Source organism: Drosophila navojoa, chromosome X (assembly GCF_054131105.1).
Source record: "Drosophila navojoa isolate 15081-1374.11 chromosome X, UAZ_NAV_1.0, whole genome shotgun sequence".
Lineage (NCBI taxonomy): Eukaryota > Metazoa > Arthropoda > Insecta > Diptera > Drosophilidae > Drosophila > Drosophila navojoa.
In genome coordinates this window covers 50,842-122,930 of record NC_142895.1, presented here as the reverse complement: position 1 = coordinate 122,930, position 72,089 = coordinate 50,842, and the positions used below count along the sequence as shown (strand labels likewise).

General features: G+C 38.6%; 4 protein-coding genes across 7 annotated transcripts in view; 2 read left to right on the top strand and 2 right to left on the bottom strand.

Annotated features, from left to right (window-relative positions):
• Scgdelta (sarcoglycan delta) overlaps positions 1-8,975 on the bottom strand; it is an 11,462-nt gene extending 2,487 nt beyond the window's left edge. Inside the window, exons 1-4 of one of the 2 annotated variants that reach the window (XM_089263870.1) lie at positions 8,842-8,975; positions 2,525-3,126; positions 2,339-2,459; positions 1,148-1,409 (exon numbers count right to left, since the gene is read on the bottom strand). In XM_089263870.1, the coding sequence (XP_089119996.1) occupies positions 1,148-1,409; positions 2,339-2,459; positions 2,525-2,995 (854 nt within the window). In that variant the 5' untranslated portion in view covers positions 2,996-3,126; positions 8,842-8,975. Of the gene's footprint in view, positions 1-1,147; positions 1,410-2,338; positions 2,460-2,524; positions 3,174-8,837 lie in introns of both variants that reach the window. The other variant, XM_089263869.1, reaches the window with a different exon arrangement.
• Positions 8,976-35,851: 26,876 nt separating this feature from the next.
• On the top strand, positions 35,852-37,449 carry LOC115564618 (uncharacterized). Its single transcript, XM_030389158.2, has 4 exons — positions 35,852-36,357; positions 36,420-36,689; positions 36,746-36,931; positions 37,001-37,449. Exons 1-4 carry the CDS (start codon positions 35,917-35,919, stop codon positions 37,355-37,357), a joined length of 1,254 nt encoding a protein of 417 aa, XP_030245018.1. The 5' UTR covers positions 35,852-35,916; the 3' UTR covers positions 37,358-37,449.
• Positions 37,450-56,516: 19,067 nt separating this feature from the next.
• On the bottom strand, positions 56,517-57,884 carry LOC115565470 (uncharacterized). Its single transcript, XM_030390660.2, has 2 exons — positions 57,760-57,884; positions 56,517-57,700 (listed from the first exon to the last, which is right to left on the bottom strand). Exons 1-2 carry the CDS (start codon positions 57,879-57,881, stop codon positions 56,896-56,898), a joined length of 927 nt encoding a protein of 308 aa, XP_030246520.2. The 5' UTR covers positions 57,882-57,884; the 3' UTR covers positions 56,517-56,895.
• Positions 57,885-64,746: 6,862 nt separating this feature from the next.
• OtopLb (Otopetrin-like b) lies at positions 64,747-71,819 on the top strand. 3 transcript variants are annotated; one of them, XM_089265147.1, is made up of 6 exons: positions 65,658-65,891; positions 69,118-69,564; positions 69,673-69,825; positions 69,885-70,102; positions 70,239-71,204; positions 71,261-71,819. In XM_089265147.1, exons 1-6 carry the CDS (start codon positions 65,782-65,784, stop codon positions 71,776-71,778), a joined length of 2,412 nt encoding a protein of 803 aa, XP_089121273.1. In that variant the 5' UTR covers positions 65,658-65,781; the 3' UTR covers positions 71,779-71,819. The 3 variants fall into 3 exon arrangements, with proteins under 3 accessions (XP_089121275.1, XP_089121273.1, XP_089121274.1); XM_089265149.1 differs by lacking the exons at positions 65,658-65,891; positions 69,118-69,564 and adding an exon at positions 64,747-64,908; XM_089265148.1 differs by lacking the exon at positions 69,118-69,564 and having other exon boundaries at positions 65,659-65,891.
• The last annotated feature ends 270 nt before the right edge of the window (positions 71,820-72,089 follow it).

The window sequence follows — 72,089 nt, the reverse complement described above, 5'->3', positions numbered from 1 at the left end:
TCTCTGGCAATAAAAAAAAATGAAATAATCAATGCCCTCGAGCGCTTTTCAATTCAGTCGTCGTCGTCGCCAACGATGCCCATTTCAATGATGATGGCCTACCCAACCCTCACAATCACCGCTCATCACATTTCTGCATGTGTGTATAAGTGTATGTGTGTGTGTACATGTGGATGTGTGCATGCTGAATGCATGCATGTGTGTACGGCCGTGTGTAAATATTTTCGCTCTTCAACAGGCTACATGCCAACACCTCACGAGTGTCAGCGTTTTGTGTTTTGTCTGTTGTTGTTGTTGTTGCTGGTGACGTTGTTGCCGCCGCAAAGGTGATGGCGACGTTGACATACACAGTTGAGCATTGAGAGCATGGCGGGTGTTTGTTTGTTTTTAATTTTTTATTTCTGAGATTTTGCCATGCCCGATTAATGTGTTTGGCTTACACACATATTCACCCACACTCACACGCACATATATATATATATATATATATATATATATATATATATATATATATATATATATATATATATATATACATATATATATATATGCATGGGTATGTATGCGAGATGTGTGTTATGGACTTTACGAAATTTATTACTGTTGTTGAATTTCAACACTGTATGGAATTTCGCTGCGGCATTCCAATGGCTCTCTGTGCTGGGCATTGTTTTCCATCGTGCTACCATAATGACTTCGTCACGTAATGGGTAACGCACTCCGAGGGCTTCCTTTCATTCAAGCATGTGCATCAGATTTGGCTTGATCACGTACACATGCAAACTTATCCTCTTAGACTACTAAACTAACAAGCATGGCCAAGGGTATCTAGTCGTCCGTACTGCGAAGTCAACGTTTTTACCGGTTTTCATTCAGTTTGATTGGTATGCATAATGGGCTTCCTTCAATTGATATAATTACTCTGACAAATTTTAAGTCAAATGGACATATTTATGTATTTATTACAGACAGGTTATTGCATTTCATTCAATATAATTGTATAAATCAATTATGATCATGCACTGACATGTAAAGAGGCCTTTGTAAAAAGACCCGAATGCATATATATACACATATATTTATATATACAACTATAGACATATATACAACGGCACACTACAGTGGGTCATAGGTATTGAACACTTACCTGAGCTCCCGGCCCGGCTCAGCACGAATGTGCGGTGTTTGTATGGACTCCCGGAAGATGGCGCCACCCTCTCCCTCGATGCGGAGCGAGTGCGCTCCGATAGTGACTCGATTTCGATTTACCGAAAATAAATTTCGTCCGGTGGTATCGTTGATGCGAAATCCCGCTGACAGACATTCAAACTTATCATGCCCCAAGAATAAATGATTCTCAAGCACACCGTTCGGGTCACGTGTATTGATTGAAAAATTACGTGAGGACTCTGTTGATGGCGCCGCCAGAGATGCAGGAAAGAGATATAATTTATACGAACTACTTTAGAAAGACGTTAGAAAATGCTAAATTGTATATATTATTTTCCATTTAAATATGATTTTTACAGTCTCAAAGGTCAATCCTACGTACATGTATACGACGTATATGTCGACATGTCAGTTATGCGAAATAAATAAATGCGAAAATTCGCATTGCCTGCCTTGGCGTAGTGTGAAAAACCTAACCAGATTGCGTAGCGCTTTGCCATGAAGTTGTCCTTTTTGTGCGGCTTTTTCCGTCTATTGCTAGAACGAAATGTTTTTGCAAGGGGGAAACAGGGGGGCACATTTACATGTGGCCGCACCTTTGCCTTCATCCGTCTTCTTTGGCTGAGCCACGGATATCGTATGTGCTGACTATCTGTAATTGTATATCGCTTGATTGCTGTAGACCGCAGCGGTAACAGCTGCGATCTCATTTGATAAGATACCACCTCCGCTTGTCCATTCACGCCTTGCAGGATGTCAGTGGCAACATTCCGACACATATGCATATTAACGTACGTACACACGTACGCGTATGCATGCAAAGGTATGAACTTTTACCGGCTACCTATCTGCGAATCTACTGATTTACGGCCCGAGTGACAACGGCACACATTTGTCGTGGACAGGTCCAGCTCAACTGGAGGCAGTTGCCTCTAGGCTGGCAAGAGGAGAAACAAATTACTAGGCTAAGTAGAACACAAAGCGTTTCCTGCCTGATCTGATGTACTGCAAACTTATTGTCTTCTCCATATTTAATTAGACTTCTCATTAATCCTGATTTCAGCGTACAGCAAATGAACCAAATGGAGTGTATAAAGTAAATATGACCGGGACTATCCCGGCATATTTTAACAAGTATTCATATTAAGCATTTATGGGAAGAACTTACCTATGGATATCGGCTGTCCGTGCCTTGAGCGTATTGTCGATGCCCGCAGCATGTCCATAATGACCGTCTGGCCTGTGAGTTGGATGCCACCTGGAACGATCTTCAGTTGGCCCATGCCATCCTGAAATAACAAGGTGGATTAACCGAGGAGCAAGGGTTAATATACTACTTTACTACTTTACTCACCGTCGAGAACTCCATCACCTTGAGTATCCACAATGTCAGCACCAAGTTTGTGATGATTAGCAGCATTAACAGTAACAGCAATGTGTATAGGCACTTTTTACGCCAGCCAATTAGGCCGAGATACATTTCGATTCCATCAACGAAGCCACCGACATTCTCTTGCTTTTTGGCACCCACGGACGAGCCACCTTTGCCGACGCCCGACACAATAGTGCGATTCCCCCTCTCCCCGCCTGGTCTGGCTGTCATTATGGTGGCCGTCTTAGCGGAGGCAGAGGAGGAGGAGGTGATGGCACTGCGTGGGCCACCTTCACCGGCATTGCTGCGTGCCAAAATGCCTGGCTGGGTCGTTTTACTTTTTCGCATTTGTTTGGGCGTGGCTCTAGCGGTCTGCTGGTGTCCTGTAGCCGCTGGCATTGACATTGCAGTTGCTCTGCAGGCTCCAACTTCTGCGCTGCCACCGGCCAGCATCGCAATCAATTGATTTTCTTGGTCCTGCTCTCTGCTTCCTGTTTTATTCCTTTAGCGATCCGCTTCGTTTGTGTGTGCGCTCTGCGCCGTCCATATTAAAAGCATAGCTGCCTCAACTGCATCAGCCGAAGCTAATAAAATTTTGTTTATAATTCATATATTAAAGCAAGTAAGAAAGCTTTAGTCGAGACTACTCGACTACGAAATCCCCTTAACCCTACGAGGAACTGATATATCAATGATTCTTCGCGTCTGTCTGCTCACATAAGAGACACACACACGGACACACACAGCACGCACGCATAAACACGTATGGGCTGCAGTGTATGTTTAGTACGGGAATTTAATACGTTACTAACTATTTTTGTTGATGGACTAACTTCGTGAAACTTCAGATCGTGACTATAACATTGAAATGCATGCATCTGCCAAAGCACAAGTGTCTAGTATTAGAAATACACCTTTTACAAATTTAACGGTGTGGGGGTGGATTTAGGGGTGGAGGTGAATCATAATAAAAGCTCTATTAAGTACATATAAATACACATTTAAAATTTGGCGAGTCTAGCTCCAAAGATGTAGGAGTGTGCTGTATTCACGGACATTTAAAACAAACAAATTGAATTTACTAGCTCTTTTATCTTATGAGATCGACGCGTTCAAACATACGGCCAGACGGACAGACAGACAAACGGACAGACAGACAAACGGACAGGGATAAATCGACTCAGCTCGTCGCCCTGATCAAGAATATATACACTCCTCCTTCTGTCTGTTACATACATATCAACAAATCCAATATACCCTGATTTCCCATTTTCCATGGGTTCAAGGTATAAAAATATAATTTTGTACCTGTGAAAGAAACCAGTCGTTGCAATTCGATACTATTAGCACCAGACATTATTTTTATACCCTGAACCCATTGAAAATGGGAAATCAGGGTATAATGGTTTTGTTAAAATGTATGTAACAGGCAGAAGGAGGCGTGGCAGACCCCACAAAGTATATATATTCTTGATCAGGGCGACGAGCTGAGTCGATTTAGCCCTGTCCGTCTGTCTGTCCGTCCGTCCGTCCGTCCGTCCGTCCGTCCGTCCGTCCGTCTGTCCGTATGTTTGAACGCGTCGATTTCAGAAGATACAAGAGCTAGAGACTTCAACTTTTTTTTAAAATGTCCGTATATATCACGCGGATATCGAGTTTATCACTAAAAAACGATAACTCATTCCGATACTTTTTTATCGATAAAAAACCTTATCGAATATCACTTAAATAATTATATCTCCTACATCTTTCAAGCTAGAGTCTCCAAATTTAAAATGTATATAAAGATGTATTTTATACAATTTCGGTTTTTGTTAAAATTTACCCCCCACTCCTAAATCCACCCCCTCACCCTCATCTTTGTAAAAATCGTATATCAAATACTAGAGACTTGTGCTTCGATATACACATACATTTAAACAATATGAATACGTTCTGAAAGTTTCATTCCGATCGTACGTCTAGAAATTAAATTATTCAACAAATAAGTTGTCATTATATTGCCAACACTGCAGCGCAACCCAAGCGCAATCGCCTGTATATGTGAGTGTGTGTGTGTGCGTGTATTTGTTTGCATGAGTGCGTGTGTGGGTGCTAATTATTATTGAAATATCAGTTGCTTGTAGGGTTCAGGGGATCTCGTAGTCGAGCAGTCTCGACTAGAGCTTTCTTACTTGTTCATAATAGGTGTGGCATATGCAGAAGATAATCAGCGTTAAATATATAAGGCAGCTAGCATTATTCTCAAATCTGATTTTCCCCTGTACTCAAAGAGTGACTTCTAACCCCATCCAAAGTTTTTACTACTGGAGTGAGGTCAGGAATTATGGTGTTATAAAAATACAGAAAGTGTTCTTATTATATGTGACATGCTGTCGGCAAACTGAACAGCGATTACATTACTGATTTTGATTTAATCTTTGATATTGCCCCGTTTGGCGTGCATCCGCCGATATGGCACTGCTGACATCAGTTGGTGGCTTCACACGCGCAATTGTTAAATAATGCATAACTGCATGTCAAAGTGCGCACTTTTGCATTCAGATATGAACGCATGCAGATGTGTATCAGTGGGTCTCAGATATGAAGATAAACAGCCAGAGCGAGAGATGAAGCTGCCGGCAGATACGGATACAACTACAGCTACAGATAGAAATACAAATACAGACACAGATACAAAAATGCATAATCTGATGCATTCACTTGCATGAGCTGCGCTGTCGCCATCGACGGGCTACGGGGGGTTTGGCAACCTGGCAAGTACAAATTTTGTGCATTCATTAAGTTTTCCCGTCAAAAGAATTCAAAATAATAAAATATATCATGTAAGAAGTGAGTCCAACTGATTGTTTGATACTCTGTTTACTATGTGTTGTCGTCATGTTAATCGGTTCTTCTTAGAGCTCTTCGAAAATAGATCGATCTCTAAAAATGTGGAACTTTCATCTGTAGATATTGTATTTATGAAATGAGAACTAATATACTCGCTGACTCTTTGAAAATAATGTGTTTTAAATAAACCAAAAATATGAGTGCACTTGAAGAGAATCATAAATATGGCCGTTGAATATTTCGACGTAAAATATGTGTACATATATATGCAAACATATGTGAACATATATATACGTGAACTATGGATTTAAGTTAACTTTTCACTTCCACTGGGCTATATACTTTCGAAGAAGAAGAGATAAGTTGAGTCAATTAAAAATAAACCCGAAGTGGATACTATCTAAATATAGAAAATATGTGTATGTATTTCTCTTTTCATGTGGATTTTCATGGCCGCAGCGAGAAAAGCGTTCGGCGTGGGCGTGAGTAATGAAACACATATTTGATGCGCTCAGTAAAAATATAGAATTAAATGTGTACATATTTGCTCATCTATTGAGTCAGATTTTTCCTTATTCCATAAGAATTTTGTGTTTTCCGTGTGTTTTATGGATTTGCTTTGAATACGTGTTACGATTCCGCTGTATACACTCACGCATAGGTGAATGAATCAATGAATATTTCTTGCTCGCTTACATCTGCTCATTTCTACAGGTATTCTATTGGAATTTTATGACTTTTGGAACTATTATACTACATGTTTAGATTAATGACATTATATTCGAGAGACAGCCCTCTTACCTTGGCTTGGAAAATGTTATGGCCAATAAAAATGTTGGCTAAATAAATGTTCGCCCACCTCAATTTTAGCAATATTTTCAGTTCATTCGCGATTTGTTTATTCAACGCTACTTAACAAGTGAGAAATTGTTTATTGAATCCCAAAGAAAATACAAATTTTGTTAGCAAATTGATGGCCAAAACCAAATGGCTTTGAAGATTTTGCAACGAGCTATTTTTAAGCATTTCACAATATTTATTAATTCGACCGTAAGTACTTTAACGAGCTGCTGCAAACGTCTAATTGCAGATTTAATACTTAAAACTGAAGAGTATAAGACCTTGAAAATTTTGCCGAAACAAATCCGATAAAATGAAATCAATGTCAATGTTGATTAAATGCCTAAAATGAAATCTATCAAATTGAAATTTTTGTGGCTTAGGCACAGCCGCTGACTCCGCCTGACCACAGACTAGCGGGAAAAAACGAATTAATTGAATTAAATTTACTTGCTGCCATTGTGCGGATTGAAATGGATAAGTAATGCATTTTGTAATCATAGAAAGCCATGTCCGTCGCTAGATTTTATAGCTTCCAAAAATGCGTGACTTAGCTTAGATATATGCACATACCTTTCAGTGTTCTTTGTAAGTAGCTCGGGCACAATTGGAGTTTCAGCCATATATTGGTATCTAATGGCATATCTCGATCACTGAGATATAACAAAGACTTTATCTCATCTTAAAAATCTATTTAGACATATGAAGATCACATTCACTTTCAGAACATAATGGAACGGAATAAGTTTTTACAAGGATAGACAGTAAATAGGATTGTTTTTTTTTTTTTTTTTTTTTGCAACTCTTGTGAGTTGTGTTGATTTGAATAGGAGAAGGGGAGTTAGCTTAGTCTACAAAGCACTTTTCCAAACTGAAGGGAAGTTTCAGTGGCAGGAAGAACAACTAAAGAGTTAGCAACTAGTTGGAATTGCAGGAAGTGTGCCTATGTGTGTGTGTGTGTGTCGGGGATAATGTGAGGGTTCGCAAGGGGCTTGCACAAAACGTTTTCATTATGCCCGCACATACATATAGCCATAATCTCAAAAAAGAACTCGGACAAGCAGTTAGACTGACTGCCTTAATGGCGGTCGGGGAACGTGCTCTGTGAGCGGTAACTGGAGCCCGAATGCAAATACCCAACGCGTTGATTTAGTATCTGCAGACAGCCGGTTATTACACGCACTCGAATGGCGAGCAAAAGGTTTACTGGGCGGAAATAAGGGACAGGGCAACTATTAGTTGCAGTGGCTCCAAAAACGACGGCTGCTAGCACGTACGTTCAGTTTTAGTTAAGTTACAGATATACACAGACATAAACATATACATATATATGAGTATGTAGTTGCCTCATAGTTAATGTTGCATGTTCCCGTCGTTGTTTTTGCTGTTGTTGTCACACGTTTTTATTGCCCAAATGCAGCATATGCTCCAAATTATTCGGCTGCAATGGGAGGCAGTCGTAGGTGCTCTCTGGCTCAGCATATCACAGTGAACATACAAATTACATGTCTGCACATAATATCGGCTGGGATCAGGCATCTTTTATATATCATGCGTAAAATACACTTAAATGTCCTCAAGCATCTTTAACTAATGTACTGAAAATTAATTCAAACGATATGAACATAGTAACTATCCATACAAATGTTGAATTATGATAAAGCAGCTTGCATTATATTACATAAGTTTTAAAATTTGATGAAATTTCAGTATCTTTTCTCAGCTGCGTTGTGCGGTACGTATAGGTAGGCTTGACTGTAGTAGAGTCGTTGCATGTGTTTGCATATGCGAGCACGCCTCTGACTGTGGACACACACTTTCGGAAACGGAAACGTATATAAAGTTGTTGAAAAGTCCTTGACAATGGGTAATTTAACGTAAAGTAGACTTATTGTAAGCTGAGGAGAGGAAACAGGCCTAGAGGGGCTAAGTTGAAGACGAGGCGCAGACACTTGGACATTCATTCTTAACTACAAATAATAGCTGTGTCCCGACATTAACTTATCAAAAACAACCAATACACATGTCCGCCAAGGTTGATGGGGGTCGCGTACGTATTTGCGTATTTGCGGCGAGCCGCTGTCTATATTGTCCCTGCATAGACTTTCTGTTAGACAGTCAACTACGTCTCATATCCAGCTTCGTATTTTATTTAGTCTGTTGGGTACTCTCTTTAGAGCAAAACGAAGACCAGTCGCTGTCACGAGAAATTCTTATTCATATCACGCGTTAGGGCGATAAGCCCGAACAGAAATTTTACTACAAAAATATTTCTTCTTCGTTTGCAAATTTTATTTATTACTTTTGTGAAACGAAGGAGAGCAATAATTTTGCATTTCCTAGGTACTTTCTACAAGCAGAAAAAGCTTATGAAAATCATTTCTTTTAAGTAGATCGGTTTTGAGCTTATCGATTTGTTTATCGAGACAATCTGAGCGGCATTAACATATATTCTGCGACGCGATGGGTATCATCTATTATGGTCCCCTCTCTATAGCTTGGTCTGATCAATATCTTAGATTTTAGTTATATATAGGTATAACTAGTTTACTTTGATAACTGTTAGCCACCAAAGTGTATAAGAAAGAGATCTCGAAGGATTTATGATAATGGTGCCAAGTACATACCATTCTATTTTAAAAGATGGATTAGAAAACTGTGGTCACTTTCCAACGTATTTATAATTTTAATTTTCTGTCTATGGATTGAATTGATGTATTAGCAAAGTTTTTAAGTCACAATTAATGGAATTGACGGTTTTTCACATAAATATGAAATATATTTTAGTATTTGAAATATTGGACACTTAAATACTTGTTATGTGAACACTGATTTTTTTTTTTTTTTTTTTCAAACAATTACATATAATGAATCAATTGCGTATATATATATATACACATTAAAAAAAATATATATTAAACAACTTCTACAAATATGTCGACAAAATTAACTGATGACGGAGCACTACGAGTCTTTAGAAAGTAATAAGTGCTCGACAACGTGTTTGACCTGGACCGCCGCTACGGTGAACTGAAGTCGTGAACGTTTACAAAACAACTGACGGCACAGTCACTTCTGCTCGAACATCAACACTTCCGTGACCGCTGTGGCGGCAGCCAGTGGAAATTGGCACTGGCTGCCAGTGGCAGTCGGCAATCGGTAGTCGGCTCTCGGCAGTCGGCAGTCGGCAGTCGCAGAGACGCCGGGTGTATAAAAGCTTTTGCCGAATGTTGGCCAAAAGTTTCACTCAAATCATACACGTTCGTCCGTTCTGGTAGGTCGGGTGCGAGCGGTGAGAGTCGGCTCGTCGGTTCCATTCGGCAGACCGCCTTCGCAGATTTGTTTACCTTTTCGAACATTCAACACGTGGTTTTTCCAATACTTTGGACTGCACTTCTGTTTACCTTTGGCCACTGAGTAAGTAGCCAGTCAATGTTGGCTCCATTCCGCTAGTCGCCGTCCAATAATTAACTATTTATCATTACATTGATACACAAACTGAATTGTGTATACGAAAGGTTCCCAAAATGTAAGTTTTTCGAAGACACCCTTCGGGAAACGCCTCTTAAAATGCCATTTCAATATTGTAACGGGCCACAGCGATGAGTATTGTTATGCAATTGCTCGCTAACATATTCCTAAAAAGTGAGACCACACACCAGCATGTTTCTGCAAAGGCATTGAATTAAGTTTTCGTAAAATAGATAAATTATTAATTGTTGTCATCTGCATGCGAGTATTTGGGGATGGTCGAGCATTTCGTTCGGTGGGACAATGAAATAAACAGGGTTCAGTCCTGCGTGCCTCTTTGTTGTTTGGCCTGTGTATCCTTGAGCGTGTTTGCAAATTAAAGCGTTTTCATCCTTGGCCAGAGTTCATAATTTTGCGCCTTTCATTAAGACCTCTATATAGCATGCGTGGTGGCCTGCACACACATTGGTCCTTTTAATTGTTCTTTCCAACAGCTGCTATAGGGCGTTCTCAGCCTCAGATGCCGGGCTGCCTGAGCAAGGGCACGAAGAGAAGGTCGGGAAATGCTTGAGAGGAAGGAGCAACCGGATTTGGGTCACTGCTTATGCAGTGGGGATACTTCCACGTTAGGAATATACACAAAATGCTGTAAGCGCCCGCTCCGGAACTTATCTTTTGCCTATTGTGAGGAGAGTCACCCACTGTTTGGCTAGGCATAGTCGATGTGGATGTGGGCGTGACTTGTCTGCCCAGAGGCTGTGCGGAACCACATATCAACCAAAAACCCTTGTAATTGTACCGTCCTATGCCACTTTACATTTTATTCACAAAGAGCCACGCCAGCCCATCCACACACAGCTGTTAATTGTCCTCTGAAGCCAAGGAGTCAGCTTGCGGGCACAGCTGGCGTCCTCGACATTGTGGATTTTATGCATATATAATTTGTAATTTTAAAACTAAATTTTTCGCTATATTTTGTTCTTGAATGTGACAGGTCACGTTTGCTGGTAAAATAATAAGCTTACACTAGAGTCTATCGCTGTATGGCAGCTGTTTGAGTTGTGTTTCACTCTGCCCCTACACAAACAGAAAAGGCTTTGGAATCCTGTGCTAGTTCATTTCATATGAAGTATAATTCTGACCCTAGTACCATATTTATATTAGGATATATTGTATGTTAATCTACCCATATCTGACTGCGTCACTGACTGCTCATTTCACCGAGTTTGCGAATATTTTCATTTATTAATGTGGGAATTAAAGTAGACTGAAGACTTATCTCTTTGTACGCTCTCTCTATTAAGGGATTTATTAATTCAGTATCAACTCAATGAAAAGTACGTGATGGCAAATTGATTGCAATCAGTGAAACGGACTATTAGAATGGCCATGAAACAGCCAAGGGGATAACCTCTCACCTTTGAAGGCCGTTAAAAGTCTCAGGTTTTCCTTGAAATCGCAGACGAAATTTATATGGACAACTCAATGATTGCTCGCAGTAGCTAAGCTTTGTGTGCTGTCAACACCAAACACCGAACGTCCATATAGAGAAATGCCCGTCATAAAGCAGGTGGAGACATTGCGAGACAGACAGCCATTCCAGTTGCCGATGAGCCAGCCAACCAGTCAAGCAGTCAACCAGTCAGCCAGTCAGTCAGTCCATCAATTGTTTCAACGTGAGTGGGAATAGTTGTCTTCTTTTTTTTGCTGATGGCATCATCAGTCCATCGGCAGGGAACAGAAATAGCATCAACGTGGCCATCATGCACAGCACTGGTCTTTCCTTCCTTTTCCTGTTCCTGGCATTGGCATTGGCACTGGTCTACTGCAAATGCCGAAGTGCACCAAAAACAAACCAACTAACGATCGGCAAAGCGACACGACAGTGTCGGCCCAACAGATGTGTAGAAGTGCCTTCTGTTGGGCTCAAAGCTCCACCGCCACCGCCAGCTCCAACTCAGGCAATGGAAGCGGCAGTGGCAGGGGTAGGGGTAGGGGTAGGGGCAGGGGCCTTGGCAGAGGCCCAAGCACGAGTGCAGAAAAATCCCATGAATAATTCCACTTCAATTTCACTTTGTATATTTCATTTTTGTGTTGCATGCATCATGACGGCAGCGTCAATGACAGACGACAGCAATTGGCTTTGATAACGTTTGCTCTTTTGCGTTTCTATCGCGGCGTGGCGCAGGTCGAAGGGTATTGTCAGACTGCTCATTCATGGCATTCCGCAACTCGGCCAACACCCGTCATGTACTTATTAATCAACAATAATTCTCGCTCTGTTCCCATTTCAGTTCAGTTTTTAAGCCTGGCTCCAGCGCGGTCCCAGTCGGACAGCAGGTTGTATATTTATTTCGTTGCCCTCTGTGCATTAAATAAACTTGTGTGTCAAATTTTGATCAATTATTCAGTTAAAATGCTGGACAAATCTACTCACCACATTTGCCCATTTGCAAATTGAATGATGGATTTATGAGTTTACAACGTTAAGTCGTTTGGTTTTTGATGGAATTAAATAAAAGTATATTAAAAATATTGCCATCATTGGCCAAAAGCACATGCCAGATTCAACATTGAACATTCGGCATCAGACATTCTCTACATACATACATAAATTTGCATTCGTGGACATAGGCAGTTAGTGGAAAGTGCATCGGCGTGGATTATTCAAATAAAAGTATAGCAGGAATCCTTCCGATTCTGACACACACACGCATGCATTCGAATGTATTTGCACACATATATTTAGAAGTGTGTATGGATGTAGTTAAGTCAACCGTAAAGGTGCACGATTGGTGACCTGACAGCTGACAGGAAGCTCTGCAAAAAACTCCAAAGGCTTATGGCAAATTTATCAAATTGGATTGAAGACTCGCGGACATGAGATAAGAGAGTTTCTACAGTTCAACACTTAATAGTTTGGCTATTAGTCATATGAATACCGACGTAGCCTCAGTCTCACAGTGCCGAATTAGAGACCGGAGGAGATATATAATAATTACCATTTACCGCTCCGAATGCAAGATAACAATCACAGCACAACTGGGCTTGAAATTGGACTATCGTTAAATTTGAAATCGGTATGATAATTACGCGTAAATCACACTTGCATTACAATGCTGAAGCTGCTTATTAATGGATAAGTGCGTATATGAGACATTTTATGGCGGAATGTTGCATGCACTCATACTATCACGAGTAAATGCCGGCTAATGAGGAAAGTTAATATAGCATTCTATACATGCCACCATTTACAGCATATGCAGCATGAACAGTGATGTAAATGAGCTGAATTATGTACACATAAATTCCTCATCAGGTTTCACTTTTCTGCTCTGAGCACATGCAGCCAGCGCACACAGGTAAGCACTCTTGCGTTCAGTTGTCTAAGCGATTTTTGATTACACTTCCGTCGGAAATTATCATATATCCTTCAGCTTGAATAATTTTCAAGAAGAATCGCGACATAGGCGGCTCGTAGTGGAACCAACCTACATCACAGAGGCCGATGAGGTCTTTAGCACAAAGAGGGAAACTCAATGGAAGAAAAATTTAAAACTTTAAACTGATTGACGGTGAGCTACTCAAGCTCTATCAATTATTTATTTGTCCACCATAATCGCAAACTTTTTTCATGGAGAGTCTCGAAGAAACGAAGTCTACTTATTGTCATTTCGTTAATCGAACATTAAAACAAGCGAAGTCAGTTCAGTGCTAAGCCAATAATATGTTAAGAGCATTTAATATACTCTCTTTAGCACTTTAGTAGCTGTAAGGACAGCAAACATTTATTCAGGCAGCCAAGGCACATCCCCCCTCCTGTACTCACCGTTCGCCCTGCACTCTCCCCCTGCCTAGACAGTCGTCTGGCCGAGAAGCGCAGAAACCCGACGCTAATTAAAGGCATTTGTTGTAGCATTTTCATTCAATTAATTATTTCGGCTATCAACGCTGTCAATCTTTTTATCAACAACAAATCTGCCAAGCCAGTGCCGCAGCAACCGAGTAATCGTATAGTCAGTAAAAACTTATTTGTTTTGGCAGCTTGAGGCCAGCAGCTGCCGTTGAATAGCGGCCAACATCAGTTAGACCGACCGTTCAACGGGTGGCTAACAATGCCTTATAAACGCTTTGTTTTCGCCTCTCTGTTCTCCCTCTCTCTCTCTCTCTCTGGCACACCCTCACTGACTTCCCCCCTGTTTCCGTATGCTTTTATTTTTACCCAACGTTGTTGCAACAGTCCACAGTCTGATATTTGTAGAATCCAGCTTGTCCTTTTGTTAAACGTCTATCAGCCGTCAGATGTGCACGTCTGAACGGCTATGGCTGATGGGTGTAAAAAATAAGAATGGTTGTAAATAATTTGAAACCATTGAACGTATTGCTCGCTTACGTTTCAGAAATTATTATATACCCCGAGTTACTACCGACAAGCCAGAACTAACAGAACTAAGTCCCCATCGTCTGTCAAGCTACTTAATAAATCCCTCTTGGAAACGCTTTTCTATTGGGCAGAGCACGCTGATGATGTGTAGTGCAGCTTGCGGTTAAGGGAAACAGGATGTTAACCTGGTCAAGGTAAGGTCCCCAACATTGCACATTCAATATCAATAGAAGGACCTCACAGGAAATAGACTCTGCTTCCTTAATGACATACATGTGGAAACAGCTTTTCACAGGCATATTTTCAGTGAGCCCTCTTGCCCGCCAAGCCACTGACCCTTTTATGCAAATATTTTTACAAAAGCGGCTAAGTACATAAATGTTTATCGTGGGCTCTCCGAACCGTCTACTCTGTTCGCCCATGTGCTCTTGCTGCTTATCTATGACGGTGGCTGCTGTGTAACAGAGGCAGTAAGAAGCATTCGAGTTGAGGCCGAAGCGGTATATAGGCTTGCTTTGGTGGTTAACTCTAACTTAGCTTTATGACCGCGTTTAAAGAGATATATTAAAGCGAAATATGTTTTGCATCGGGAGTTGAGCCTGCTGGAGTTGTGGTGTTGACTGCCAGCTCATTGTCGGACCAACGCCAACGCCAACGCCAACGCCAACAGTGATGCCATTGCAATCTAGATTTGAGATCGGAATCGTAAAACCGGAAATAAAACAGGAAAATTAAAAACGTACAAAAGGTGCAAAATAGAGAGGAATGCAGGCAGTTTGCAGTTTGCGCAAACAGATAGGCGGCCGTTAGGCAGACAGACACGCTCTAAGAGAAACATTGAGCGCCTGGCAGGCGAGGAAGCTGGCAAAAATACAAAAGCAAAAAATATACAACTCCGAGGGCAATATGTAAAATGAAAACTGAAAGAGTAGCGGTGGGCTCGAAAGCGTTAAATCGGCCACCTTACCTGTAGCTGTTGCCACCGCCGCCGTTGCCGCAAGGGCATCAACTGTTGGGAACAGGCCTAGGCACAGAGGCACAGCCACAGACCGAGTCTGATTAAAGTTGCCACACGTGCAGCCCCTACACACACATCATGGCATTTTTAAAAATGAACTCTTAAGTGTTGCTCATTCATATTGTCTTATTTATTTTGCTTAACATTCCCTTCAGCTGCAGACGCATAGTACCCATTTTCATTATACCCATATATAAACATATACATATATATATTAAAGTCATTTTCTATGATTAACAGACTTTGCAGCGAACTTACATCAAGGCCTTTTCAGACAAAAAACAAAACACTCAAAACAGAAATAGCCCTGCTAGTTGCAAGGAAAGCATCAGCTACGTCACACGCTGGCAGAAAGGAAAACCAGAAAATGCTCATAGATGAGATAAAAAAACAATTACTTAAAGCAATTCTTCCACGCCATTTGTACGAGTCCCCAAACAAAGGTACTTGCTTCCGTCAAACTGCCTGAAAGAACATTCCATGAAAATACAAATGACTGTTGGACTCTGTGCTTGACTGAATGGCTTTATGAGAAGCAGCTAAAACTTATAGAAACACCTTGCTCGCCCCACAAAGCCAAGTTCGAAAGTTAAATCAATGTCAATGACGTGTAGAGTAACAGGCAGCAGTGCCGACCGTTCGCTCTCTTGTTGTTGGGTCAGACCGCATTATACCCTGTATCAAGTTGCGAATAGTTAACCAAATTTTTGAGTTTTACTTTATAATGATAATCTCTCTTATACATGCATAATATGTGATATAAACATTAAATATCTGACCACTACTTGGGAAGTAGCAGTGTGTAAACTGTTATCTAAACAAAATTCAAGAAAGAATTTGTTCTACACTTACCTATAGGCAATGGGCAAAACACGGCACCTATTGATGATTCTTTGAAAATGAAAACGGAGGCTTCGTAATTTCTCCTAGTCGCATAGTCTCGTTTAAAGCCCTATGGGTTATGTGTGTGCGTGTGGGCATGTATGTTTGTGTATGAAAATTATAAAATCGATTCAAGTTTCCACTCAATTACCCATCGCTATTCAAAATCCAGAAGTAAGGTGTCACCATTGTCTGTCTGAAATTGTTTGTTTGTGCACCCTGAGCTCATTGAATATGGGATATCGGGGTATAATGGGTTTGGTTAAAATATATGCAACAGACAGAAGGAGCATTAGAGTAAGTCCCTGCATAGAACGGTTAGATCTAGTTTGTTTTATCGAAAAAAACACTCTGTTGAATTGAGCTACTTTAGTGTTTTATTTGCTATATGAAGCTCTAATAGTGGCTTCGCATATGATTGCACAAATAAATATATATATGTACATATATAAATACCCACGTCATTAGAAGTTCAGACTATACCCAAGTAGGATATCCGTCCGTCCTAATGAGGACCTAAGCCCATTAAAAATGGGAAATCAGAGTGTAATGGCTTTGTGAAAAGTATGTAACAGGCAGAAGGAATCATCACAGACCCATATAGACTTGTGCCTCCGAAATATACAAATTTGAACATTATGATTAAGTTCTGAAAGTTTCATTAGATTGTCCGTCTACGAAAGAAACGATTATACTAATTAATTCACATAATATTGCCCACACTGTAGCGCAGACCAATCGCAGTCGCGCTTAGTGCTCAGTCGAATATTACTTATCGAGTCTTGTAGCATTAAGCTTGTGTCATGAATCTGCCCTAACTAAAGTTTCAAGTTTTATTTTTTTCACATTTATTAGAAGCACAGTTTTTTAATCATTCATAAGGCTATGTCATTTACTTAGCGAGCATATTACGAACAATTTGTCCTCAAAATTCATGGATGTATCGTCCATTGAGTATCATATTATTCAGCTTTTCTCACACATTTGGTAAAAGCACCAAACTAAGAGCATTACCATACTGATGGAATGATGTGTTGATAGATTCTCAGGTTTAAAAATATAGAATGCTAGCTTTTTTCTTGAACGAGCTGAATATTATTAATTTTCCACAAATTTTATTAAGCAATCAATCGAGTATCGTAGCATTCAGCTTTTGTCATGCTGCTGTCTTATCTCAAGTTTTCAGCAAACATGATCAATCTTTCCACATGTTTCATAGATGTCGAAATTGATAAATCAAATAGTCGAGCACAGCTTCCTAATCATTCATAGGGCTATTATTAAACTAGCATATTATCAAAAATATTGCCACAAGTTTCAAATGTATCACCCATTGAGTGTCACATCATTCAGCTTTTGTCATGCAGTCTCAGAGCACTAAGCTTTTACCACACATTTGGTAGAAGATCCAAACTAAGAGCATTGATAGATTCATAGGCTTATAGATATAGAATGCTAAGCTTTTTTGTTGAACGAACTGAATATTATCAATTTTCAACAAATTTCATTAAGAACATTCAACCGAGTGTCGTAGCATTCAGCTTTTGTCATGCTGCTGCCTTATCTCAAGTTTTCAGCAAACATGATCAATCTTTCCACATGTTTCATAGATGTCGAAATCGATAAATCAAACAGTCGAGCACAGCTTCTTAATCATTCATAGGGCTATGCCTTCTATGTTGCTAGCATATTAAGAAAAATATTTCCACAAGTTTCATAGATGTATCACCCATTGAGTGTCACATCATTCAGCTTTTGTCATGCAGTATCAGAGCACTAAGCTTTTACCACACATTTGAAGAAGCTCCAAACTAAGAGCATTGATAGATTCATAGGCTTATAGATATAGAATGCTATGCTTTTTTCTTGAACGAGCTGAATATTATTAATTTTCCACAAATTTTATTAAGCAATCAATCGAGTGTCGTAGCATTCAGCTTTTGTCATGCTGCTGTCTTATCTCAAGTTTTCAGCAAACATGATCAATCTTTCCACATGTTTCATAGATGTCGAAATTGATAAATCAAATAGTCGAGCACAGCTTCCTAATCATTCATAGGGCTATTATTAAACTAGCATATTATCAAAAATATTGCCACAAGTTTCAAATGTATCACCCATTGAGTGTCACATCATTCAGCTTTTGTCATGCAGTCTCAGAGCACTAAGCTTTTACCACACATTTGGTAGAAGATCCAAACTAAGAGCATTGATAGATTCTTAGGCTTATAGATATAGAATGCTATGCTTTTTTCTTGAACGAGCTGAATATTATTAATTAAAATTAATAAATTTTTCACAAATATTATTAAGCAATCAATCGAATGTCGTAGCGTTCAGCTTTTGTCATGCTGCTGCCTTATCTCAAGTTTTCAGCAAACATGATCAATCTTTCCACATGTTTCATAAATGTCGAAATCGATAAATATAAAAGTCAAGCACAGCTTCTTAATCATAGGGCTATTATGTAGCTAATATATTATGAAAACTATTTCCACAAGTCCCATAGATGTATCATCCATTGAGTGTCACATCATTCAGCTTTTGTCATGCAGTATCAGAGCACTAAGCTTTTACCACACATTTGGTAGAAGATCCAAACTACGAGCATTGATAGATTCATAGGCTTATAGATATAGAATGCTATGCTTTTTTCTTGAATGAGCTGAATATTATTAATTAAAATTAATAAATTTTCCACAAATTTTATTAAGCAATCAATCGAGTGTCGTAGCATTCAGCTTTTGTCATGCTGCTGCCGTATCTCAAGTTTTCAGCAAATATTATCAATATTTCCACATGTTTCATAGATGTCGAAATCGATAAATATAATAGTCAAGCACAGCTTCCTAATCATTCATAGGGCTATTATGTAAATAGCATATTATCAAAAAATTGCCACAAGTTTCAGATGTATCACCCATTGAGTGTCACATCATTCAGCTTTTGTCATGCAGTCTCAGAACATAAGGCTTTTCTCACACATTTGGTAGAAGATCCAAACTTAGACATTGCTATACTGATGGCATGATGGGTTGATAGACTCTCAGGTTTAATAGATACTTTCTTGAAGCTTTTCTCTTGAGCTGAATATTATCAATTTTCCACAAATTTTATTAAGCAATCAATCGAGTGTCGTAGCATTCAGCTTTTGTCATGCTGCTGTCGTATCTCAAGTTTTCAGCAAATATTATCAATATCTCCACATGTTTCATAGATGTCGAAATCGATAAATATAATAGTCAAGCACAGCTTCTTAATCATAGGGCTATAATGTAGCTAATATATTATGCAAACTATTTCCACAAGTCCCATAGATGTATCATCCATTGAGTGTCACATCATTCAGCTTTTGTCATGCAGTATCAGAGCACTAAGCTTTTATCACACATTTGCTAGAAGATCCAAACTACGAGCATTGATAGATTCTTAGGCTTATAGATATAGAATGCTATGCTTTTTTCTTGAACGAGCTGAATATTATTAATTAAAATTAATAAATTTTCCACAAATTTTATTAAGCAATCAATCGAGTGTCGTAGCATTCAGCTTTTGTCATGCTGTTGCCTTATCTCATATTTGCACATGTTTCATAGATGTCGAAATCCATAAATAAAATAGGCGAGCACAGCTTCTTAATAATTCATAGGGTTATTATGTAGCTAGCATATTATGAAAAATATTGCCACAAGTTTCAGATGTATCACCCATTGAGTGTCAAATCATTCAGCTTTTGTCATGCAGTCTCAAAGCATTAAGCTTTTCTCACACATTTGGTAGAAGATCCAAACTAAGAGCATTGATAGATTCATAGGCTTATAGATATAGAATGCTAAGCTTTTTTGTTGAACGAACTGAATATTATCAATTTTCAACAAATTTCATTAAGAACATTCAACCGAGTGTCGTAGCATTCAGCTTTTGTCATGCTGCTGCCTTATCTCAAGTTTTCAGCAAACATGATCAATCTTTCCACATGTTTCATAGATGTCGAAATCGATAAATATAATAGTCAATCACAGCTTCTTAATCATAGGGCTATTATGTAGCTAATATATTATGAAAACTATTTCCACAAGTCCCATAGATGTATCATCCATTGAGTGTCACATCATTCAGCTTTTGTCATGCAGTATCAGAGCACTAAGCTTTTACCACACATTTGGTAGAAGATCCAAACTACGAGCATTGATAGATTCTTAGGCTTATAGATATAGAATGCTATGCTTTTTTCTTGAATGAGCTGAATATTATTAATTAAAATTAATAAATTTTCCACAAATTTTATTAAGCAATCAATCGAGTGTCGTAGCGTTCAGCTTTTGTCATGCTGCTGCCTTATCTCAAGTTTTCAGCAAACATGATCAATCTTTCCACATGTTTCATAAATGTCGAAATCGATAAATATAAAAGTCGAGCACAGCTTCTTAATCATTCTTAGGGCTATGCCGTCTATGTAGCTAGCATATTTTGAACAATATTTCGACAAGTTTCATAGATGTATCACCCATTGAGTGTCACATCAATCAGCTTTTGTCATGCAGTCTCAAAGCATTAAGCTTTTCTCACACATTTGGTAGAAGATCCAAACTAAGAGCATTGATAGATTCATAGGCTTATAGATATAGAATGCTAAGCTTTTTTGTTGAACGAACTGAATATTATCAATTTTCAACAAATTTCATTAAGAACATTCAACCGAGTGTCGTAGCATTCAGCTCTTGGCATGCTGCTGCCTTATCTCAAGTTTTCAGCAAACATGATCAATCTTTCCACATGTTTCATAGATGTCGAAATCGATAAATCAAACAGTCGAGCACAGCTTCTTAATCATTCATAGGGCTATGCCTTCTATGTTGCTAGCATATTAAGAAAAATATTTCCACAAGTTTCATAGATGTATCACCCATTGAGTGTCACATCATTCAGCTTTTGTCATGCAGTATCAGAGCACTAAGCTTTTACCACACATTTGAAGAAGCTCCAAACTAAGAGCATTGATAGATTCATAGGCTTATAGATATAGAATGCTATGCTTTTTTCTTGAACGAGCTGAATATTATTAATTTTCCACAAATTTTATTAAGCAATCAATCGAGTGTCGTAGCATTCAGCTTTTGTCATGCTGCTGTCTTATCTCAAGTTTTCAGCAAACATGATCAATCTTTCCACATGTTTCATAGATGTCGAAATTGATAAATCAAATAGTCGAGCACAGCTTCCTAATCATTCATAGGGCTATTATTAAACTAGCATATTATCAAAAATATTGCCACAAGTTTCAAATGTATCACCCATTGAGTGTCACATCAATCAGCTTTTGTCATGCAGTCTCAGAGCACTAAGCTTTTACCACACATTTGGTAGAAGATCCAAACTAAGAGCATTGATAGATTCTTAGGCTTATAGATATAGAATGCTATGCTTTTTTCTTGAACGAGCTGAATATTATTAATTAAAATTAATAAATTTTTCACAAATATTATTAAGCAATCAATCGAGTGTCGTAGCGTTCAGCTTTTGTCATGCTGCTGCCTTATCTCAAGTTTTCAGCAAACATGATCAATCTTTCCACATGTTTCATAAATGTCGAAATCGATAAATATAAAAGTCAAGCACAGCTTCTTAATCATAGGGCTATTATGTAGCTAATATATTATGAAAACTATTTCCACAAGTCCCATAGATGTATCATCCATTGAGTGTCACATCATTCAGCTTTTGTCATGCAGTATCAGAGCACTAAGCTTTTACCACACATTTGGTAGAAGATCCAAACTACGAGCATTGATAGATTCTTAGGCTTATAGATATAGAATGCTATGCTTTTTTCTTGAATGAGCTGAATATTAATATATTGAATATTAATTAAAATTAATAAATTTTCCACAAATTTTATTAAGCAATCAATCGAGTGTCGTAGCATTCAGCTTTTGTCATGCTGCTGCCGTATCTCAAGTTTTCAGCAAATATTATCAATATTTCCACATGTTTCATAGATGTCGAAATCGATAAATATAATAGTCAAGCACAGCTTCCTAATCATTCATAGGGCTATTATGTAAATAGCATATTATCAAAAAATTGCCACAAGTTTCAGATGTATCACCCATTGAGTGTCACATCATTCAGCTTTTGTCATGCAGTCTCAGAACATAAGGCTTTTCTCACACATTTGGTAGAAGATCCAAACTTAGACATTGCTATACTGATGGCATGATGGGTTGATAGACTCTCAGGTTTAATAGATACTTTCTTGAAGCTTTTCTCTTGAGCTGAATATTATCAATTTTCCACAAATTTTATTAAGCAATCAATCGAGTGTCGTAGCATTCAGCTTTTGTCATGCTGCTGTCGTATCTCAAGTTTTCAGCAAATATTATCAATATCTCCACATGTTTCATAGATGTCGAAATCGATAAATATAATAGTCAAGCACAGCTTCTTAATCATAGGGCTATAATGTAGCTAATATATTATGCAAACTATTTCCACAAGTCCCATAGATGTATCATCCATTGAGTGTCACATCATTCAGCTTTTGTCATGCAGTATCAGAGCACTAAGCTTTTATCACACATTTGCTAGAAGATCCAAACTACGAGCATTGATAGATTCTTAGGCTTATAGATATAGAATGCTATGCTTTTTTCTTGAACGAGCTGAATATTATTAATTAAAATTAATAAATTTTCCACAAATTTTATTAAGCAATCAATCGAGTGTCGTAGCATTCAGCTTTTGTCATGCTGTTGCCTTATCTCATATTTGCACATGTTTCATAGATGTCGAAATCCATAAATAAAATAGGCGAGCACAGCTTCTTAATAATTCATAGGGTTATTATGTAGCTAGCATATTATGAAAAATATTGCCACAAGTTTCAGATGTATCACCCATTGAGTGTCAAATCATTCAGCTTTTGTCATGCAGTCTCAAAGCATTAAGCTTTTCTCACACATTTGGTAGAAGATCCAAACTAATAGTTTTTATATACTGATGACTGGATGTGTTGATAGATTCTCAGGTTTATGGATATAGAATGCTGTGCTCTTTTCTTGAATGAGCTGAATATTATCAATTTTTCCACAAATGTTATTAAGCACCTTCAATCGAGTGTCGTAGCATTCAGCTTTTGTCATGCTACCATAACTCAAGGTTTAAGCATATCTGAACAATTTTTCCACAACTTTCATAGATGTCGAAATCGATAAATGCAATAGTCGAGCACAGTTCCTTAATCATTCATTAGGCTATGCCTTTTATTTAGCTAGCAAATTATGAACAATATTTCCGCAAGTTTCATAATTCGACTAGAGCTTTCTTCCTTACTTGTTTTAAAGGACAGTGTATGTTTGTGCAAAAGACTATCCGTAATTTACATACATATATATTTATAGCGACTAAGTGGCTATGGCATTATTGACTGCATCTAACCAGCATTACCAGCATGTTGATGACGTTGACTTAAATTCTTTTCCATTCCGTTCACCTTGTGGCGGAAAGAGAAATAGATTCGCAGACATGTCTTACATCAGAACGACTATTAAAGGAACAGCCCGCCTGGAGGTTGTGGTAAAAATCTTTTTCATTGATTATTTAACAAGTTCTTAAGTGGTTTCTTAAGTACAGGAAAAACTTGCCGCTAATATGCGATTAAGTCAAAGTAGCCGCAAGAAAGGCCGAGTATATGTATTCGTGCTTGTCACAAATACACATACACATACGCACATATATATAGAGAATGTCTTTATGTGACTGAGTTTTCCTGCGTGCAGTTAACGCAACCAGGCAGAGTAAAAGAGAGCCAAAGTGAATTGATGAAGCGTTTTTCGAAAACTTTTGTGGGTACTTTGGAGTTATACACCCATGAGCCTGTGGGACGGCGCAATTTGCAAGCTAAATCGCACGAAGCAAATAATAAAAAAGTTAAGACTGCTACCGCGACCCATGCAAAGTTACAAAACAGCAACAACAACGAGCAAAAAAGCTGTGAAAAAAAAAAAACTAGGAAGAAGGTCAAAAGAAAAGAACTTAGATGGGATAAACTGGCGTGCTTAAGTTACTCAAATGGTATTCGCTTAAAGTTTGGAGGTTCGCACTGGCTGGAAACGGAAATAGGTTCACGATGAAGTTACAAAAGTCAACAGCGAGCAACACTCGAATCAGACATTTGTTTGTGTCTGCAACGGGTTTTGTCGTTGAGCGATTATGTTTTCAGCAGCTGTTGCCAGCTGACTGGGTGCTTTCGGTCTGGCCTGGCAAAGCTGCAAGTTGGCTTAGTTGAAAATTGGGTACAGTTTCTTACAATGAGATGTGCGTATATTTACCACTCCCTTTGAATAGAAGCCAAGCCACCATCGCTTGTCGTCACTGTTACAAAATATAGTTCGTTTAATATCACAATTGGGGTTTTTCGGCTGTTTTACAGGGTATGCGTATTCTGCAGTAGCAATATATACACAAATATGTATTCGGGAATCGCTACGAACCCGCCATGATGTAGCTGTGAATAGGGAATGCTAATAGCCTGCCTTGGATAGGGAACGGGGACAGCAAGAACATCGTCGCATCGTGTCGACTTGGACAATATGAGCAGCATTGAAATAGAACTTCCGACTGTAGCGCAAAAAAGGCAAAAGAAAATCCCAGCGTAATGCAATTTTCATTTTTCTGGTCACGTACGAAAAGTAAATCAATTAAGTTGTCATAAATTGTACTACTGCTACTGCAGCTGACGACACTTAGCCGCTCTCCCATTCGCACACGCATTCGTCACCATATCGCGCCACTCAACCACCCAGACAACAACAGAAAAAATATCCACCCTCCAATGGAATTTCCGTTCATACCCATCTCAATCTCCACATCCATCTACTTTTCCATCTCGTGGTTTTACATCATCGTAGCAATGTTTTTGTCGCTTTTACTTAATTTTTTCTATTTGCACAGCAAATTGAGCGGTATTTGTTTTTACTTTCGTTTCTATGCATTTGAATACGCGGAGAAAGGCAAGCCGAGCGACAATCTAAATAAAAAAGAGCGCATTTACGTTATAGTACTCTTAGCAACTATATGAAAGAAGCACCTTGTCACTAACAGACTAGTGGCCAATGGATGGATTGATTTTAATAACTCCAAGTATTATTTGTTCTGTAGGCATACATCTGAGTTAACTTAGCCACTGTGATCTGATAAGTATAAGCAGCAATACATCTGCTGACGTACGTCTAAGGAAGAACAGTCTTTATGTATTAATAGGTTATCAAGAGTATCTTCTAGTCGAGTCGATTTAAATGTTAACGGAGTCTGTTGTTTTGAAAACTATTTCAAGTAAAAGCTTGAAGCAAAAATAAATGTTGACCATGCCGAAGGCAAAATTTAAGTGCCACCTAAAGCACCCAGTATTGCGTTCAGAGTGGCCAAGCTAAAGTGTATTATTATATCACATAATATTTAGGTATATGTATAACAACACTAAGATCGAATTCTGAGTCTTTCGACAACTAACATATTCATAAATGAATGAATCCTTAAAGCTAATCATATGTTTAGATACATTAGAACTTCCCCTAATATAGATGTATAGATTGCTATAAATTTGGACAAGGCCAATTGATATTGAAAGAGAACACAGCAGCGAGCTAGAGATATTTGGGCATACATATATTAAATTGGCATAGGTACAAAGTGTTTATAAATTTAAGCATTGTGCACTCCTTGTTGGCATTTAATGTAATCATCATATTGTCGACTGCGAAGCTGTCGCCCAGATGCATGTACCATCGAGTATCTGGCAGACCGCAATTTCGCTAAGCTTGAAATGATTGCGTATAATTTGGACGAATTTAGTGTGGCTGAGTTCCGTTGAGAGCATCTAGTGGGCCAAAGGGCGGTGCCCGCCAAGGGGGCTTATCCTCTTTATTTTTATGCTAGCTGCCACTTTGGAACCGCAACGAGCTTTCGCGCTCATTTCAACCAGGATTATTTACTCCGCGAAAGATTCAATAACAATTTTGAAATGAAAGTCATTTCGTAATGCTTGAGCCGTAAATAAGCTAAAATAATCTCGCATAAGGCGAAAACTTGGGCTCCCCAGAGGTCGCCGCGACGCGTCGACGGCAACAATAGGCCAAAGCAGCTTAAAGACAATGAATTAATGAAGTATTTGTTCCGGTCAGTACTCAGTGAATTGAAGCCGAGTAGTCTATAAGCGTAATAGCTGGACTTCTGTCATATATCATTGATTTCACAGCCGCAAAAAAGTGAGCCACAGATAATAATTAAATTTTAATGTAAGCACATATTGAATTTGAATACAGGTACAATTTTTGCTTTAATAAGTAGAATTTGGACAAGACCAATTGATATTGAAAGGGAACACAGCAGCGAGTTAGAGATATTTGGGTATACATATATTAAATTGGCATATGTACAAAGTGTTTATAAATTAAAGCATTGTGCACTCCTTGTTGGCATTTAATGTAATCAGATAATAATTAAATTTTAATGTAAGCACATATAGAATTTGAATACAGGTACAATTTTTGCTTTAATAAGTAGAACGCTAGCACGAAAATCCACTTCATTAGCCGGACATTTTCCGACTAATGGGGTGGTTACTCAATCAATTACCATTCCCTCCAACATAGCCGGGCCATGCTGCTGATGCTCCTGTTGCTGCTCTGCTGCTGATGTTACCTGTTTTTGTTTTCGCAAACAAGGGAAATGAAATTTCATGATCAATGCACATCTCAATTTACGGTGTCCTGGGCACGGCACGAATATTCGAACTGTATGTACCCGTGCCCCCCTAGGAGTACGCCAATGTTGGCTGTCACTCTCCAGCGGTCATATATCGTGTAATTGTTGTTCATTAGAGGAAATTAGCTGCCGCATTGTTTCGATTCGGTTGCGTTTTCTTTGCGCCTTTTCGGCCAATCACGTCTTGCATGATTCGACACGAGCGCCATCGACGCCGTGCATTTAAAATGCGCCATGCATGAGGAAATCTAATAATTCTTTGCCAACTGTCACTCCATTAGCACCAAATCCGACAGGATGGGTAAGCGCCACGCCTCGCCACGCCATGCCATGGCACTGTTGCGGCAGGGGTGCGTGGCTTCTGTGCAGGACAACGGATAGCCATTTCCTGGCCAAAGTCAGACAAGCTAGCGACAGCTGCTTTAAATTTTAAGCTAGATCTGAGGTCAGAAACATTATGGACTGACACTTATTTTGCTTCGGCTTCTAATGTTTCTGTGTGCGAATTTTTGCTTATCTATGTGCTTCTCAGAGACTCGATATGTGTTTGAGATAGATTGAACTTGTCTGGGGTGACATGGTGCATCGATCCTTCAATATATCTAACCAACCGACCGTCCGTTCGCCCGCCCGAATCGGTAATTCGGTGTCTCTGCATGTGTCTGCGCATCTGCCTATGTATGTGTATGCACAGTTCGAGGATTGGCGATTTATTTTACACAAGTTTTAATTTCCGGCAAATTTCCTAGTACAATTTCCCTTTCGAGAGCTACCGTTGCGCCACATAGCGATGCAGTGGTCGGGTTCGTGCTTACGTCTGCTAACCACCTCTCTCTCACCCCTCCCCGCTGAAGGCGTAAATTTTAGTGTGAATATGTGACCGTTTTGGCTTACAAAAAAATTACCATGCGAATACGAACATGAGGCATAAGCAGGCGTGAATTATTCGTACACGAGTAGCACTGCCTCATGAGTGTACATACACACATATGTATATACGTATGTATGTATATGTATATCGATATATAGTTGATTTTTATAGATCTGTTACCCTTTTCCTTACGTTTAACTTTTGCATTGAACTGAAATTAGAGAAACTTTACGCTAATAAGCAAGATGTCTAGCCTATGCAATAAAGCGCTTGGCAAACCGAAAAAAAAAAAAACAGAAAAGCAACTATAAAGATTGTGAAATTGCTTTCCATTTTGGGTGTTTCAGTAAAATCGCTTTTTGACAATTCAGTCCAGCAGTTGCACAATCACAAACATTTCGTCCGAGAGCGAGAGCTGAATTGGAAATGCTATTGCTAAGCTGGCAGTAGCCAGTGGAAATGAAAAACAGCCTTTGGCGACTTGATCTGGTAAAAAATCATTGGATTCCACTCACACAGAAAGCCAACGAGGGATGGATGAAAAAAACCTAGAGCAACAAATCGAATACAAAAACCAAAACTAGTAAAGGTGCACGACAGATGAATATCCTCTACCACCGGGATTTTTAATGCGACATTTGATATGTCAAATGAAGGCGTTACCTAAGATTGCCTTGATGAATACTAACGCTTTGGTAAGTTCAGCGAATTTTTTAATCATGAAAAAGAAGTAGCGCAGGATTGGTACCCCAATGCTCAATCAATGAGTCGATTGAGGCAACTTGTTTGGAGTTCTCAGTGCAGGGTATAAAAACAATTTGCTTCCAATTGACGGCAATCATCGACTGACTGGCTGTCATTCCAAATCGGCTCGGTGTACTGGAATTGCTGCACCGAGCCCGGTGATTGTGGCCTTTCATTTAATCTGTTATAGAGGCACTTTGTCGCTCCATTTCTCGCGCTATTACAAATGTGAAGAGATTATTAGTAAGCTTTGCTCTTCATATAGGGGAATGTAATTAATACATTAGAGTGTCCATTGACGAGCTGAACTTATGAAAAATTAATTTGATTTCTTTAAGCTGCATATTGATAGAAATATGTGTACATATACTTCTTCTGCTTGAGGGAGAAATTTGGTTTAACCAAATGAAGGATACCTTTAACCAAAGGGCCACATTATATTTCCTTTCTACAAATTCTACAATTTTAACTTATTTTAGTTGAGTTGTATTTATGTATTTTTATACCCTGAACCCATTGAAAATGGGAAATCAGGGTATAATGGTTTTGTTAAAAGTATGTAACAGGCAGAAGGAGGCGTGGCAGACCCCACAAAGTATATATATTCTTGATCAGGGCGACAAGCTGAGTCGATTTGGCCCTGTCCGTCTGTCTGTCCGTCCGTCCGTCCGTCCGTCCGTCCGTCCGTCCGTCCGTCCGTCCGTCCGTCCGTCCGTCCGTCCGTCCGTATGTATGAACGCGTCGATTTCAGAAGATATAAGAGCAAGAGACTTCAACTTTTTTTTAAAATGTCCGTATATATCACGCGGATATCGAGTTTATCACTAAAAAACGATAACTCATTCCGATACTTTTTTATCGATAAAAAACCTTATCGAAGATCACTTAAATAATTATATCTCCTACATCTTTCAAGCTAGAGTCTCCAAATTTAAAATGTATATAAAGATGTATTTTATACAATTTCGGTTTTTGTTAAAATTTACCCCCCACCCCTAAATCCACCCCCTCACCCTCATCTTTGTAAAAGTCGTATATCGAATACTAGAGACTTGTGCTTCGGTATACACATACATTTTACCATTATGATTACGTTCTGAAAGTTTCATAACGATCGTACGTCTAGAAATTAAATTATTCAACAAATAAGTTCTCATAATATTGCCAACACTGCAGCGCAACCCAAGCGCAATCGCCTGTATATGTGAGTGTGTGTGTATGCGTGTGTTTGTTTGTATGTGTATGTGTGTGCATGTGTTTGTTTGTATGCGTGTGTGTGTGCGTGTGTTTGTTTGTATGAGTGTGTGTGCGTGTGTGTTTGCTAATTATTATTGAAATATCAGTTGCTTGGAGGGTTCAGGGGATCTCGTAGTCGAGCAGTCTCGACTAGAGCTTTCTTTCTTGTTTTTTTAGACCTCTTGTGCCTCTACCAATATTGCGTAGAACTTGCTTTGCAAGTTGTTCGCATCCTGCAAAAGAGGGACGGCAGGGCTAGGTTGGACTGGGTTGAGTTGGGCTAGGTTGGCTTTTCGCCATTTAAGTGTATATAATATTATCAGTATCAGTACCCAGCACGCAGTTAGCGTAGCATCAACGGCCAACAGCAACTAAACAGTTGCACAGTACATTGCAACACAGCCGAAAGCCGATAACTTTGGCCATAATTTATCTTGTGTGGGCTCCAAAGACCTTTCAACTGCTACTCAGTTGCCAAATATGTTTTTTGCTGGTTCTTGCAACCGCTTGGGTGGCGAATGCCTGGTTTTCATGCCTGGTCTTTATAAGTTTATATTTCTGTCTTTTTGCGTGTCCAAATATAATACATGGCCCGACTAGACGTTGCCGTTGCCGTTGCCGTTGCCGTTGCCGTTGCCAGCTGCATCTGCAAGGAAGGGCTGCAAGAATAGCTCTCGTTCGTCCATGACTAATACTCTACTGTTCCACTGTTCAAGTTGACTGGCGTTGCTCATTCAACTCAGTTCAGCTCAGCTTGTTTCAATTTTTGTTGTCTGCCATAATAGCGAGAAACAGATTGTTTGCAGCAAACAGGCGAGTAACTGTAACTGTAGCAGCAAAGGAAAAACTGCCGACCCCTGCACATTTTCTTTAGCTGTTTGAACTTCCTACGCCAGAACAGTGTGATCTGGCACCAGCGCCAGCCCAACCAGGCGAAGCGCCAGCACCAGCAGAACAAGCTCTCTTATTCGCTGATGGTGTAAATTTCTTGAAAGTTGAAAACTTGTGCATTGTTGTTGCAGCTAAAGTTAGTGTTGCATTGAAAGTTCAATGTTCCGTTTTACTGTCCCATAGAGGCTTGTGGGGTAGGCAGCTGTCGCTGTTGTTAACCTCCAAGGCTCCTCCGACTCGAAAATCGACTAGTCATAAATCATACAGCAGCTAAATTAGTTAATAAATCACCACTCTATACGTAATCTATTTTATAACAAAAAAAATGATTAACCCACGCCCAATCAGCAATACTATCTACCAACTACACAGTCTAAATGTTAAAGCCCAGTTTTCGTTGACAGACACAACCTTCTATTTTTGATGAGTTGTTTGTCTATTTATAGGTGTTTAGTCATAGACCGAAAAAAAACTGATGGCATCTATTATTCAATTGAGTATATTTAACTGATGCAATTCTCTCCCTCTCAGCTGTGGATACGCGCCGGCTCCAATCGATTTCAATTAAAAATAATTTACAAATAAAAGTTGTGGTGAAAACAGGGTTAAAATCGGCACACGCACAGACTGTAATGGAGTTATTTGATTCGTTTGATATGGCAAAGCCATAACCCATCCTCATTGCCCATCTCTCATCATCGGCGTCTGCAAGTACGGTACAATTTATACTGTTCGTCAGTCCGCCCATCCACCTATCTGTTCGTCCTCCTTCCCGTTTGTTTGGGTATACATTTGCCGATTTACATTGCAAAATTGTTGTTTATATACGCACAGAGATCAGGATCTGTCCCTGTCCATTTATGTGTATATGTATATATATATATATATATATATATATATATATACATTTGCCGATTTACATTTACATATATATATATATATATATATGTATATATATATATATATATATATGCATCATGAATACATATGTACTTTGATGCACAGACAGACACACGATTACATTGAACCGCTTTTGAGCGCATTTTTCAAAATATTTGTGAAATATTTCGCATTCAAACGCACAAAAACAAACATTTACGTACTATCTCTGCACTCGTTTCATTTAATTTTGTTTGCAGGCAAAGTCCATACGCCGCAATGTTTGCAGCGGAACATTGCCGTGGATAACGGGCACTGGAATGCAATTGAGTGATATGGTTGAACGTGGCAGCAGATAATCTTCGACTCGTATATAGTAGTTATTCGTGCTCGATTTTTTCATCAGGTTCGTGGATTGGATTCCGTAGGTGTCTCTTGCAAGTGTGGGCATCAGCAGAGTGTCTCTATCCAATTTTCACAAGTGTTTTGCAGTCTTAATTCAATAATAAATGCTATGCAGGATTCATTGTAATCGACGACGTTTTTAAGCTCGTATCTGCGCATCAAAGGCAGTTTCCCGCTTGGCTTAGTTAAATGCCTACCGACAAAAAGAGATAATAAATATTTATTCTTTGGCAAAAAGTTTTTACGCCGCATACGGCATATTTCGGCGAGAGAAGGAGAGATACATTCTTGAGATTCTAAAGGAATTTTTAATATTTTAATGTGCACAAAGGACACAGAGCGTGACAGCGGCGGCAAGAACAAAACGTAAAATTGCTAGAAAGATGCTCCTTAAATAGCCAAAATGACGGCTGACTGTTTCCCGTTCACATGGGCCCCGGCGTGGACATTAGAGCCACACATACACACCCACACACAGAGTAACAGTCGCAAAATTATTTTGCAATAAATTTTGTGACATATTTCCATGAATGTAAAAAAAAAAAAAAAACATGAAAGGAAAGAAAAGGACGCTGCAGCGATTCTGGCAGGCACCAAGACGACTTCAGACAGGTAACAGCTGGGCGCAGGCGGCTAGGCGGCCAAGTAAGCAGGTGAGCAGATGAGCAGATGGGCAGGTGGGCAGGTGGGCACAGGCACGCAGAAGGGCGTAGGCGACTTCATGTTTGTCAGTTTGCTGCTCACGAGTAGACATTCAGACATTCACCAATATATATATTAAATACGCATCAGTGCTAAGTAATAGCAACTTAAATTGTCTACGAAAATATCTGGCAAGACGAATTGTTGCCTACCCAAATAAAAGCAAATAAAATCTCTCACTATGTGCCGACCCCGAACAGCACGAAGCAATACGGCAATATGCGACTGTGACTTTATGACGTTTTGATTTATATATTATTGAAAAAGTTTTCTCACAGGCACGGGAAAAATCACGCGCTGGTGCCAACAATCACGTAGGTGACAGCTTTGCCTACTCTCCCAGCATCAGCTCCTACTCTGACTCATAGACACGCTCAGTAATCTCATAAATAATTTGTAGCCAAACTTGAGTCAAGCAGAGCAGCTCAGCAATGGAGTGAAATTAATTTTTGATGTGCGCTTGGTAAGGCAATCATGCGCCTCTGCCGATGTGCCCTGTAAGTGATATCAATGTTTTAAGCTCCAGCCTTACAAATTAGAGGCAATGCCGATGAAAAATATACACGAGGCCCACCCTGGCCCAGGGCAGAGCCCAGAGTCTCAGAAAACTTTTGTTCAATTGATTTGACGATGGCTTCGGCGCCAGCTCCAGCTCCAGCTCTTTAGGGAGGCTACGCTTTGCATTTGGCCACCCCTCTCGATCTGCCAGTTATTTTCGGTATGGAAATTAATTAAAAAAGTTTTTAATCAGCCTTCGAATGTGTCAGCGTCTCACATAAAAGACTTCAATTGGCGTTTCTTTTTCCCACTGCTATCGCCGGGCGTAAGAGTGTGAGCAATATTTGGAGCAAGCTCGATTAACTCGTAGACACGTAGAGTTAGAGCATCTTCAATCATTAAGTCATATAGTTTTCTCTAACTTTATTGCTATCAACTATCCACTATAAATATTAAATACTCAAGTCTGATATTTCTTTAAATTTTTACAACTTAATGGAAATGTATCAACTATCGTGACTCTATTCGATTTTAATGCTTTTCGTATCCTAGTAGTTGCAAGACTTACTGTTTCATAGCATCTGTAGGAATCACATGCATCCGTATGGATGGATGGAAGCCTAAAGTCGCTTGCATAAAACCAATATAATTTTACATCCTTTGTGCTGGGTCTTATGGAGTACCTTTTACTTTTCAGCTTGCGCTTGTATGCCAGTATTTGTGCCATGTGTTCGTTGATAAAAAGTTTTAATTTATGTCAAAAGCTTTTGCCAAGAATTTTAATATGCGCACAATTTTTGCAAAGTTGTCTTTGTCACTTATGTACTTGGGTATCCCTTCTATTCGCAGCAGACTGTCACTGCCACGAGCTTTCAAATTCCAAGCCATCGGATTCTTTGGGGCAACGTTCAGAGTACTGCAGCTCACATTGAGTTGCCTTTTTCGTTGCTATTACGTTAAACTCATCTAAAATCAATCTAAATAAATAAATACTTCCAAAAAGTATACTTACGTGACCGAACAATTATCTAAACTAAGTAATAAGTATTTCTAAAGTGCTCTTCTGTACTCAAAACGCAAATGGCTTAGTTTCCTGTATTAATTTAGATATGTCGAAGGCCATATTCATCAACTAGAAGATTAGTTTAAGCAACTATGATGGTCAAAGATGGTCTGAATTTAAATATACTCCGATTTTAAATATGGCTTGAATATATAAAAAATTATATAAAATGAAAATATATTTTTAAATTTGTACTTGCACAATCAAGCAGCAGCACATATTCACTGCTCGAGCATACAGTAGCAATTTCGAAATTTAACTAGAACTCGATTTGGGACACCTTTTAATGACTGTAATGCACTACATACGTAGGCATATGTAGGTATACGTCAATGAATATAAACTGCAAACGCAAGATTTTTAATCGATAACATTAAAATAAGTAAGAAGGCTCTAGTCGAGGCTACTCGACTAAGAGATACCCTGAACCCTCCAATCTGATATAATCATTCTGTACTTCTTTTATGCACATATACATACATACATACACATGCATCCGCGCTCTGCTAATTGCGCAGTAAGCAGCGACTGTGCTTGGGCTGCGCTGCAGTATGGGCAATATTATGAGAATTTATTTGTTGAATAATTTAATTTCTAGACGTACAATCTTTATGAAACTTTCAGAAAGTAATTATAATGCTCAAATGTATTTACATTCCAAAGCACAAGTGTCTAGTATTTCAAATGCGTTTTTTACAAATTGGGGGCAAATTACAAAATGTTTGTATTCATCATATGTATATACACAGTAAATCTGAAGCTTTCAGGTCTAATAATGTTCAAATGAGGCTGAAAAACAAAATCAGTTTTTCGATGTTTCTCGATACAAAAGTTATCAGATGATTTATCGAAAAAATATAACGATTATGCATGCTAAATTTCAGCTCTCTAGCTTTTGTATCTTCTGAGATCGACGCACTCATACACACGGGTGGATGGACGGACGGACGGACGGACGGACAGACAGACAAGGCTATATTCTCAGTTCATCGTCCTGATCAAGAAAATGTATACTTTGTGGGGTCTGCGATGATTCCTTCTGCTCGTTACATACTTTTACACAAAACTATTATACCCTGATTTCCCATTTTCAATGGGCTCAGGGTATAAAATGAATATTTATTAACTATTAGAAATAAGCTGAGGTTGACGGATTCACATCTACGAATAGACGGACAGTAGTAAATCGAAACGCTGTGGTCTGAAAATTTGATATTGAAAATCTATCTTTATTAACGAGCTTCCAGGCCCTGAGCCATAAGTTCTGGATTCGCATAGATATATAGAGGGCTCAACATTGAAAGCGATCACAAAATCTGCTGCCACGACCAATGCCTTGCTTCAATACACTAATAGGTGTCAGTTATATAAAAGTTGTTGTGTTATTAATGTGAATAACAGCTTTCAGTAATTAAATCAACATATTTGCTTTGTGTGAAGCTTTACTATGCAGTAAATACATATGTACATGCATATAAGAAAGTTCAGCTCTGCGCTTGCGTGAAGCAGGCACTGATTTCGTCCACAAAGTCCATAATAAGGTTAATAAAGCGTATATCTTCGCAAAGTAATGAAATACTGGTAAAATATATTTAACAAAATCGTAAAAGTTATTTGACCAAAAAAAATCAATATGAACTAATTTTTAGACACAAACCTTAAATAAGCTTTTGGAATTGGCTTTTCAAGCCCCAACCCGATTCACAAACTCACATTAAGCTTTCGCAGTGAGATGCGTTTATGTCTAGACTTAAAAATGACATTTAATGATTAGTCAAAACTTGAGCCCGTAAGCTTTTTAAGTCAGTAAGCTATGATAGCTGTGACAGCTTTGAGTATTGAACAAACATTTTAAAAGCATATCTATAGCTGTATCAATGTAACAGAAACAACAATGAATTTTTCAAAAAAAGGTAGTTCAATAAGTAAGTTAGGCGAGTTGAAAAATTCGAGCGAAGAAAGCTACAATTACAGCAATGAAAATGGTAGCCAAGATGGTGCCAAGGGGAGTGCTTCTCATTCGTCAAGCATTATCAGCGAGTTCGCCCACCTTCGGCCTCGCGGTGGTCTCAGTGGCAAGGCCTACTGGCGCGACGTCATTAACGAGGTGGAGTTTGCCCTACACTGTGCTACGCCACCGCATTTCCCTATCATCGACTATTCCATGGTCCTGCCACCACATCTTTGTGAGCGCGTAAAGGACATCCAAGCCTACGATTACTCAACCTCAGACGATGCAGTTTACATTCGGGATGAGATGCACGACGAGCGGTCGCATGATTACCAGATATTCAGTGAGGATAGCCGTGATGAGGGGCAGGAAGGGGGCTCCCTTGTAAGTAAATACTTTATGATATTGCTTTTGGACTAGGATATATGTAACAAATTACTGTTTAGATAATGGACCGAAAGAGAGTTGAGGAGCATTTTAGCGAGAGCCAACACTCTGACATAGTTCGCATGGACCATGAGTTTGAAAAATTTGATCTGAGGCTAGATGAGCCGGTAGGGCACACCCAACGAAGTATCGACAAGACCAGCTGGTACGCAAAGTTTTTGTGTGGCAGTCGCGAGGAGCGTGTTTGCTGGGCCTCTCGAATAGAACGTTCCAAGACGGGTGATTCCGCGTACACGCTTGACGAACAGGCAGAGAATTTAATGGATGCGGTAACTAATAATTCTTGAGTGTGGTTCGCATTGGCCCTAACTTCAACTTTTGACAGTCTGCTGAGCGGTTCATTCACTGGCTCAATTCGATCGGCACAATGGATACATCCATGACGCCTGAGAAGGTTAAGAACTTATTTTCAATCAAGGGCGATCGTACACTACTTGCGTCAGTCAAAACTGATCCAAAGGAAGTCAATGCCATAGCTCAGACAGTAGCCGACAAATGGAATAAGCCTCATGTAAGCTCTCTTTAAAAGCTCATATAATGATATCGCAGTTAACTGTGGAAATCCATATATGTTTATTAGATGGCAATTGAGCTCAAATACGAAAAACACGTAAACGACCATGCAATGCGCGTGACAAAGAAGCCGTTGCTTAGCGCTTTCGGACGCACTGTACCTCTCAAGGATCGGCCTTGGATTAAGCGCCCCGGGGATAAGATCATCGAAACGGTTTACCCAAATGATCTTCTCACACGCGAGAAGATATTTAAAGGCATTACCCATCTTCGCAGCACCACTGCGCTTATTGATTTTTACTTAAACAATCCAAAATTGGCTCGACCTCTGTATCTACTACAGGGTGGAGACTTCCAGGAAATGAAAACCAGCGAATCAGTCTTGGAGATTCCACTCTATGAACATTTAGGCCTGCGTTACTAACAGCAAATTGAATTTAACTTATTTATGAGCGTTATAGAAAGACAGTTGTGAATGAATAAAATTTAAAGTCAACAGCGAGCATCAAAAATAATTTTTAAAAGTTACTTGAATCAGTCAGCTTTTTAAAACATAACATTCGAACAAATCAAGTCCGTTTTACTTATCAGAGAGCCTGTAAGAACTAGTGTATTGACCTACAGCATACGCAGATCGACTTTATTTTTAAGTTATTATGGATATCGGCCCAAAAGCCACTCCCTACCCTCCAAATTAAACAAAAAAAAAACAAAAAATAAAATACATCTTTATATACATTTTAAATTTGGAGACTCTAGCTTGAAAGATGTGGGAGATATAATTTAAGTGATCTTCGATAAGGTTTTTTATCGATAAAAAAAATATCGGAATGAGTTATCGTTTTTTAGTGATAAACTCGATATGCGCGTGATATATACGGACATTTAAAAAAAAAAGTTGAAGTCTCTAGCTCTTATATCTTTTGAAATCGACGCGTTCAAACATACGGACGGACGGACAGACAGACGGACAGGGCTAAATCGACTCAGCTCGTCGCCCTGATCAAGAATATATATACTTTGTGGGGTCTGCCACGTCTCCTTCTGCCTGTTACATACATTTCAACAAAACCATTATACCCTGATTTCCCATTTTCAATGGGTTCAGGGTATAAATAGCAGAAACTTGTGGGTTGTAAAGTAAACACATGAATGTAGTGACAGTAATGACATCACATTCTAAAATTTCCCATTGCATAGCCCAAATTGCAATCCAATCACAGTCACTGCGTTACTGAGCAGCTATTTAGTTATGCGTGAGTGCATATGTATGTGGGTGTGTCAATGGGTACATGTGCTGCTTGTCATGCATGCATAAGCGAAGCATAGGAGGTGTGAAATATCATCTTTTTGCATTCCACAGAGGATCTGGTAGTCGAGTAGTCTCGAAGAAAGCTCACTTTTTTTATTATTTATGTGTTGATTAACTGTAAATATGTAGAATATTAAGAGCTAAAACTGATATGGAAAAACCTCAATCATTCAATTCAATTTGTTAAATAAAACTGTTGAAATAAATTGAGCTGTTTTCGGACCAAGTATTGGCAAACGAGTGTTGTGAAGTCGGGTGGATTTTCCCGATGACGAGGCTTTTGCTTATTTTTTGCATCAGATATGCTAGTTCGATTTAGATACGTTGCCGAGCTGGCATACGCAGAGTTTTTGTGTTTGGACAGCAATGAGTCGGAAATCAAAGGGTTTCCCGCCAATTGAACAAAGTTGGCTCTTTGTCGATTTCAGTGACAGCCGTCTTCAGAGCATGATAGAAAGCTGTGCACACAACCAAATGAATTTCAGCATGACAGTAATCAACAAAATTAAACAATTTTCGCTCCCATCAACGGAGCACGGAAGGGAGGACTGTCTTGCACATGTCAGTGAATTGAAGGAAAGTGCTTTGAGTATTATACAGATAAACTGTAATTAAATGAAGGGAATAAGATATTTTGCAGTTCATTGAAAATATTTGGACTCGAGAACGACGGACACAACTGATTGACAAGGGTAACAAAGTATACAAAGTGTCCACACTATTCCGCTTTCCAATGCCTCATTTGCTTACTCCATTGACGACGTATACCATGTAGCATGCATGCTTAGCTGCCAGCAAGTAGAGCGCTTTTTAGCCTAATATGTGGTTGGATAGCTCGCTGGCTGGATGAAAGAGGGCAAGAGTGGATAGGTGGGTGGGTGTATGGGTTGGTGGTATTCCGTTATATATTTTGTCGCAAATGAAATAGCCGTAAGACCAAAGACTGATGGTTGACGACTTAGTGACCAACTCAACGATCAAAAGAATAACCGAGTTGTGGTTAATCAAATAAACAAATCCATTTATCCATAATATTCTGTGATGTCGAAGCTATTTACTTGTGAGAGAATGATAAGAGCCACTCAAGCGTAATATATAGTGTGTATGAATATAAAATATTGTAACCATAAATATGGTGTCCGCTCAAATAAAAAACAAAAATTTACTGAATATGCACCAGCACAGAAAGAGAGCTAAAGCAAGTAAGAAGGTCCAGTCGAGGTCAGCCGATTGCATGATACTCTACATATTTTCATTTTGTAATTCAAACAGAGGCACTTCATATATCAACAGCAATACAAACAAAAATGAACAAAACATAAAACTTAAATTAAAAAAAAAAATACGAGCAATGTTTCCTTTTTTAAATATATCAAATGTATCCGATTTCAAAAGATCTTAAATCATAGAGAGTCTGTGTCAAAAATAAACACTTCGAATCAATACGCTTGTTACCGACAAAAAAAACCGAGTTAGATTTATACAAAGTTTAATACGATTCGGAAATCGTATTAGCTTCTACAATTAATAATGTTTTTTAGCGATTCCTTAAAAGTCAAAACTAGTCCGAAACAAGGCGAATTTAAGTGTCAGTCGATCAACGGGATTTTTTAAGCAATTATAAGGACACGTTTGAACTTCAATTAAACTGCGGCGAAACTGTTGTACCCAAAGACACAAAGAGAATAGAAGCGAAATGAAAGAAAGCAAATTGAAAAGCCGGCAACACTTGTGAAATAAACATGGATATACACATGGACCTGCACCTGCACCTACACTTGCACCTACACCTGCATACACCTGCCAATGTCTGAAAACATTGATGACGCTCAATCACTGAATGACTGGCTTGCAGCCTGTTAAACCGAGAAAACGGCTTTCAGTTAAATATACATATATCGCACCAGCGCCGATTTGAGTTGCAAACAATAGCGCTAACTGGCAGGCAGACTGCTACTCAGCGAACTGTCGATGACTGCCGCAAAGGTCCCCTAGCTTCTTGCAGCAGTATGCAACACTTCTGGCAAATAAAAATATATTTAGAGGGAACACTACTTTATTTATATGGTTTAAGTGCTGATATGACAATATGATATGTACTCTTGACAATGCAAATGAATCAACCAGTTTCCAGTGTCAAACATTTCAAAAATAAGAAGAAATCTGATGAGGGTATTCAGAGTTCGTGATCAGTCCTGCTTCGCCGGTTGTTCTGTCATTGTGTGTTGTTTGATTTTTGTCCTTTTGTCTTATTGAGTAGTAGTTGGTCTGCGCATTTTTCAATTTATATAAACAAAACATTTTAATTTCAGAAATTTAATTAAACAACGCCATGATAACATAGCTGCCTCTCATTGTTGTGGCTGGCATTGACGAGCACTGTGCCAACCAGTGGCAGAGAGCCATGAGACAATAAATAACTGAACGTCCCCATTTAAAACTCTTCTGTATTTATATGTCAACTGCTCTGCAGCGACTTTAGTTGAACCCACTTTATAAGCCTGGTGGGCGTTATAGCTATCCATCCCATCATATCCCACTTGATATCGTCGCCTCAATAAGTATGAATACCTCAGCAGGCGAAGGCTGAGCCCGTGATACCCTCTACTCTAGTATGATCGCATGATCATATTTATTGATTCTACATAGTTTATATTTAAATATATCGAACGTTAAGATAAGGCTTTGAGAATGTTTTGGCAGCTGAACCGTTTGTAAACGCCCTCAGCCATAGCAATTGAGCCATTTAGTCCCCGGATTAGGTAGGTGTAAGAGCTGTATAAACTACCCCAACACTTGCATTGGCTGTATGTTCGTCCGCAAATATTGATTGGTGGTATCCTTTCATAAAACCCTTTGGACAATGACATAGAGGATTTGGTATGCACCAGTAAATTAAGCACATGTTAGTGAAAAAGGCCGGCAAGGCTTTCACTTAATTAATTACCAAACAGGAAGATAAACATCAAAGTGTTTTAGAATGCACACATCAATTTTCTCCTAGGTGTTGCTCACCAAGTATGGCTGCTATTTCTGCTGTCTTACACTCAGGTGCACAGAAAGCAGCGCTGTATGCTGTATGCTTGAGTGCACGAGAGCGAGGCAAATCAATTTACTCATAATTCATTTATTCCTATATTTAGAGCTGTGCACACGTTTTTTTCCTATTACGCGTTTGTCCACGCTCCGCACACTCGCAGCGGGCGATGTCCACACGTGAATATTCGGCGGCATGTGTTACCTGTGCCACCAATTAGGGGAGGTTTTAAAAGCATTCTAACAAGCCTTATTGTTTTATAAACAGCCACATACGTTCCTCTCGGCATACTGGATAAATAGGTACGTTTCAGAACGTATAAGGGGAGCAATGGGACAATGTTATAGAAGTTCATGTCGAAAGATGTGCACTGCATTCATTAGAAAATTGTACGAAACGTACGCTTTACAGCACAAATGGTCTGTCAGCAATACTGAGAGGAACAATGGACGTTTTTAGCTACGTAATAAGATTTGAAAAACGTAGAAACTGAAAGATATCGACGGTAAATGCAATAATGAATTTTGCGGTTGTTTTGCACATGACCAGGTAGCATCAACAAAGGCAGCATCATCACACGGGCATCATTTGATGACTTTATTGCATGTAGCTGCCTGTGGGCCAGGACATGGCCGGGTCCGGCCCAAGCCGCTAACAAAGTAACAACGCCAATAACAACAACCAAGGCCATTGCTTTTAACGTTAATTTATGCAACTTTTGTCAAACGCATCGTGTTTGCTCTTTGTTCGTTGCTCGCCTACGCCATGTTGCCGCTTCACAGTAGCCGATGGGGCCCAGTTTGAGTTGGGTGCTCTCACATGGCCTATCGGCTGCAGCAACGGCATAGGCCTTAAAAGCCACTGATTGGCGCAGGTTGCTGTGCTGTTGTCTCTTCCACTAGCTTATAAAATTGTGCGTATATACACAAAGGTGTCATTTTGTGGGCATGTTCCCGGACGCACATCCGCAGCCTGAACACAAAAGTAACATGCGAAAAAAAAAAAAAAACAGAAAAACGAAACAAAAGAGAAACAAGAATGTAAACAAAAATTCAATAAAGGCCCACCTAAAGTTTTATTAGCCTGCAAAAGGTTAAAGACTCTGAAAATACAGTAAACTCAGATATGATATTTAAGAATATTCAACTTTCAGCTGCAACATTTAATGAATACCTGTTTTTAACTATTCCCGGTCTATTGCTACCTAGCACTTATTAACAATTTCAAACGTAATTTTTTCTATTTTAATTATAAATATTGGATGAAGCAGTTGTATGGAAAGGATTTCGCAATCGCTGTAGCGTAAGCTAATAATATGAACTCAATGTGTATATATGTATATGTGATATGTATTTGTATTTGTATGCGAATATAATGAATTTTCATTAACCTGCGCTTATGTTTAGGTGGGTATATGCAAATAGAGAATGAAAAGAGAGAACGCATACTTAAATAAATTGTTTCAAAATAAACATGCAGGGCTTTTTTCGCACGGCCGCATGTACTGATACGAGGATAATAATATCTTATTCACCTTGGCAAGTGAAGCGGACGGAGACGTGCAGGCATCGACTCGAAGCAGGGGCGCAACATGTGTGGGCTCCATTTGCACAGTGGCCGTTGTCCTGTCGTGCCATGCCGATGCGCACTTCTCCTGAATGCCCTGGTATGGGCGGCAAGGTGTGCGACTTCGTCGTGCAGCTGGGGAAATAGCGCTGAAGGGGCACAAGTGATTGCCGAAGCCAAATGACATAACTGCGCCTTGAATTTCTCTATAATTTCATTCCGCTAATGGTCCATGTGCGCATGCCTGTGGCAGCGCACCCGGTGGGGTCGTGGGTCATTGCTTGCCGGAGAACCTGTTGCTAAAGAGTGAGCAACAGTTTAGAGTCCAGCAATATGTATCCATAGTGGTGAGTTGCGCAGATTCTCGTATTATTAACACTGCAGAAGGAGCTGCAGCAACAGGCTGTGCCGGCAACAGGCGGCCTGCAACAGTATGCGGCACATTGGTGGATGGTGATGCAAAAGCCAATTATGCAATTGAGCCATCTCAAAACACGTTCCCCTCAAAACTCATCGAGCTTCAGCAACAACCGTTAGCCGAGCGAAATTATAAGATATTCGGCATATTGAAACTAAGCTATCAAGCATCAATACAGCTATTCCGACCCAGTCGATCCTATGCACTATATAACTGAAAGATCTGTTTGCTAATACCAATGAGCAATTGAAAATTTCAAATGGCATTGTTCTAATGCTTCGGTTCCACTGTAAGGGCATAACGAATTATTGCTGTGTGCTTCATAAGCACTTCCCCTAATGTAGGCTCAAGCCGAAGGCGCATCAAAAACAACAACGTAACGTAACTAGCCTTTAGCTCGATGGGGATGGAGAAAGCGACAACTTCGTATTGTCCTAGCGGCCGTAACGACGACAACGCGACTTTGCGACCCTTCGAAGGCAGTTGCTGGTATGCCTGCAACTAAATGGCTTATGTGAGTGTGATTCTATTTATTAGAGATACCCCTGCAGACATTTTTCAAATATGATTACACTATATGAAGCCTACAACCAGCAAGAATCATTCTCTCTGGCATCGATAAAAAAAATAAGAAAAGAAAACAGGGTCACTGCCACGCGAGCGGCGAATGAGTAAAAGGTTTTCATTTTTATAAGTTTATCACGCCTGCATTTCATACTGGGCTGCTCGCTGCTAACTAAGCTGGTGTTCGCACACTCTTACAGAAAATGAATCCTGATTGTTGCGGAAACGGATGTGTCATGTGACACATACACACATACCCAAGCATATATGTATAAATAAAGCTTGCATCCCAACGTGCACATACACATGCATGCATATACATACATATGTATATATCCACATACATATATATACTTGTCTATATGTATCCATACATATATGAATATATATTCATATATATGTACTCTTCATGTGTTGCAGAAGGGTCTCCTGCCTGTTGAATGTGGGTGGCGAACTGGTGCAACAGGCTGGAAAAACCATAACGAGCCGAAGTATGCTGGCGTGTCAGCCGAAGTCAGCGTTTGTGTTTGTAGATAACACAGTGAATATGCATGAATCTGCTTATGTATGTCTACGCTCACACATAGCACGCATACATGTACACGTATCCATTATTATGTTTTCATTCTGAGGCTGCGATTGTAATCCAGAATAACAATTGAACCTTGCATGCAATCAATATAATATATATCTGTCTTGAAAGATGTGTGGGTGTGTCAGTTCGTATTTATTTCCACCATCTTCGTATTTGTTTGAAATTTTCTAAGACTCTTATGTTTTTTTCAATATTTTTTTTTCGCTCTGAGCTCATCCGCCCTCATCTGCTCAGTTCCATAATGGCAACTGCGTCTCCGTCTTTGCTGTTGCCACTGCGTTCGCCTGTTGCGCCGTGCCTAGTACAGCCCGATTTGGCCGTTAATACATACTAACGTACACACACATACTCACATACACACAGTCACAGTGAGAGAGAGTTATACATTAAATTCAACATGGGAAACGAACACCGCTAGCCGGCGATGACTCTGTGTATCTAAAGCTGCAGAATGCACGGCTCAGTCGTCTAACTGCCGCGTCCCAAGGCAGTTTAGCGCGCTCCCAAATTCTAAGTACAAGAGACCCTAACGTCTTATTCTCCTGCTGCTTCTTTTTCTTTTTCATTATATCTTTTTCTGCACTAAGTAAATCTGCAGAACTACTAAAGTCAATGTGTTAATACAATATATGTTAGATGCAACGCCAAAGTACGAATCGCCTTATAAGTTTTACTTGTTGTCTTTATTTTTGTTGTGTTTTTTGCTGTGAAGTGAGCCTGACTTTATCAAGAGACACATACATATAAACATATTTTCATATGTCTATCAACAAAATGCTTTACACAGGTGTTCTCCGAATCTCAGGTAAATATCAGAAATATATATTGTATTCCCATTAAAAACTACGAATTTTTGCCAAGGGAAGATATATGTTATATTTTGTAGCCGTCTTATCTCTGCAGGGCTCACCTCCAATTGATTTGAGAATAATTGAAAATAGGTTATACATATGAATAGCTAATCACGTGCACCTTCAGTACAATATATATATATATATTTATATATATATATATAATGTAGGTATACTATAAAATGTTTACATAAAATAATTAATAATATAATATAATTATAATTACATATACTGTAAATACATACAAATCACAATTTCGCTAACCAATCGGAGTAGGACAATTTTCAAGCCGTTGCTGTACTGCTGTTAATATAATTCTTGCTGTTGTGCTTCGTTCTATTACAAGCCACAACATCATGTTTTATAAGTGAACATTTTGTTGTCCCTTTGCAAGACAACAAACTCGAACACAACATGGCCGGCCATGGTGTGAGCTAAAAAATACGAAAAACAATTCTGTGCAAATGTTTCACAATGAATTTGAAATTGCATGTTCCATAGATGAGGACGCGGGCCGTCGCTTTTGGTTGACCCTGTGGGAAGATAGCTACCACGACCCCATGACCGCTGCTATTAGCAATCCGTGCCCAAATCGATTGGCAACAATTCTAAAAGCATTTTATGCAGCAATCACAATTTCCTTTTAACGCGGCGACGCGACATAGCATCAAATACATACACCCACACTTTCACATGTATGTACGTGCATAGACTCGTATAAGTACGTACATAGCACATACATCTCTGCATGTATATGTATATTGTGTGTGTATGCAGGCGTGCGTATATAAAGCGAAAAGTGAACAGTATCGCCAAGTCCGGCAAAGCGAGAATGGCCAAGTTGAGGCGGGTATGAACTAAAGGCTGCAGCTTGCGTACTAGATTGCCACCCAGCCAAACAGCCAAGCAGTCCAGTCAGCCAACCAGCCATTTGTTCAATATGGCAACGATCATTCGCACCATATGACGCAAAGAGCTGACCTCCTGCTGCCAACAGCACTGAACACAGTCTGCCGCGGATTCCTGGAAAACTGCTTGCTTGTTGCCGGGTTCAATGCAATTATATCCGAGCCGTGCAAGCTGCGCTCATCGATTGGCAACTACTTCATCCATGATTTAGCATTCTTTTTCGATTTAGCCATTTATCTATCTCTATATCACTCTGTCATGTGCATACATATATTATATATATGTGAATATATTTGTATATACATATAAATGGGCAGTATGTACATTTTCAAATATTTTTTATGCCGCTGCTTTTCGGATTGGTGTTTTAGATGTAACGCTTGTTAGCTCTTGCGGCGAGTCATAACACCATCGCCAGCGTCCTTTGAAAAAGGAATAAAAAATCAAAATTTATACAAAGCGCGCTTTTAATGCCCTTTCCGCTAACCATTCTCTGTCTGTCAATCGGCAACGATGTCAGCAATGTCGTTGCCATCACATCGCACTTACGGATGCGTGACCCGCAACTCATGAATGCTGATATTTAAATGGATTCATTTGCTGTACTACTTCGATGCAAGTTCAATGCTTTTAATACCCTGTGCCTACCCCATTCACATTAAAATTCTAGTGGCTCCTCAACAGCATAGAGGGCACAGCAGCTTTTTAACTTATCACATCAGTCAGGTGAGAAGCTTATTTCAGCATGAATATGCTCAACATCTTCAAAGTAATGGCTAAACTAAACTTCTGATTCTTACATCAAAATATGCAATTCGAGTCGCACAACTGTCGGAAATGGCTTGAAAATGGGTTTCACTTGTAATTGTGCTTAATTGCCTGTTATTCGGCTTAATATTATGCCCAATATATAAATAAGAAAATCGATTTGCAATCTCTGTGAAATCAGTCGCTTAGCGCAGCATCTCTATGCCTGCATGCCGGACGGTCGATGCGACTGGGTTTTAAGCAAAAACTAATTAAAAGTTGTAAGACATTTTTTTGCCCAGTTTTATTTCGTTTCGTTTCGTTTAGGTAGCACCACCTGCCATAAGATGCGTACAGACACACAGCGCAGCACAGAGAAATAAATATTAAAAAAAATAGAAATGGCAATGCGCAGCGAACACCATTGCGTATTGTTTATTATTTACCGTTTCACTCTGACACCAACGCAGTGGCAATATGAATGACGCCGACTACGACGCGACGCGACGGCGCGCCAGCAGTTGGAAAAGATACGCTTCACTTATACCAGCAGAGCCGACTCCAACGCCGGCACCGACACCGACTTAATCTACAGAAGTTGTTCGTTTTTGTTGTAGTTCATGAAGTTACTTGAACGAGCATTTAGACTTAAAGCTGCAAATAAACAACATTTTCAGTTGCTTATTATAGTTGGAAAATATATGAACGAATACCCTTTCGAGCAATGTTCATGGGAATGAATGATGAATAAAAAAGTGGCTTCTGTCTCATGGTTAAGCTGACAGCCTATTCACTTAACCATCTCCATATTATTCGTTGATTTTCTATAGAAAAACACCCTTGACTTAAAAGACATTGTCGTTATATTCATTCCATGATGTTAGCGGTCGATCTGAGAGCATGCGAAATTCGATGCAGCGAATGCAAATTCACTTCGGACATTTTTCAGTGTTCACTTTGCAACTTTATCCATCAGCCAGAACAGTCGACTATGACGCAGGTGGCAAATGAAATTGAAAATCTAGCCGCCTTGTTCCTTATCCCCGGAAACCGTTCAAATGGCCAAATAGGAGATAACAACCCTAAGCTTTTCCGTCATCACAGCTTTGATATATTCTTAATCACTTGTATCATCTGAGACGATCTTTTTTTATCTAGACCAAAGAGATCTCAGTACCAGGCTAACAAAATAATATCTAATGTATTAGGTCTGCCCTAGTATAGGTTGTTCTAATCACTCCTATTACTGCGAAAGCCCTAATTCATTCTCTTCCAAGCGCATAGCTTGAGGGGCATTATGGCTCAAAGCCATACACCCTTCGCAAATTAGTGGTCTTTAATGCGATTACAGATATCATTCTGAATCAGGAAATGTCAATTATTAAGCCCAGTGCACAAGCAGTAGTTCTGCTTATAGTATAGTTATATTATTTATTTACTGAGATTGTATTAATTGTATATACATACTCAGTAAATCACAAATCACAAGCAGCTCCAAGCTGTATTAAAAACAGCATAACATTATTTAAAATGTTTACATGTTTTGGAGCAATTCTTTGATTACTTTGCGGAAATTCGGCCATAATCTTACCTAGTAGTAAAATGGATTAAACATGCCCCACCCCCAGAGTAAGCAAAAAGAATTAAATCGCAACATTGTCCAGACTGCTTTGATAATAAACGTGACAGATATTTCGGCTACTCAAATGTCTGTTACAGTCACACTGGCACACACACATACACATACACATACACAATGAGCCGCAACGACCACAACAGACAGGTGAACAAGCGAACAACCGAACAAGCAGTCAAGGACTCTGCAAAGGTGTTCTGTTTCAAAGTCTTAGACAGGCCCTGTGTGTCCAGTGGGCGGAGGAGGAGGAGGCAGGCAAAAATCTAAGAAAATCTACATAAATCATGTGGGGCAAGTTTTCGGATAACTGACACAAAATTTAATTTATAAGCACGTACACTTTGCCAGCAATCGTATCTAATCGGGCTGGGTGAGCTTGCAGGACAACATGTTTTAATTGAATTTTAATTTCGCTTTTAAGCTGGAAGTCAGGTCCAGTCCACGCTGGTTTAGACATTGCAATACAGCTCATAGCTATGCTTCCTCATTAGTGATTTGCTTAAATATATAGAAAATCAATCACGCAGCACATCGGAATACGTGAATGTATTGAATTCTATTAGATCCACTGTACAATCGAAGAACGATGAGAAAGGACCGATTCGCTCTCAAATTAGTAGCCTATAAACTGTACCTGAATTTCACTAATGTCTAACGATGCGATTACGCAGCTGAAAGTTAGGTAAAGTAGAGGATTCTTCAATTGCTGTTCAGAAATCGCTCAACATATATATGTGCAAATACATCTACATCAAGGTGATTGCCGTGCAAGCTACATACCCACAACAAATAGCCTTTACGGAGTATTATTATTAGACTTCTTTAGAGTTTTTTATGTGTAACTTTTTTATATGCTTTTGCTTACATATATGCTCTTAATTTATTATGTCTTGCTTGAAAGTTGAGTAAGTAACTTCTTGCGCCATACGTAGCGCAATTCTTCCGATTGAATATTGCAGGCTCTGTATGAGTACATGCAGGAGTACTTATTGTCCTTTGCAAAGTAAAGTGACAAAAAGAGAATGTCGGGAATTCACATCCATAGCCACACAATTTTAATAATCTCTCACATGTGCACGTGTTTCAGATTACAAAAAAAAATCATGGATCAAATGAATTTATAATGAAATTCGAGCTACTAAACGGAGACAAATGGTAAAATTAACTAGCGAGTTCGACGTTCAACTGGAATCGTTTGCGTGACACTTTTCGTAATGCCTGTCACAATTACAATCAAAATCAGTCACACGGTGACTTCGTCGTGCGTCCGTCTAGTAATAGCATTTAACTCGTGCAAAGACATTATTTACTCCGAAAGATCCCCTAAGCTGTAATTAAATGTCTTTGCAACTGAAAGAGTGCAGAAAATCAAATTATAGTTCAGCCACATTTATGAAGACAGTTGCAAATCTAGATTTTCGACGAATCAACAGCTTTAATCTTTCTTATTCATTCTTATTTCCTAGTATGCTTGAATGGTTCAGTTGTGCATTTACGTGACATCAATGAGATTTCACCTATGCTGTGCCTTGCTAGACAGCACCCTATGTTTCCAACATAAAATCACACTATCGCTTGTCCAGACGGCGAGACATCTGAACGGAAGTCACTTAATTTCGATTCATTTTGCGCGTTTAAAATTCATATCCGTTTGCGCGTCAGATTCAAGGGTTGCTCTTCTAATAGGTAGAGTCACTTGTGCTTAACGAATGTAAGCTAAAATAATAACAAGCCTTTCGTATACAAAAAAAAAAAAAAAATAAAAATAAAAAAAAAATATATATATATATATATATATATATATATATATATATATATATATATATAATATATATATAGAATATGTATATGTATATATGTTATGTTATGTATATGTTATAGATACTAGGTTATATATAATACTTATGTTATATGTTTTATATCTATCTATATATAGTATATTATATATATATATATATATAGTATAGTAATTATATATTAAACTTATAACATAACATAACATATATACATATACAACATTACGCCCTATACGTTCTCCTATAATACACATAAACTCATAAGGCCAGATATATTGCATTTAAATTTTTAACGAAAAATTTTTGGCAACCGCTTGTACTATCATGCTTTGGTATTAATCCCACTTTAATCAACTCCACTTGAGAAAGTTTTTAATCACTTCGGAAATGTTGTCAAACATGTCTGCATTCTTTTAAGCAGCTTGCAGCTAAAAAAGTAAAACAGCGAAGCCCAAAGCTTGGTACGTTGTTGTTAATTTTAATTTTTGACAATAAGCTTGGACTCAAAGAATTTAAGTACTTATCGCAGGGCGCTGAAGTAAATTCTAAATAAACTTTAATGATTACAAGTCTTAAATAAACATCAGCTTGGCGCGGAGATTCATGCGAATTCGACTTCTATAGAATGTGCCATTCAGTCAGTCAGATATTATTTACATTACATAACCATTCAAATTCCTATACAAATTTTGTAGAAGCCTTCCTGATCTTTAAATACCCTTGGTTGCTTATGCCCAAATGAGATTTTCTTGTATACATACATGAAATGTTGCAATAGTAAAAGATGCATTTTATTAAAAAAATGTGTAGAGAGTTGAATTATAAAGCTCTGAGTGGCTGGCTATGTCGAATATAATATAAAAGTCATGCAAGCCTTGCAGTTATACTGTATTAATAAATATAAGCAAACGTTAAATCTTAAGGCACGTAGCTCTTGAGTAGATAAAAAATTGGTCGGCTTTCCGTATTTAGAATGGTACATATATCTCTAAATAGGAATATTTAGCAGCTGAACTCTTTAAAACGAAACACACTTAGTTTTTTCTTGTGGCTTGCGGCTGTTGAGGAGATGCTACATATTTTCTTTAATTTCAATGGGGTCCAGGTTTATAGTTAGGCATCGTCGCTGCCGTCTCCGTTACTAAAATGAAATGTGGCAGGTAATTAAGCGGGCGGAATTGCTAAATTATTGCAAGTTACAGCAAGGAATCCAGGCATCCAGCAGCTCCTCCATACTCCCAGACATTGCGTCTGCTTAAGTTAATGAGATGTTAAAATGGAATCTCTGCCCGTTGGCCGGACGCAGTTTAGTTTCCCGCACGTTGTGATTTCACATTTTTCTAGCAGCTCCTTTAGCAGTTTCCTTGACTTTTTGTTAAGTTGGCGGCATCAAATGCTGCCGGCTAACGGTTTTTAACTATTTGCTGTCTACACCTGAGTTTCTTAATGACGAAACCATTATAAATATGCGTGGGAGATAAGACTCCAGCCGCACAGGCGCTTAAATTGCATCGACTATCGCCTCAATTATGCAATAGAAACAGAGCGTTTGGCTCTCCAGTAACATCAGTGCAAATAAGTCAAATTCTCTGTTGTTTTTACACTGTCTACGAACAAATTTTCACTTGGCTTTAAGATGTCAAGCAGGAAATTATAGAGGGTTAAGATATTATTATTGGAACAGGCAATTAGGTCGAAGAATTCCGCTTGTACTAGACCCGATATGCTTTTGAAATATATTTACTAATAGTTACCATTAAAGAGCTGCGTTTGTTAATTTTATGCAAATGGCTGTGGCGGCCTTAAGCTGCTGGACGGGGGCAACCAGCAACCAACAAGCAGCTACCAGGGGCATAATAAAGAAGCGCGATAAACTGGAACTAATTTAGTAAACAAGCTTTGAAAAAGGGCGAGGGCCAACGTGTTAGGCAGCCAAACGCGGACGTTCAAGCCCTCTATCCTTAACCCAAAACAATTCATGTGTGCGAGTGTGCACTTAACGGGTGAAATGGCAGCTACTCGTTTTGCGATGTCCTACGTTAGAGCAGTGCACCGTTGCCCCTGCCATTGCTATTGCGAACGCCGTTGACCGTGCCTCGCAAGCATTATTCCTTCTGAGCCCACCAATATTATTCTCAATTCTCAATTCGCTTTGTAATTACTTGAAATTTTCCAACTCATTAGAGTGTTTAGCAGATCCTATCAAATCATTACAATATTATAAACATTATAAATCTAGACAAGAGAACGGAAACAGAGACATTATTATCATTAAGTAATACTATTAAGATCAATTTTATAGATATTTATTGTCGATTAAGCTGCAAAAATTAATTAAAGGTAAGCCTCAATGGGTATATACGAGCAATTTAAATGGTGTCCAGTTGCATACTTTCACATATTTGATCATGATATCGGCCATTTAATATCATTTACCAAGATTTTTTACACAGGCTCATTTCTCTTGGTCCTATTAACTAATCATTGCATAGCTGCACAAATATTAAAAGTACTCTAGTTAGTGCTATATCGCCGCCATCCATTGCACCCGTACTAATGTTTCCTTATTGTAGATTGACTCCATGTGAGAAAAGAGCTGTAGAATCGGTAACTATCCTACATCAGCCGCCGTTAAGTCGGCATGTTATGTCATTGTTTCCTAATGCTCAATACACACTAAATGCATCGTTTTTCTTTCGAGCTTGACAGGTTTGATGTACGTATACATAAATACATATATAAGGATAAATCGCATTATCGAAGCCTTTACTGTCGTGTATTATGCTCATTACTGTTGTTCTGCTTGGCATTTGCATTGCTCGTATTTCTGGATTGTGTTTAAAATCACACTTCAAAGTACATACAATATTGAATGGAGATTATCTGCGGCAAAACTAAGACGCACACAAACATACACCCGTCACACGAAGGTAACTGTGAGCATAGATTTATGTCGTCTGCGGAACATTCCTCGCCCCGTCTGGGTCATATTTATATGAAAAGCAGCGTGGCTGCGAATACGCCGAAAAAAGTGATGTATTTCCATACTTTCACGCTTCGTGAAGTACTGTTGCGTCGCCCTAGCTTTGCTGGCTTTGGCTCTGTCCAGTCAATGGCCCTGACAGCGCCAGCAACAGTTGAAACGGTGAGCGGCGTAGCTGCGGCTCACGCAGCGCTGTCGACGTCATCGGTATCGTCATGCCCCAGCGCGGTGGGCAGCCCAAAGGTAATAGGCAGTAGGCGGTAAGTAGGGTAGACAGAACCAGTGCACAATTTCCCCGCCGGCACGAGGCTCGACTCGTGACACTGATTTAGCCGAGCAAAAACGAGTGTTATTGGAAGAAAAGCCATCAATAGGGCCCCACTACCAGTGCTGCTTTTGTGCTGCTGCTGCCGCCACAGCCAAACAAGGCAATGCGAATATGACGCGGTAGGGATTTCTCCTACTCTCTTATACATACAGCCCTGTGCATACCAGCTACACAAGCACAAGCCCAACATCCATCGCACCGCACTCACACTCACACTCACTCACGGTTACACTAACACTCACACTCACGGTTACACACTCACACACACACCCACATTTACACTCACGAAAATCGCCCTTGTTCGTTCTCTTTCGGATGCCCCGTCGTATTGGGGGTTGGAAAAGCATCGTTGCCGCTAGGCTCGCCATCGTGTTGGGTTCACTGTTGCCTGTAAAGAGTTTTCATTATAAATGAAAATCAGTTGTTGGTTCATTCAATTCGTGACGTTCAAGGCGGAAGTACATGCCAAAAGCTTAGTAGCGGCGGCTTTGCTCTCCACTCTGTATTGTATTTTTGTTGTTCTTGCCGCTCTGAATGTCGTGTCCGCGCTAAGGAAACTCTGCGTTTCATACATTTTTTTTAATGGTGTACCATATCATTTTTGTTTTTGTGCAATCATAATAAGACTGTGTAAATTAAATAAAAGAAGAAAATAATCTGATTAACTCTAGCTATAGGTTGACTCAAGTGAAAAACGAAACTGGAAACTACTAGACCAAGGCAAAATATATAATGGTGATGATAATAGATCCGATGATTTGACTTTACAAGATGTAAGTATGGATCATATTACCTTGCTTTTAACAGGCTTGTTGTAGCACATGTTAGTCTTAATTTATGCTACATTGCACTAACAGGTGGTTAATATACTAACGATAATTTGACCGAAGTGCAGGTTAAAGATTTGTTTGATGCATTGTTTTTAATCCGTCAGTTATATAAATCAGGTATATAAATCAATCAAAGCCTTGCTCACGTTGAAAAATTATTCAAATTATATTACATACCAAGTCTACACAGGAACTGACAAAGATTAGAAAAAAAAAAAACCTTATTGAGTCGCTCCTCTTAATGATCCAGTGTAGCCATGGCTGATCAAAGCTAATATTGGAATAGTCAGACTGCATTTTTGAAAAATCGATGTTTCTTTTTAAAATTTGGTGTGACGTTGTTCAACTCACACATGGCGACAATACTTTGACATCATTAAATCCACTTTTAACATTTACAATTTGAAAATATCAACAAATATTTGAAACATAGCGTCATATTTGCATGTAGCATAGATAGAAATGCAAGGTATATTAGCCACCGAATACTTAGCAACTGCGCCACCTTGGATCGACAACGATATTATTATTAAACGTTGCGGACAGAGTTCAGCAAAGGACCATTTAACTGCTTCAGCTTGTTACAATATCAATAGTGCAGCAGGAAATCAGTTCCACTCGTTCGACGAAGCGCAGTAAACGCGAACCAAAGCCAGTCAGTCACTCAGCAAGCCAGTGAGCCGAGGCTTCGTTGCACAGTCGTCAAACTAGTACGTTTTAATGTTACCTCACTTGGCTTTTGTGTGCCCATTCTTTATGCTTATTGATGCACAATTAAACCGCATTTGGCCAGCCAACCAGATATGCAGACATTCTGTTAGTCTACCATCCGGCCAACAAACATATTCTTTGTATGCTGTCATGGTCTATTGCCGACCAAATTTACTAGGAGTGTAGTTAAATTCCAATGAGTTCACCTATAGGCGCAAAGACAACAACAATTATATATATATATATATATATATATATATATATATATATATATATATATTGCCGACCAAATAATTGTTGTTGTCTTTGCGCCTATAGGTGAACTCATTGGAATTTAACTACACTCCTAGTAAATTTGGTCGGCAATATATATATATATATACATATATATACATATATATATATATATATATATATATATATATATATATATATATATATATATATATATATATATATATATATATATATATATATATATATATATACATATATATACATATATATAAATACTATACAATAAATACTATACAAAATTTGTTATTCAATTTGGTCAAAATAAATTTTAAATTTTAAATACGAGCGAAGCGCTTGATTGGGTCCTCTTTTTCATTAAAAGCAAATTATATTATATTGTATTTTGCACTCTTATATATCGAGAATCATCAATTAGGATTTAGGGTCTGAAAACTTGAATACATGAGTTTGAGCTGACGGAGAAAAGCCAACTTAACTGCCACTTGAATAAAAGGTGTGATAGACATTTGCGCTTGTCAACGCAACGGCAAACTTGGCCATTGATACAACTGATAAAAGTACTGAATAGAGCAGACAGCAGGCAGCAGACAACCGACAGCAGAAACAGCGGAAATGTGCGAAATACAATAAACACAAAAACACAACACACACCGGTACATCGACACTCACACCCACACACTCACACACTTATGAATAGCTCACTGACTCAACTAGTGGCTGTTGAGGACAGAGTTTGAGTTTCAGTTTGAGCTGAGTGCGAGCTTCAAATGTGAGCTTGAATTTGCCTACTTCCGTTTGCCGTATCGCATATGTCACTCTCTCACTCTGCATGTCTGTGTGTGCGTGAACTATGCGCAACAAAAGGGCACCTCCGCTGTAATGTAACTATCGTAGTTTAATCAAATGGACTAAAGTAAATGTTTAGCTCCTTCGAATGGGATTATCTTCGATTCGATAATTTTTAAAGCTCTACGTGAATCAATTAAACTGCCAGATCCAGTAACGTTGACTGTAATCTAGTTTTTGTTGACAATTACTTTTTGCATATAAAAAATGTTATTTAATTCATTCTAGGCTTTTACCGGGCACAGGTAACTCAATCAATGGCGACTTCCACTGGCCGTAATTTAAATGTATTAGCTATAAATTGGCGTACAGCAAACTCTATTACATTACGTAAGTGGCAAAATCAACCTTGTCGCCCGTGCACTCTCCCTTGAGTGCATAGAGTAACTATTGCATATATGTATGTGCATATATATAAACTTATAGCTTATCCCACAACAGTAAGAACTCTATTAATTAAAGGGCGAGCTAATAATGAGCAGATGGATCACAGAGCTCTACTGAATTTGGCATAGAGTAGCACTTTTGGCCTAAGCTAGAAAGACTGTCGTGCTTTCTGATCCTTCAACTTTGCTCTAAGGCACTCCACGTAGACACGCAATCAGCAGTAATAAATGAGCCAAATTGATTAGGTAAAAATTTGATTTCCCCTTGTGGGACGTAGAGGCAGCGGCAGGGGGTGGCAATGCACCCACTGACTGAACAGCCCGATCGACTACTTGCTTGGCTCTTGATACACTAGACTCTAATGCGTTCATCCTTTTAGAGCATAAGTTGCATCTGCACGCATTGAGGTCGCTATAAAGTCCGCATTCACTTGCGTTAGCTTTACAACTGTCGAGTCTTAGACCAGGCTTCTCAAATAAAGTTAAAAGTTCCAACTCATTAATTTTTAGCAACTCGCCAGATTGAAAGTTGTCCGCTAGTACTGGCAACTGTTTTGTAACAATCTTTGTAGAAACTTCATCTGACTTCACTTTGGTGGTAAATAGATCCGTGGATCCTTGTAGGATCGTCAACTTATTTACATTATCCGCCAAGAGTGCTTGGTGAAAAATGTAATCATTGATGTCAGAATACTGGAATTGTTTGTCTGGGATAGCTGTCGACAAGCAGTTGTGGAAAAGTGGGCAGCCAAATAAATAGACTTTACGCAACTGCGGTCTGTGTACGACCCGAAAGCTATGGGCTATGTTCAGCATTGACGCCTGCACCTTCTGCAATTCAAGCTGGGGCGAACTACGGTTTGTGTCAACCCGAAACGAGTGTCGTAATTTAAAATCGTCCTTCAAGAATGCAGAGTGGCGATCGCTGCTGTCTAGCGCCTCGCCCGTAAGTGGAATGCTGTGGTTGCTCCCAGCAATGAACGCGCGACTGCATCTGGAAATATGTATACGATCTCAAACTCTAAGTTATTGTCCAACACACAGCGTACTTACAATTGCATCCACATAATTTGACTGCATGTATACTTCAACAAATATAAAAAAAAAAAAATAATAATAATAATAGTGTGAGGTTTTAGTAAAATTATGTTTAGCTTGCTACAGTAAAATGACATATTTGGATTAGAACTAGAAGTAGCTCGGTTTGACATCATTTACAGAGTAGTTTCTTGGTCGTATATAGTTAGTTAAATATCAGACTAGATCAGTGTACATGCCGGGCAGCCTATCAAAATCCAAAATATTTTGAAATAATAACCCAGTTCCTCGATTTTTCTCCTACACTTTATCTATTAAAGCCATGCCGCGCTACCATGCTATATCTGTCCTTCTTTCTGTCTGATTCATTCTTCGCTTCGTTCATCTTTCTCGGATAGTCTCCCATAAATGGTGGCGATGAGACTTCTACTGAAAGGAAGTTAAATTTTATTTGATTTTAAATAAATTATTTACTAGTTTGATAGTGGTATTTTTTTTCACAGCAAATGCTAGTATTTATTTTTTCTCTTTGAAACGAGGGTGCCCCATAAAACCCGGAGGACTCTCTGTAATACCGACAGAACGTCTCGTGAAATGCTCTACATATATACCTCTAATCTTTAAGATGTACAATTTAATTTGCAGCTGATACAGAGCTCAACTAGATGACCACAACCTACCCAGGACTTCAAGTATCGGGACGTACCAGCGTATGTGCATGTCTGTTTGTATTCATTAAAGCGCAAAATTGACAGCTAACAAATTCATCTTGATTATTCCTTAAACGCTGCCAACACAATCACAATGAAGGCAAGCAGAGCTCGCATCGGTGCAACCGGCGAACGACAAACGACAAACCAACATAGAGGATACCTGCCAGTAGACAGACAAGCTCAAGCCAAAATCACTTGGGAGCTCTGCCAACAGCATTTGCATTTACTGCTGCTTAAAAGCGAGAAAAATCTAGAAATGGAAAACAACACAAAATTACAGTAAAGCACCATAACATCTTATAAAAAAAAAAAAAAAAAAAAAAAAAAAAAAAAGATATAGATGTGGTAAAAGATTAAAAAAAAAAACAAAGACGACGTCTCACTTGATGCAAATGTGCATACACATTTTCAACGACTTTTACCCTTTTCTGTGCCCTCGAAGTTGCGGGTCTGTATATGCCCGACAACAACAGCCATTGCCATAATAGACGATTATTGAGATTTATATTTGAAAATAAGCTGATTTTGGCTGACGCGTATTTTCCACTTTTTGTTCGCCTTCGGGCAAAGAGCAAATATATTATCTACAAACATATCAGGACAAACAAGTAAGAAAACTCTTGTCGAGACTGCTCGACTAGGAGATACCCTGAACCCTCCAATCTGATATTCTACTCAGTCTACACTTAGTTTAGGCACACATACATACATACACACGCACGTATTGGAACACGCTCTGCTAACTGTGCAGTAAGCAGCGACTGCGCTTGGGCTGCGCTGCGAATTTATACGAATTTATTTGTTGAATAATTTAATTTCTAGACGTACGATCTTAATTATAATGTTCATTCATATGTACATTCCAAAGCAGACGTCTCTACTACTAGAAATACGCCTTTTACAAAGGTGAAGGTGAGGGGTCGAATTTAGGAGTGGGGGGTAAATTTGAACAAAACCCGAAATTGTCTAAAATGCATCTTAATATACATTTCAAATTTGGAAGCTCAATGGGTTCAGGGTATAAAAAAAGTAATTGCAATAGTATGTCAACTAGAAATCTTTTTGACTTTTGTCATCCTTTCGGAGCGAAATGCTTGGTATTATTGAATGTCGTTATATTATAGATAAGTTTTAGATATCACAACTTCTTTGAGTAGTATAACCGATAATTAAAAATAAAATCAAAAAGGACCTCGTAGAAAGAAAGAATTCCATACGGACTTTGACAATCAGATTAACTGCCCTCTTTAAATGTGCAATTATCTTCGGTTTGAAGTTTCCAACTTCAGTAGCAATTTACTACTGCATCTTAGCTACCACGGTGCCGGCCAACAAAATTGAGCGTAAGTTGACAGACAACTTGAAATTTTCTCTGCAACTTCTAAGGCCAACAGCGTCAACAAAATGCTTCAGCAGAGTGTACGTGGTTTTTAACTAAGCTTACCTCTTACTTTCTGCGCGAGCATAGTTGCCGTGCAAAATTTTCAAAATATTAAGGAAAATGGATTTCATTGAATGTGTTGGCTTCAGTTATTTCAATTACCTTCAAAGAGCACAAATAACGTAATTATTTGCTCAGTCTTCAGATATCTTGCATTTTTTTAATATCTTTGGATGAAATATAGTAATCTACATTGAACTCAGGTTTCGTTAGCAGCGGGCTGTAATTATTAAAAGAACAAGTTCGTTGTCGACGAAACCTGCATGCTATGTGGAGAGGCAACCAGTTCTATTCCAGATGACTGCGAATCCTATAAATGATCATAGGTAACCTCATCTGTATTAAATGTATGGACCAGCACTCGGTAAGTATTATTATGGAAACAACTGTAATATTTTTATATAGTTAAATATACAAATAGGTTCCCGTTTTATGAGCAGTTCAATTTACAATTTCGCAATGAGAAAGGAGGATTACAGACAGACAAATTGCGAATCTTTATTTGTACTATAGTGCAATTGTCGTAATGATATTTAAAGTAACTTGCATGTGGCATTTCAGGTAATAAATAAATCAACAATAAGCTTCTTAATACAAGTGAATTTCAAGTTAAATTACACCTGATTCCGATTGGCTAGTTGAAGTGGAGTTTAATGTTCTATCAATTAGACAATCTAAAGGGGCCGTATACAAGCCTCATAACATTTGAGAGGGCAGGAGGCACTCAAAACAAGCCATGACATGCCAATTACAATAACTTTTGCTTGTGTGTAAAGTTTTCCTCTTCCAGTTAATACTATTCATTAAGTATAAGAAGAGCTCTAGCAACAAATTGAAGACATTGCCTTAATTCAACAGGTTCCAAAGGGTTGGTTTGATGAGCATACTGTTTACGAATACTTTGTGTCCATAATGATAATGCGATCTCCTGTCAGGCACCCGAAACAAACTCAACCACTCATACTTACACGATCAATCCTAAAGTAAAAAATCCATTTTCAAGAGATATATATACATACATATATATACTGACCCGGCAACCAATGCTTTGCCATATTCATTATTTCTAGGGAATATTATATAGCTATAGTCGAAAGCCTTGCAAGCAACCAAAGTATGCTTTATTTATTATTAATAATAATTATTAATAATAATGACATAAAAAAAAAAAAGATTAATCTCTCAGCGCAATGCACAATATTGTTTGTTTGGCCATCTTTAGATAACCAAAACAAACTGGATGGTTTCCCGACGCGAGAACATGTCCATGGGAAAAATAGGGAGCTTCCAAATCTAATCCACATACAGACAACGTTTGGCCTTCTGACTTATTGATTGAATGCGTTTGAATTCAATTTGCCCATCTGTAGGAATCATAGAGATTCATGGCAACAATACATTTCGCTTTGAAACTTATTATTCAAAATGGTGGTATCAATCACGTTCTTCATTAATTTTTTAATTACCAATCGTATGACACTGCACAGGAGATACGACCTTCTATTGTAAGTGGTGCGGTGGTATGCCTGGCAAATCCAATAAATTCAAAAATTCTACTGGGTATTTACTGTTTCGGTAGTATCACAAGCTGTATGAGCAGATTTTTATGACACAGAATCTGTTGGCAACAATTGTTGTACCATGTACAACCATTTTTCCATTGCCAATATCTAATAGTTTTTGAAAATGTTTCGGGGGATTGATCCTGAAGCGTTTGAGCGCGCACGTTCACCGTCAGTTGTACTCGTTCAATATTACATCATATAAACATCATATAAGCATCATATAAAATGAACTGCAGAGAATTATTTCTCTTTCGAATCACGATTTGCTGCATAGCTGATCGCCAACCAATTCCAGACACGTCAACGACAGGTGCATTGAATCGACGTATATGCTCTCCATCTGGTGGTCTATCTGGATTGATGACAATAGCGTAGTGTAGTAGTAGTAGTAGTATGTATGTGTGATATGAATAATTTCAACCATTCATTTAACAGAGCGTCCAGTTCACTGACGATGCGCATCGCAAAAGGTGAATTGAGGTGATTATAGTTGCAACGTGCATCCGCGCAATTGGCGAGTGCCCGTTCGGAGTCCTCGCCACCCATAAAGTAAATCTGTAAAGAAATTAGAAGGTTCGTTTGGCATTGGTAGCAATGAGCCGACTTTGTGGTAAACTTGGCCTTTGATTTTGAATGTGGAACTAAATTGTTGGCCATTTGCAGCAGTATTTGTAGCTATTTCCTTTGCTCCAAACGGTGTTATCTAAACACTTGAATTTAATTATCGAATCGACTGCAAGAACAGCGAAGTATCTAGATCAGTACCAATAAGGAAGCCGTGCAATGATTCCGGCGGTGTTTCAATTTCTGGGAGTTTTACTTTTCCTGATGAGCAATACATCCCGATTGGCTTATTTTTAAATTTAAGGGCATGTCAGACATTCCTTGAACATTCCTTGAACCAATGACCACTTTGGAATGAGCGTAATATTCAACATCAGGCTCATACTGAAATGGTAGGTGTGATGTCAATGCTCGAAGTACTTGTTGATGTTGTCGGTGAATTCCTCTATGTCTCTTGACTACGAATCATCTGCGCGCTTCTCTTCGTTCCAAATGTCTTTGCTGGTTTCGCTCATCTCGTGCCTCTTGCAATTGTGATGCACGTAACTGCGCTATGCTCACACGAACATTTGCATTGTTTTGTTTTTTTTATACCCTGGAACCCATTGAAAATGGGAAATCAGGGTGTAATGTTTTTGTCAAAAGTATGTAACAGGCAGAAGGAGGCATGGCAGACCCCACAAAGTATATATATTCTTGATCAGGGCGACGAGCTGAGTCGATTTGGCCCTGTCCGTCTGTCTGTCTGTCTGTCTGTCCGTCCGCCCGTCCGATATAAGAGCTAGAGACTTAAATTTTTTTTTAATTTCCGTACATAACGCGCGCATATCGAGTTTATCACTAAAAGTCGATAACTCATCCCGTTATTTTGTTATCGATAAAAAATCTTATCGAAAATCAGTTATAAGATTATATCTCCTACATCTTTCAGGCTAGAGTCTCCAAATTTAAAATATATGTTAAGATGCATTTTATTCAATTTCGATTTTTGTTAAAATTTATCCCCCACCCCGATATCCACCCCCTCACCCTCATGTTTGTAAAAGGCGTATTTCAAATACTAGAGACTTGTGCTTTGGAATGTACATACATTTGAACATTATGATTAAGTTCTGATCGTACGTCTAGAAATTAAATTATTCAACAAATAAGTTCTCATAATATTGCCAACACTGCAGCGCAACCCAAGCGCAATCGCCTGTATATGTGAGTGTGTGTGTGTGCGCGCGTGTTTCTTTGTATGTGTGTGAGCGTATGTTTGTTTGTATGCGTGTGTGTGTGCGTATGTGTGTGCTAATTATTCATCTGATCTTTGTGCTCTGCTACTTTGCATGCCTCTAGATTTGAATCAAAGTTCATTGTACATTGCGTCACTGAATAATATCGTAAAATCGTTGCATCAAAATAAGTAGCAAAAAAAAAACAAGTAAGAAAGCTTTAGTCGAGACTGCTCGACTACGAGAACCCTCTTCCTGAACCCTCCAAGCAACTGATGTTTCAATAATAATTCGCACAGAAACACGCACACGTAAATTTGAACATAAGTCTAAATTGTCTAAAATGCATCTTAATATACATTTTAAAACTGGACACTCTACCTTTGAAGATGTGGGAGATATAATTTTATAGCTAATTTTCGAAAGGGTTTTTTATCGATAAAAAAAATATTTGAATGAGTTATTGTTTTTAGTGATAAACTCAATATGCTCGCCAGATATACGGACATTAAAAAAAAAAAAAAATTTGTCGCCCTGGTCAAGAATATATATACTTTGTGGGGTCTGCCATGCCTTCTTTTGCCTGTGACATACATTTCAACAAAACCATTATACCCTGATTTCCCATTTTTAATGGGTTCAACTAATATGTTTCTTGAGTGAAATGGCCCATCCTTTAAAGTTAGGGCTATGAAAAATAGATATTGGCCGATTCTCAGACCTATCCGAGCTGCACACAAAATGTTGCGAGAATCTGCCAAGCCGTTTCGGAGGAGTTCGCCAACAAACACCGCGACACGAGAATTTTATATATAAAATATATTTACATACATATAAATCGATACTCCATTCATTCTACATGCACGGTGCAGTTGACAAAGATACGCGCAGATAAATGGACTGTGCTAAATCAATTTATTTATAGCGTCTACCCCGCCTCTTTCTGCGTGTTACAAACATTTTAACAAAATCATTATGCCGTGATCCAATTTTTATTGGGTTCACGGTATAATGACAATTCCTTATCTATGTGATAAAATTAAAAATGAAAAATATATAAAGTTTGGGTTTGTATGCACCACTTGAAATTACCGTATTCTCTAACTATTCTAGTACGATCCAATTAATAAATGAATAGGATCTTGTTCGTTGCGTATTGTTAAAAAATCGCGTTCAGGTTTCTGGTTATCCAATTTATTCAAGGAAGCTAAATGCTTCCCATTTGTAAATATTTTTGAAAGTTAGTACCTTCTACTGTATAAATGTATGTATGCATATATGAACATATATGCTTGTTTGTAGACTCATTTGTCACTGACAAACGTCGTGCACATCGGAAGCCCAACTTAATACCTATGCATTAACTATAAACAAATCACACGAACTCGCTTGGTCAAAAACGTTGTCTACAAAGCGTTCAGCGACGAGTCACACAACATTTTCACCCTTATCAAATTGAAATGATAAGAATGAATTTGAAAAAATAAATTGCTATTTTAGTTTTCTTACATCGACTGAGGTGCCTGCACTTTTTTTTTTCCATTGAGACGCCAGACGTTGATATTTTCTTATTGAATTTTTTTTAAGAACAATTCGCGAATTGATTTAATGTTGGAGCCGATTCGACAAGTGAGATACGAGCGAATGCCTTCAGTTACGTTTAGGTGAGACTACGAATGTACTATGAACATCTCCATCTTATAATGCTACTATATTATGCTGTAATACACCATGCACTGAATTCTAATTCGTGTGAAATGAAACCCAAATAACCAAACGATTTATTGTACAAGATGTTAACATTCGTTCTTAAAAAAAAAAAAAAAAAATATATATATATATATATATATATATATATATATATATATATATATATATATATATATATATATATATATATATTAATTTGTATGTACATATGTATGTGTGACCTTAGCCAGACGAACAACCAATGGGCACCGCTTGCTGTATTTTGTATTATTCTAATTGTTTATGATTGAAGAACTTTTGAACTATGTTTGTAAATATGTAAATTGACTAAATTAACTTATATATATTAATAAAAATAATGCTGTTATGATTCATTGTTATTGATGGGAATGGTGATGGTGATAGCAATTATGATGATGATAATATTAAGGTCAAATAATTTAAATATAGAAATAATATCGATCAGCTATGGATTCCGGATATCTTACATCCACTAAATATCCTACAGATAAATGTAATACGAGTAGTTTAAATAAATCTAATAAAGTTGTGCATAAGTTCTTTTATAAGAGTTATTCTATAAGGCAAAATTCAAAAGTGTGTTAAGCTGTGTATGAAAGGCAATTGTTAACAACAACAAAATAAAAGCCAATAATCGCTAATATACTGCTCAAACAGTGTCTGACAGAAAGCAGTACTAGCTACAGCAACAGAAAATCACAAGCACTTAGTACCACAGTCAACACATTACTGTACAGTCAAAGGTGCCTAGGACATAATTCCGATTGAAGATTTCTTGTGAATGGTTCACATAGACGATTTTCAATATGTCACTTAATAATATAAATGCAAATGTATACTACGATGATCCGAACTCATTATGGAAAACAAAGCAACGCGTTCACTATAAAGACGACATAACGGCGCGTTCCAAAAAGTGTGTGATTTAATTTCAACTAAATAAATAAATAAATATGTCCTAAATATCTGTATCAACTAATATATTTCTTGAGAATACCTAGTCATGGCCGGATTTGCTTTGGTATATATATATCTGCGTATTTGTAACTCTGTCTCTTTAACTAGTTACATATATGTGAATAGTATACCTTGATACTCTGAACATTGTATGTGTATTGGAATTAATTCGTTCACCCTGTATCAAGTCTCAGTTAAAAGTTATAAATGAAGCCAAATTTCGATATTACTAATAACTAACAACAAAGAATTAACAAATGTCCAACCAGATAATTTCATTAAATAATTGAATTGTGAGAGTAGCTTCGCATATCATTTCTTGATATAAAATCGGATGTTAGCCTGTGTCCCATAGTATGATATCGAACCATACTCAAAACCGCATGCTAATAAACCTACATCTCTGTGTGTAAGATATATTTATGAGCCAACTATCACATAATTGAAAATATAATAGGAAACACACATTCTTCATTCGCATCAGCAAAAATCATTTGCGTGTATGTGTAAAGTGCATGATTCTATGTAGATCAAACTGTTTTTATACGGTCACCTTAGCTTTAAGCAGAATATTCTATTTATTGTTTCATTTAGCTGGCCTTTGTTAATACAGACAGAGTTAAAATTAGCGCGTCACGAGTCGGGGCCGAAATTATAACATAAAAACTGAGTATATTCAACTGAATGAAAGTGTGGAAGTCAATACTATTTCACTTAACGAAACTTAAAAAAAACAAGTAAGAAAGCTCTAGTCGAGACTGCTCGACTACGAGATCCCCTGAACCCTATAAGCAACTGATATTTCAATAATAATTCGCACATACACACGCACACACACACACACACGCATACATACAAATACACGCACACACACACACGCATACAAACAAACACACGCATATACACACACTCACATATACAGGCGATTGCGCTTGGGTTGCGCTGCAGTGTTGGCAATATAATAAAAACTTATTTGTTGAATAATTTAATTTCTAGACGTACGATCGTAATGAAACTTTCAGAACGTAATCATAATGTTAAAATGTATGTGTATACCGAAGCTCAAGTCTCTAGTATTTGATATACGACTTTTACAAAGATGAGGGTGAGGGGGTGGATTTAGGTGTGGGGGGTAAATTTTAACAAAAACCGAAATTGTATAAAATTTATCTTAATATACATTTTAAATTTGGAGACTCTAGCTTGAAAGATGTAGGAGATATAATTATTTAAGTGATCTTCGATAAGGTTTTTTATCGATAAAAAAATATCGGAATGAGTTATCGTTTTTTAGTGATAAACTCGATCTGCGCGTGATATATATGGACATTTTAAAAAAAAGTTGAAGTCTCTAGCTCTTATATCTTCTGAAATCGACGCGTTTATACATACGGACGGACGGACGGACGGACGGACGGACAGACAGACGGACAGGGCCAAATCGACTCAGCTTGTCGTCCTGATCAAGAATATATATACTTTGTGGGGTCTGCCACGCCTCCTTCTGCCTGTTACATACTTTTAACAAAACCATTATACCCTGATTTCCTATTTTCAATGGGTTCAGGGTATAAAAAACTATACCAAGTTTAAATCTTACTCGATGACTTTGTATTTGCATGTCTTACTTATTTGTCTAACTGCAAAAACATATGAGATGTAATTTTTTCAATAATAATTAGCAAACACACACGCACACACACGCACATACGCATACAAACAAACACACGCACACACACACGCATACAAACAAACACACGCACACACACACGCATACAAACAAACACACGCACACACACTCACATATTCAGGGGACTGCGCTTGGGTTGCGCTGCAGTGTTGGCAATATAATGAGAACTTATTTGTTGAATAATTTGATTTCTAGACGTACGATCATAATAAAGCTTTCAGAACGTAATCATAATGTTAAAATGTATGTGTACACCGAAGCACAAGTCTCTAGTATTTGATATACGGCTTTTACAAAGATGAGGGTAAGGGGGTGGATTTAGGGGTGGGGGGTAAATTTTAACAAAAACCGAAATTGTATAAAATACATCTACATTTTTACAGCTTGACAGATGTAGGAGATACAATTTTTTAAGTGATCTTCGATAAGGTTTTTTATCGATAAAAAATTATCGGAATAAGTTATCGTTTTTTAGTGATAAACTCGATGTGCGCGCGATATATACGGACATTTTAAAAAAAAGTTGAATTCTCTAGCTCTTATATTTTCTGAGATCGACGCGTTCATACATATGGACGGACGGACGGACAGGGCTAAATCGACTCAGCTTGTCGCCCTGATCAAGAATATATATACTTTGTGGGGTCTGCCACGCCTCCTTCTGCCTGTTACATATTTTTAACAAAAACATTATACCCTGATTTCCCATTTTCAATGGGTTCAGGGTATAAAAAGATGATAGGCTCGTCTAATATATGAATCTACATTTAAAATTTGGCGACTCTAGCTTTCAAGATGTAACAAATGTAAATTTCGGCAGACAGCCACACAGACAGACGGACAGATAGACGGACAGGGCTAAATCGACTCTGCTCGTCGCCCTGATTAAGAATTTATATACATACATATGGGGTCTGTCACGCGTCCTTCTGCCTGTTACATGGTTTTAACAAAACCATTATACTCTGATTTTCCATTGAAAATGTGTTCAGGGTATACAAAAATAAGTGCTGAAATAAAAGTAAAGTAATAGAAATAGAAAATTGCTAATTGTAAATTGAAGCAAATTAAATCAGAAACTCAAAAAAAGTTTCACATATCCAAATTGTTTTTTATTGATATGGAGTCCCATTTGGTGTGTGTTATCAGTGGGTAATATCTATGTAGAATTCAACACCCGTGTGCTGGTCTTTTATTGGCTAATTAATGGCTTCAGTTCTACCTAAGACCTAAAAAATTTAAACGACAAAATCAATTACAAACCAATTAGAAGCAGATCGATATATACATATACAAATGCCCAACTGTAGTCTTCACGTTACCCACATTTTGAAGTCGACAGTTGTCCATAGTCATCAGATGGCCTGTCGTAGCTTCAGTTGCTTTGCAAACTCTAGGCTGAAAAGAGCTAAGAGTTGCACATATTAAGCACAAGCATACACTGATTTTGGCTCTGAGAGTGTGTACTTGAAGGCTGACTTCCAAATTTACGTAGAAATAAAGTACTTAGCTGCGAATATATCACAATAAGGCAACCAAAAAAATCGATATCCTTCTCTCGACTAACGCCTGCAACGACCCAAACACCGGATAGTCAACCTCATTCCGGCAACAACTCGACTATATCTGCTACCTCAAACTCCGTGAAACGGTACGCTCGCACCGCATGTGACAATTGTGGTTACCATAACATACCGATTATGTCACACCCAATATCGCCACTAGCGAAATCGCAAACAAACTTGGAGCTCGTGGAACATGGCAGTCAACGTCAGGCTCTTTTGCCCCTCCCAGCTATACATCATGATGATTCAGCCTACACACTTCAGGTATCGCGACGTCCTTCGATATTGCTACAGGAGATCCTGACTAACCGACCTCCCGGCATTGGACGCAAGGATCCTAGTAATTTTCTTCATCCACGAAGCTCCAAAAATGCAGGGTACAGCCGGTCTTTATATTATTAAGATATCAGAGAATCGTTAATATACTATCATAATAGTTAACAACATTTCCTCTTGTTTCTTCAACTTTTACATTCTTATAAAAGAAATCCTAATGGAACAGCCACCGGCAGTACGGCAACGATCAACTTCCACAGCGGCACAGCAAGTGCTCGCAATGGTTCCAGCGCCAACTACGACAGCGGCGCAAAAAGCATTCAGGCCAAACAACAAAAAGAAAAAAACCGGAGAACCGGCAAGTAAGAGCTCATTTGGAATATCATCGTTAACCATTGTAAATACATCGTTTGTCTTATAGTGATGCTATCAGCTCGGCACTTTCTGCGACCTATTGCAAGCTACTAGTGCTCCTAGGAGTCTGCCTTCCCATTACGGAGGTCATTTCAGATCAAATACCAACCTATGTCTATCAAGGATTTTATGTTTATTTATATGCTGGAAGCATATTATTTGTTGTATTTGTTTATATAAGCGCATTTCGTAATCGTTCTCTCTTCAATGCCCTAAAGGATTTTCGTAAGTGAAATTTTTGCTGTTTCTGATTTCATTATTCTTTTTAGTTGGATTTTTTCAGTAAGAAGATTCGTTTATTCCTTTTGAACATGTGTATATAATTATTCAAATCGAAGTAATATTGTCTTCCAAACATTAGACGAGAAGAACAGCAACATACACCTTAAGCACAAGGTGACTCACTTCGGAAGTTTTTATCTACGCGTTGGTGCTATCGCCTTCGCCATCGGTACAATGGTGTATTCGGGGCTGGAATTCGGTCAATTCTTCGAACTGAATGGACACCCTGGATGCCACGACGTCTTTGTAGCCATTACTCCAATCTGCCGTATGGTACTCTGCATTGCCCAGGTGCAATTCATCTTCCTCAACACAACATATATGGATATGGCACGTCACAAGGTAACCTCGCGTTTCGGACTCATGCATATGGTAGCCACAAATTTGTGTGAATGGTTATATGTTCTGGTCGAAGAAACTAAACACGAAATATTTCACATAAACCACCATGATATGGATCCAGGCCACGATCCTGTCTTACACAACGGAACTCATGGCGGTCCTGACTGGTCGGCTCTGAATCAATCCCTTCACGGACCACTCAACACTGGATTAAGAATACAAAACCATTCTAATGAAAGCACGATAAACAAAATACTAGTCAATATGACTATTAGTAACCTCACAACAGTAGCAACGCCAACACAATCAACATTTTCAGGATGCTCCCGTACTACTATTATGGGTGCTTTAGTTCAGCAGCTGTCCCCGTTTCTTTTTCCATGTACAATTGAATACTCTCTGATTTGCGCAGTTATTCTGTTTGAAATGTGGAAGACAGTCAAGTCCATACCGGACATCGACAAGACACGCAAGAACTCCATAAAGCCCATCGCGCAAAAGCCGGCCCATCACTTCTCTGTCGACTGCTCTCAGTCACATAAGGGTCTTTTCTTCGGAATACTCATCATTGTCATGACTATTATATCAATGATTATGTACTTTGTGCTGTATACGCAACCCGGCTACGAGCTAATCGCCACCCAGGAGGTAACACTCTGGGAGACGTTCATGTACTTCATGTGCGCCTCCGCGGTAATTACCGGTAGGTGATAATTATGATAACAACTGATCTCTTAAATAACATTATTTTCTTGGCAGGCATGATCCTTATGCGTGATCTTCGATATATCAAGGACACAAGCGACGAGCACCATTCAATGGATTTGGATAATCTCCTTTTAGTTGTTGCTCAAACTGGCGTCTACCTGTACGGCATGTTTAGCATTCTAGGCAGCTATTTCGCTAAATGGGATACGGTCCCAGACCGCGTCGAAGGCATCATTGCTGAGGTCTTCGGAGTTGTGCAAACATCACTGCAGACAATGTTCATACTGCATTCTAGCCACCGGCGCTGCAAAGGCTCTAAGCAGGTGCGCCGCAAGCCCGGCCGCGAAATTATTACCTTCCTATTGGTCGCTAACATTGCTATATGGTTTGTTAACACCCTCATCAAAGGTCGGGCTGTCTTTCGGCAGACGCATCTCGAGTTTTTCGGTATTTGGGGCTGGACAATTATCACACATATCTCAATGCCACTGGCAATATTCTATCGCTTCCATTCAACGATCTGTCTATTCGAAGTATGGAAAATTACATATAAAGCTAAAGCCCACTAATCCTTACAAATGCTTGTCAATAAATAACGCTTCACTTTTTATTTCTGCTTTTTAAATTATTTGTGAAGGTTTCACATTATTAGTATGTCGGAGCATGATTAGTATGTTGATGCATGAAGTAGTTTAAGCCATTTTTTGGCGACGCCAATTGGTACTGTCCCTAAGATCGGCACGATCGCATGAATTGGGCCATTCAGCCATTTTATATTAAGAGAGCTTAAAAAAACATTTTTTTAGCTCTATAGTAAATAAAGCATTTAATTGTATACAGTTTACATTTTTTTTTTAAGATTACAATAATACTTGTATAC

Coding starts and splice junctions, on each gene's coding strand:
- LOC115564618 (XM_030389158.2), top strand. CDS start 35,917: ATGAATTTTTCAAAAAAAGGTAGTTCAATAAGTAAGTTAGGCGAGTTG. Junction 36,358..36,419: donor GGCAGGAAGGGGGCTCCCTT/GTAAGTAAATAC, acceptor ATTACTGTTTAG/ATAATGGACCGAAAGAGAGT. Junction 36,932..37,000: donor ACAAATGGAATAAGCCTCAT/GTAAGCTCTCTT, acceptor TATGTTTATTAG/ATGGCAATTGAGCTCAAATA.
- LOC115565470 (XM_030390660.2), bottom strand. CDS start 57,881: ATGTCATTTTACTGTAGCAAGCTAAACATAATTTTACTAAAACCTCAC. Junction 57,701..57,759: donor CAAATTATGTGGATGCAATT/GTAAGTACGCTG, acceptor ACATATTTCCAG/ATGCAGTCGCGCGTTCATTG.
- OtopLb (XM_089265147.1), top strand. CDS start 65,782: ATGTCACTTAATAATATAAATGCAAATGTATACTACGATGATCCGAAC. Junction 69,826..69,884: donor AAAAACCGGAGAACCGGCAA/GTAAGAGCTCAT, acceptor TTTGTCTTATAG/TGATGCTATCAGCTCGGCAC. Junction 70,103..70,238: donor CAATGCCCTAAAGGATTTTC/GTAAGTGAAATT, acceptor TCCAAACATTAG/ACGAGAAGAACAGCAACATA.